Below are 53790 nucleotides of genomic sequence, written 5' to 3' on the forward strand. Positions count from 1 at the left end.
GTCCTACCACCTAGCCAGTTATTCCCCATTTTGTAGTTATGCATTTGATTTCTCCTTCCTAGGTAAAGTACTTTGGATCTGTCTTTATTGAATTTCATCTTGTTGATTTAAGACCATTTTTCTAATTTGTCTAATTTGCATGTGGTAGGCAATGTCTGGCCCGGAGTAAAGCCAATATATAGTGTATCGGGGTATTAGACTCATTCTGCAGATGGGGCAAATTGCATTTTTAATTCAGGGGCATGGGCTGTAGCTAGAAAGCTGTGGCCATGTACACCCCTCCGTCCATGCAGGGTTTTCACTGGGAGCTTTCTGCACAGATCAAGAGAAGAAAACCCTTCTGTAGTCACCAAACTCCTACTTGTTGGCCTAGTTTCCCCGTCATGCAGTGGGGAAAAAGCGCTGTAGGGTGCTATGTTCACAGCGTACACACAGAGAAGTTAGATAAACACATAAATACTCTTGCTGGAAGGTTGCAAAATAACATCTTTATTCCTTACAATTCAGAATGATAACATACAAGAGCCCAAAAACAGAGAGAAAGAAATCCGACTGCTCCCTAAGGCAGCGAGGCACAATTCACTTCACCTTACTATAGGCTGTCTGCCTCCAGATTGACTGCTGCTAGACCCAGATCACATGCTTCCTTACAGAAACCCCTAGCCTGCAAGCAGGACCAGGAAAAATCCATTTAAAGTGACAACCTACAATTTCAATACAGTTTTCAGTATACCACACAGGGGACTTTGAGGATTCCCAAAACCAAGCAGTGTGTGCATTTTGTATGTGCATTGGCCCTACCAAGTTTTTAGAAAATCTAGCCCTTGAAGTGTCATCATTAGACTCTGATCAGTGAGATGAACAGCCTCCCCTCAGTGTATTTTTCAGGCCATATGTGACAGCATTAAGGTCATGTTACACACGATGCAATCTTACTTTACTGATTATTTTTAGAAAATAAAACTTTAATATTGGCAAAAACTCAACGTTATGAGGATGAGATAAATACATCAGTGGAGGGGCCAGGTGTTTGGAACTTCTGCTATATATTCTAGCAGCAATATGTTTTTCATGAGAAAAGGACATTTACCTAGGCCCATATCTGATTCTTGTGTATTTGTCTTCTCACTAACTTGCCTCCCTAAACCAATGCAGAAATGCATAATATAGAAGTGTTTGTTCTGAACAAAGCATGTTGCATTCAACGTCTGTGTACATAAGAGGACTGTAGCAGTCCCATAGATAGCATTTTAAACAATACACTGAGATGTTTAAGTTTTCTTCTCAGCTCTCAGAAAACTCTACCCCTCGTTAGTTTTCTTTCATTGTTAGAGCCAAGGGGTGAAATGCTGGCCGCATTGAAATCAATGGTAAAATTCCCATTGACTTCAAAAGGGCCAGGATCTCACCCCGGTTTTCTGCTAATGGTAATGGTAACAGAATACAGACAGTTTTATAGGTAAACCCTTGTAATTTCTTATGATTAAGAGAAAAGTCACGGACAGGTGGCAGGCAATAAACAAAAATTCACGGACGCCTGTCCGTGACTTTTACTAAAAATAAGGAGGGTGGGGGGGGACCCCGATTGGAGGCTGACTGATGCCTGAGCCCCATGGGGGAGGGAATGACTGAAGCCCAACCCATGCTGTCCAGCACCTGCCGCTGTAGCTGACAGCTCCTGAGCCCCCACTGCAGCTCCGGAGGCTGGGAGCTTCAGGGCACCTGAGGTGGTTAGCAGCTGTGGGGCTCCTGCTGCCCATGGTGGCTGGGAGCTCCAGGGCCAGCAGCTGGATGCTCCGGGGGCCCCCTGCCACCCATGGTGGCTGGGAACTCCAGGGCCCCCACCACCTGTGGTCCCTCAGAGCTCTGTGGCTGGCAGTTTGGAGCTGCAGGGTCCCCATGAGGGCTGGGAACTCCAGCCACACCAACCCAGGGCTGAAGCGGAAAATGTCACAGAGGTCTCTGAAAGTCACAGAATCCAAGACTTTGGGACATAATTTTATCCTTACTTATGGACTGATGAGCTTTTTATTTCATGATGATGACATCCCAAATGCATATTTTAATTCGTATTAATTCTAGGACCTATTTTTCCCACTGGTGAAAATGAAAGATAAGAGATAAATGCTACATAATAAATACTTCAGGTTAGCTCCTCATCTGGAGTAAATCAGCATAGCTCCCTTGATTTCAGTGGAGCAACACTGATTTACAATGACTGAGGATCTCCCCCATATCTTCAAATAGTGGGATTCGTCTTTGCTATTCATTTATCAACATTTGTCATGCATTAGTCTGGAGAGATGCATGTGTGCAAAGCTCAGTGAAACACTACAGAAATCAAAAATGAGTAAACACAATACATTAAAAATGTAAGAGGAAATTCCCATAAAACCATCATTTCCAGAACTTTTAATCCTTCTAGGAATCTTCTAGCAATGCAAATTTTAAAGGAATAAATAATAATCATACCTAGCTCTTTTGGTCTATAGATCTCAAAACACTTTACAGAGGGAGTCAGTATCATTATCCCCATTTTACAGATGGGGAAACTGAGGCACCAAGTGGGGGAAATGACTTGCCCAAGGTCACACCGCAAGTCAGTGGCCGAGCCGGGAACAGAAGCTAGGTTTTCTAAATCCCAGTCCAATGCCCTATTCACTACGCTTCACTACCTGTAACAAATAGCCTCTGCTCTTAAAAATGAAGCTTCAAAGTGGTTTACTTAACACATGCTAGAATTACCCTCAATGCTAGAGGGCGCCATTTCTGTTAACCATTTTCAGAGTAGTCCCCCTCCATAGTTGCTCTCGAGAGTACCATGCTCGGGCGACCGATTCCAACTTGGGTGCCTCTGTGGGATGACAAAGCCAGGTCATATGAACTGACTGAGGAACCGTTTCTCTTTATTCTTTGTTCTTCCTCCTCCTCCTCCTCCTCCATCACCCCAATAGGCATGAGAGTGTGGGGATTGAACTTGCTGCGAAGGGCTCCAATGATGCCAACCCTGTTTCGAAAGGAGTCACGGATGTAACTGAAGCACCAGGGCTAAGGAAAACTGGGGTGCAGGGGTGGAATTTGCAACTTTATATGGAAAATTGCGAAGAACTTTACCTGGGTCAGGCATTACCTTGAGGGAAAAACTTCGCCTCTGTGCACAGGGATCATGCACCAATTAAGTCCCCAAATCCCGCTCTCCCACCATGCAGTGGGACTACATTGGTCCTGCTGGGTCTGGGAAGAAACATGGGTGCAGGGGCCTTCAGTTAAGTACATCAGACACACCACCCCCCTGTTAAGGTGGAAGGGCTCTTTAAGTGTCAACCATCCCTTGCAGAAATATAGCCAACGTTCATGGAAACAGCTCCTTACTTGGGTGTAAGCTCAACAGTTGAGTAGTCCGGCAGGTTCTTGCTGCTGCTGGTTGGAAGGGTTCTGCCCCGATGCAGGTAATGGTTCTGGAAGAGATACTCAGCATTGTCTTTGGGCAGGGGCAGTAGTGTACTGAGCACCGGCGAGCGCTGGCCAACGACACTCTTTATTGCAGGGCGTCTGGCATATATGCTCCTTCAGAAAAAACAAATGAGGCTTTTGTTTGATCTGGGTGGTGCAGTGCAAACTCCCCTATGTGCCAGGATAACAAGCAAGGAGTGGTACCTGTGATAGGGAAAGATAACTTTCCTCTGATCGGCAGAGACATCTGTTTTCTGCAGGTCGGGGCTGTTCTTCTCTCTCAATGCGGGGTTAAATATGTCAGAGCGAAGAAGCCTGCCCACTTCTTCCTGAATCTCTTGGAAGTACTTCCGTCTGAACACCACCCAGGCCACGTATGTACAGAAGTTGTAGAAGCACTAAACAGAAACAGAGACCAATCTTACCGAATATGGCTGTTCTATAGAGAAAGCCACAGCATATAAAGGGGAGGACCAAATTATCTGCTGGCGTAACTCCACTGAAGTCAACAGAGATACATCAGGATAGAATCTGACCCAGTATCACAGCATATTCTTTACAGTAGAGACTTGTGGCACAGTAGAATGTCTCTTAATGTGACACTTCCCATGACTGATGGCTGTTTTTAGAATCAAACACCCTGAGTCCTGTTCGATATGCTTGTGTTTCAGTTGGAAACAGTAGTGTCTCCCCACACTGAGTCACTGCAATGTCATAGGGATTAAGTGGAGAATAGGACATTACGTTTTAAAAATTTACCGAGAAGACTGGAAATGAAATTACTTACTGAATACTACTACGAGAAATGAGATCACCGCATCTCATCCTTGCTTGGCAACTTCAGTATTAAAAGACCAAAGCTCAGATGTTCACCCAGTTAGCACCTGGTTAAATACCAGGGATACTTGGCACAGGTTGAACGTGTCCCCATTACATAGAATTTCTGCTAAGAGCTGGTCTATGCCAGAAACTTACATAGCTATAGCTACATCTCTCAGGTGTAAAAAATCCACCTCTGAGATGTAGCTGTGCCGACCTAACCCCTGGTATAGACAGCACTAGGTCGATGGAAGAATTCTTCAGTTAACATAGGGTATGTCTACACTACCCGCTGAATCGGTGGGCAGTGATCGATCCAACGGGGGTCGATTTAACGCATCTAGTCTAGACACAATAAATTGACCCCTGAGCGCTCTCCTGTCCACTCCTGTACTCCAGCACTGCGAGAGGCTCAGGCAGAGTTGACGGGGGAGTGGCAGCAGTCGACTCACCGCAGTGAAGACACTGCAGTGAGTAGGTCTAAATATGTCGACTTCAGCTATGTTATTCATGTAGCTAAAGTTGCATAACTTAGGTCGATCTCCCCCCCATGCCCCCACCCCGTGTAGACCAGGCCCTAGTAACAGCCTGTCAGTGAGGTGGATTAACTATATTGTCGGGAGAACCCCTCCCGTCGGTGTAGGTAATGTCTACACAGAAGTGCTACGGCTCCGCAGCTGTGCTGCTGTAGCATGTCAGGTGTGGACAAGCCCTAAGTAAGCTCATCACAATCCACAGGAGTCCAAAATATCGTATTGGTTTCAAATGTTTTCTATGAATCTGGTGAAGTATGGTATCTGGAAATTAACTGTCAAAACCTGTTCACAGGGCTATTCCTGCATAGACATCTGGAAACGTTACTAAGAATGATGGGAAACGTTACTGTCATCTTTAAGACGGTTACATTTCTGAATCACACAATGCTAGGCTGTAATTGGATTTAACCCGAATGGAAGTTTCAAACTGAACTCTATTTTCTTGCTGATTTTTTTCCTTTCATCACATGCAAACTGCTTTGTTATTGTAGGGTTGCTCATGAAGACTTTGAGCTGCTTTGTTTTATTTTCTGTAGGGACAATGAGGAACAAAATGGAGGCCTTCAAAATTTGAGTAAAAGAGCACACAAGGTGATGCAAAACACAGGACAAAATTGGTGGCTGACCCATTTTCTCAGTGTATTGTCTCAGCAGGAACAATTCTGAGGACGTGTGTGTTAGTGACAATTTAAACAACTCACTGCTTTCTCCACCACTAGTTATTCTGGCCCAGAGCCTCAGCTGAAGCCATACTGATTTACACCACTGACTTCCACAGAGCTAAGTCAGCTTAGACCAGCTGATGATCTGGCCCAATATCTTAAGCCCAGGGCAGTTACCTTTTGTGATGCTTCCTCGTTTCATCTTATTCTAGGATTAGCGAAAAAGCTCAGTGTCTATCCACGAATGTCTCTTTCTTACCTCAAAGAACTCTCGGTCCTTCTGTGTTGATGATGTTTTTCTCCTAAGACAATCAACAATAGCACAAAGTTAATAGCTGGAGTTATGCTTTCAAGTCTCTGAACAGCATACTGGACACAAATCATATGAAGAAAAGGAGTACTTGTGGCACCTTAGAGACTAACAAATTTATTTGAGCATAAGCTTTTGTGAGCTACAGCTCACTTCATCGGATGCATTCAGTGGACAAGTACTCCTTTTCTTTTTGCGAATACAGACTAACACGGCTGCTACTCTGAAACCTGTCATTATGCAAGGCACTGAATTTAGCCGTATGGAGTGGAAATCTATCAAGGTATTTTTCACTGAATGCATTCGATGAAGTGAGCTGTAGCTCACGAAAGTTTATGCTCAAATAAATTTGTTAGTCTCTAAGGTGCCACAAGTCCTCCTTTTCTTTTTGCAAATACAGACTAACACGGCTGCTACTCTGAAACAAATCATATGGCTATCACACAGCTGACTTTTCAACAGCACAGTAAGGCTGGTTGCTGAGCAACCATCTTTACCAGCAACGCAGAGGACCAGTGTCCAAGAGAAAGGCAGGATTTCTGGACTGACTCAAAAAGAAAAGAAAGAAAATCCACAACACTATGTGGCTTAGCTAATTAAATCGGCCAGAGACCAAATGTCATGGGCCTGACAGTTGGAGGTGCTGAGCACATGAGGTTCCCATTCATTTCACATAGAGTTTTGAGTTCTGTGTCTATTAAAATCGGGCCCTGTTGGTGGGATTTTAAAAAATACTCAGCCTTGGTCTAACTTCGCACCCACTGAAGTCAATGGAAAAACTCTCGTTGACTTCAATGGGGGCATAGCTAGGATGGGAGCAATATCCGCTCAAAGCTGAGAGACAATACATGAGACATGGAAGGGAGAGGATTTCTGGGACTCAGAGAGGAAATGTAAAACTTTGTAGAAGACTGACAAAGCTTTAGGAGAACAGCCTCTGTTAAAGTATCAGTAGCATTCCTCGTGAAAGGCTAGATCTGGAAGTACATTGATCTCATTCACACCTGTGCCAAATGTTTGGGACACCGGGACAGCTAACCCCTGCCATGGACATACCTGTAGATTTGGAAGGCAGAACCTCAACCTACGAGAAGCCATTCAATCATTCTGCAAGGGGGCAGACTTTGCTCCCACGGAATGAGAAGCAATTCCCCCCCAATCCAGGCCCTACAGATTCCCGCAGGATCTGGGTAGATCCTAAGGGATATGCAAGAGGCTCTGTGCCTCCATGCCAGCACTCAGGGCCACTGTAGCTTTCCCTGATTTCTGAACAGTGCAGCGCCAATTGTTCCACATGATCAGGGCTTCCCCAGCTGCCACTGCACCCAGAAACCTCAGTACAGAGGGGACAGCAAAAGTGATATGCTCTAGACTGCATGAATTGTTCACTGGCTTTTTTAGTGGCCAGGGGAAAGATGTGCATCCCTACCAGCCCCACTCAATTCCTCTGCCCTCTTTCCCCAAACCTGACACCTCCCCAGCTGCAGATCCCAAACCCCATGTGCTACGCAGGGTCCAAGGTAAGAGGTGATGATGGCACAGAGGCAACTGACTCCCTTCAACATGGTAAGGGTAGGAGCCCCTGAGCTTAACAGTGGCCAAGCAACGTGGCCCATTGTCACTGTGGAATTCTAAAGTCACTTCAACAAATTTTGTTTCGCATCAATACCTGTAATGTGCTATCAGCCACGAACATTATAATCGTGAAATCTAACAGTGGATTAAGAAAAATGACCCCTTAAGAGCTGATTTCATCTTTTAGCATGATGTAGCTTGTCCAGTTCCTTAATGACAAAATCCTCCAACTGCTTTCTGCATTCTAGCAAACCCAACCACTCTAAATGAAAGATTGACAGAACATAGCCTTTCAACTGGAGCCCAGCAGGGCTGTGGTCTCCATCCCTCTCCCTTCCAAAGCTAACCATGCAGAGGGAGGTTAACCCAAGAAAATGGCCCAAGGTAAAACTTCCTAAAGTTAGTGGGAAACTTTAGTTCCTGTGTTTGGTGCACTCTTACTCATTAGCTAAGAAAATGATGGCGGAGTTAGGAAAATGGTAAACTTCAACAAGCTCAAGAGGGGGCATTGTCAGAAACATGTGAATGGCTAAGTGAGTGAAGTGCATCCCATGCACTAGAAACCCAGTCAGAAGGAGTCTGTAGAACTGCCAGTGAGTGCAGAAATGAATGCTTTGGACATAGCGGAGGAAAGCACAGCCAAACCCAGACGCTACATTAAGCAGAGGCGTGTGTGCTTATGAAAACACAGGTTTCAGAGAAACACAATGTTCTCTAACTTTTATAGGACCCTGCATCCTGCATGTGGATGCAACTGAAAATAAATGCTTCATATGCCATTTTAGCAACTCTCTGATCCACAGCTATGTGTTTTATGGACTAGGGACCACAACAAGGTCCGGGTGAGTCCTGCCTCAGACTTCAAGTGAGGCCCCCCCGGCTTTAGCCCTATTTGTGTCAGTAATGTATGCAGCTCTGGGCACACAACCTACTTTTCCCCAGAAGGAAATTGGCACTATACAAAAATTGCACAATCTGTCCCAGCAGTTTCAGAGAGAAAGCCAGACACACCTATTCCTTCCTCAGGGTTGGAGACATAAAAGAACTAAAGCTCATACACACAAATAGGTTTGCTGGGGAACTCCTCAAAACACAGTCTGCGATAACATCAAAATAGGACTCCTACGCTGCGCTTCACAAACATTTCAATAATTATTACGTTGCACGTGGATGCCATTTGAAGCCTCACGCTACTCTTCCTCCAGCACAGGCTCCTTTCTAAACCCTTGGAGAAACCCTCACAGGAACAATTAACAACTTAACAACTGGGTATGAATAATTAGTGCAGCTGGGTGGGAAATGCTTTTCCCATCCCTGGAAAAATGTTGAGATTTCAAAAAAAAATTCCTCATTCCAAATCGGGACAAAAAGTCAAAATCTCAAAAATTGTCACAAACCAAAAATCTGAGAAACAATCAGGCTTGGGTCTAGGGTGACCAGATGTCCTGATTTTATAGGGACAGTCCTGAGATTTGGGGCTTTTGCTTATATGGGTGCCTATTACCCCCCAAACCCTGTCCTGATTTTTCACACTTGCTATCTGGTCAGCCTATTTGGGTCAGTTGAAACATTTCATTTCAACCTTTTGGAAATGTTTCGTTTTTGACCTTTTTTGCATTTTTAATTTTATACATATATATATATATATATATATATATATATATATATATATATATATATATATATATATATATATAATTAGCTTAGACTTCTAACTGAAAAGTCATATGGAACCAAAGCAACAAATTTTGTCATTTAAAAAATGCTGAAGTGTACTATATTAGCAATTTCAAAACTTTTTTCCCCAGAAGTTTTTCTAGTTGAGAAATTAGTGGAAACTAACCCTGTCCCATGAACAGTTTCAAAGAATCGGTATTTTCCAACAAAAACACTGACTTGAAAAATTCTCAACCAGCTCTAATAATTAATAAATCTTGATCAGTGTGACACAATAGCACTTGTTTTAGGCAGTCTATGGAATTCCCAGTGACCATTCAGCCATTTCAAGCTAATCTAAGTCAATTTGGGAAAGTTTATATATTATGTATGTAATTGCAAAACAAGTTTGTATCTCTCACAGATGGATGGATGTATGGAATTAAATACATTCATGGTGCGTGGGATTTTCAGTTAACTTCAAGGGGAACAGAGGTAGGCCAATGCTGGGTGCTTTTGAAAATGCCACCCTTAGATAGATAGATAGATAGATAGGTAGATAGGTAGTCTTCTTAGGCCATGTCTACACTACAAAATTAGGTCAACCTAATTTACATTGGCATACAACCACCACAATTATTTAATCGCTTGTGAGTGTGCACACTTGGCTCCTTGTGTTGGCAGTGCGCATCCTCACTAGGAGTGCTTGTATCCATTGTATGGTCAGTGTGGGGGATTGTGGGAAGGTCCTGAAAGCCAGTAACAGTCAATGTAAGCAACACAGTGTCTACACTGACACTGCGTCAACTTAATTACATCGTCTGTGACTCTACGCTGCTCAGGAAAGTGATGTTACCAAATCAGTGCGGAGAGGCCTTTATGTTGGCAGGAGCCAAATTTAAGTGAAGTCGCTTGGACAGCTAGGTTGACACAAGGCAGCTTATGGAGACCTAACCATGTAGTGTAAACCAGGCCCTAGACTCTAAGCTCTTTGAGGCAGGGACCACATCTACCCCTATGTTTCTACAGAGCCTGGCACAGTGGGGCCCCAATCCCGTTCAGAGTCTCTGGGCACAATTGTAATGTAAATACTATATAATACTGACAATTCTCATTCACATCTCTTCACTTTTTACCCAGATTGTTGCAGGGTTTTTTTTTTAAATAAACTTCTCTATATATAGCTACAACCCTGCTCCTTTCCCTCTACCAGGAAAGAGAAGGGAGAGAAGTGGCAGCAGACTTAATATGTAGGGCAGAGCTCCTGTTCCATTGATTTCTTGTCCAGGGAGTTTTATCCTAGCAAGGACAGTGAATAGATCAGTTTTTCAGAACCAGTAGCTCTAGCTGGCCCGAGAAGACATTGCACAAATTGGGTCTTGTACCTGCAGCCTTTGAGGCTGTATTACAGTCTGTGCTCCAACCGGAAAAATAAAATGCTGGCATGACTCTCCCTGTCCAATCAGCAAGAAAATGAAAACAACCCCACAGCACCACCCTAAACGGCAATCAGCCCAGAGATCCAGCAGCTGGTCACACAATGCTGTGGCCCCAGGGTGCACAGGGAGTACTGCGCTGTGCTCTTTACTCCTCATGCTTCAGGGCCTCATGAATGTGGGGCACACGCTGGGTGAGAGCACTGTGGGATCTCCCTGGGAAATCAGGAGAGCTCCCCCGGGTCTGCTCACATTGCAGGTTACCCTATCCTCTTCATTAACGGGAGTGGAGGGACAGATGGACGGACAGACAGACACACACACACCCCATTCACCAAGCTAGCACAGAAGAGTGTTTGAGCCAGAGACCCCCACGCCTGCAAGGTGGACAGTAGACTGCCCTCCTCTCAGCTCCGAGGGATAATACAGCATCATGCAGGAGTATGAGCAAATAAGACATGATTTTGTAGCCTCAGCACCATGTGGTCTCTCATTCATTTGATTATGTCCCTCTCATTCTCTCCTTCCATCTTCCAGTTTCACCTTCATCCCTTATTACTACTCTCTCCTCTTCTTCCATGTCCCTCTCCATTTCCTCCTCCATCTTTCCTTCCCCCTTTTCCATGGATCCCTCGTCTCCTCCAACACACCCTTCTCTCCTTCCCCATCTCTCTTGCCCTCTGTACCTTTTTTTCTCCCCTCTCTCCATCCCTCCCAGTCCTTGGTTGGTTCATGCTGACCATGCTTCAGGCTAGCTCCAATGCAGGATCTTCTGGCTGGCCAGCGCTGTACTACTGCAACCCATGAGTCAACAGGCCAGCACAACACAGCTCCATGCTTAGTGTGCAGTGTAGTCATACCCTTAAAGCACCCAATCCCCCTCCTGCTGCTGCTGCCCACGCTCCCAAAGTGCAGCCTCTTCTCTTCATGCTCCAGCCCTCTTCTGCTCCTATGGCCTTTCTGCAACTCCCACGCCCAGCTTTGCTCTTGCACTAGCTCACACCTAGCAAGAGAGGAAGGTATGTTGGGATCTGAAGAAAGGCTTGAGGCAGCCAACAGTTACAGTAGCTGGTTGCATGTTACCCTTCCTCTACAATTCACATTCAAGATCTGGGATGGATGGGCATCAGCAACTCTGCTTTGGAAAGAGTCGTTACTGTGGCAACCTAAATCTGGAGGGACTGGGGAACAGCTTGATCATGGAAGTAGATAGGAAAAGGCTTCAGCAACAGGACAGCAATCATAAAATATCAGGGTTGGAAGGGACCTCAGGAGGTCATCTAGTCCAACCCCCTGCTCAAAGCAGGACCAATCCCCAATTGTTTTTGCCCCAGATCCCTAAACGGCCCCCTCAAGGATTCAGCTCACAACCCCGGGTTTAGCAGGCCAGTGCTCAAACCACTGAGCTGTCCCTCCCCCCGACAGTGTGGATGGGCTGTGCCAGCATAGTACGCTGGTGCCTAGCAGCTCACTGATCACAAGGAGGTATGTGACATAGCACTGGTATCACAAGATGATATATTGCATGGATTAATTAGTTTACCTTTCTCCTTCTAAGAGGTATTAACCTTCCCTCCTCCCTGCTACGTTGCCCTCACAATTTCCCCTGAGGTTTAGGAAATGGCAATTAATGTCAGCACTGTCATTTGCCCAGTTGACTGTGCTGGACCCACTCAATACCACATCGCTCCTATAGCCACCAAGGCTTCTGCACAGCTGGATCTGAGCAGCAAGTCAGGTATCCAAAGCCCTGCTGCAATGTGTTGCAGTCCTGTGGCCTATGTAATGCAGAAGGTCAGACTAGAGGACACAGTGGTCCCATCTGGCCTTGCACTCTCTGAATCACTTGGCAGGCCTCCTATTTATAACAAAAGTCAATATTTTCCGAGCTGCTCACTCAGCCCTGGCCAGTGCTTTCCCTCCTGCCGTGCTCACTCGGACTGGGTTATTGTGGGCTTTTGTCTTTGTCAAAGAAAAGGTCTGGTTAGCCTGCAAGTGGGAGGTGTGACTGCAGCATATCTAGACGTACCTAGGCTAGATCAAAGCCAGCATGAGTAACACTAGCAATGAAATCACAGCACATGGGAGGCTGCACAGGTTAGCCCTGCCTGCCTGGAACACCAGGACACAGCTGCCACCCATACCTCTGTGGCTTCAATGTTATTCTTACTCGAGCTAGCTTTGATCTAGCTAGATCACAGCTGACTTGGGTATGCCTACACCTGCTGCAATCACACCTCCCGAGCATAGGCACCGACTTTCCCTCTTTCCCATGGTGCTCGACCCTGCTCTGCCCCCGGCCCCGCCCCCACTCAACCCCTTCCATGAGGCCCCACCCGTGCCCCGCCCCCATTCCAACTGCTTCCCCAAAGTCCCCACCCCAACTCCACCTGCTCCCTGCCCCTATTCCAACTCCTTCCCCAAATCCCCGCCCTGGCCCCACCTCCTCCCTGCCTCCTCCCCTGAGCACGCCACGTTCCCACTGCTCCCACCCCCGAGCATGCTAACACTGCCAAACAGCTGTTTGGCGGCGGCTGGGCGGGAAACGCTGGGAGGTAGGTGGAGGAGCAGGGACGTGGCGCACTCAGGTGGGAGGAGGAGGTGAGGCGGGGGGTGAGAGGAGCTTGGCTGCCAGTGGTTGCAGAGCACTCACTAATTTTTCCCCATGGATGCTCCCGCCCTGGAGCACCCACGGAGTCAGCACCTATGCTGCTGAGTGCAGTGCAGACATACCCAAAATGAGGGCCCTGGCCCATGCTTGGACTGGCTGGATGTCAGGTGTAATGGCAACAATTGCCTCCACAAGCAGTGTAAAGTCAAAGTAGATGTAGTTAGGTCAACACAGTGTCAGTGTAGACACCATGTTGCTTATGTCGACTGTTACTGGCTTTCGAGAGCCATCCCACAATGCCCCACATTGACTACCATCAATACAAGCACACCTGGTGAGGAGTCATCATAGGGAAAATTATTCAGTGCATTTCCTTACTTTCCACAAGCCATGTGATGCTGCTCAGGCATTCCTAGTCCAAGAATAAGGATGCAGTACACCTTGGCAAGGTGTTTCTTGGTTCCTGCTAGCTTAGCCAATGTCTCCTCCAGTTCTTTTTGGTCTAACACACTGGGGTTTCTGTTTTAAAAGAAGGAAAAATAGTTATTTTAAAGGGTGTTCTGTTTAGGTGAGATATGTCTGAATGTTTATGAAAGGAAAGAATATGTATAAACCATCACACCGCATGAACCAACCCAGAGGACCCGTTTACAGTCAGATTGATTTAGAGCATTTTCAGGGTTGGTGGGGCAACACAGCATGGGACTTGGCCCCATAAGCTCTCTATGACCCTGCAGGGTTGCAAGCTCCACATCCACAGATTGCCAGGGAACTCTCTCTGGTCTTACCAAGCTTGTAAACCCTTCTTGTAGCCTAGACAGGGATCCTTGGGACTTCTTGCAAGTTCAGATATACACCCCGGTACTGCAAACAGATCCGTATATTGGCACACTTCATTGTACGATTGGGGCCACGCTGAGCAAACATCTCCAAAATCCTTCCAAAAAATACTGAAAGGTTCTCATCCTCTTTTAGGACAAATTAATAAAGCAAATGTAGAACTCTCAGACTAAACCATTTCTGAAATATGGGATTCCAGGAACAATAAAAGTAGAAGATTATTTTTAGAAAGTGAAGAAAACACTTGTTTTTATGTTTTCGAGCTCAAACTGCCATCCAGGGGGTGGAGTGACTTTCACTGCTTTTTGGAAGGGTGGCTGGCTGAGTTTGGAGTTCTTTGCTCAGTGTATCTGTAAGAAATCTGCTACGACCCAGGCTGGGACTCATAAAGAGTCAGAAGAGCACCAAGTGAAGATAAAACACAGAGGTTGTCTTTCTTTACCATACCCAGATCTGAAACCAGATTGACAGAGTCTTGGCAAAAGGAATCTAGATGAACCCAGAGAGGCTTTGACATGAATGCCTCAATAACCTTCCAAAGCAAGAATGTTTGAAACGCAGAGGTGAGTTCAGTCAATTTACATACTCTTTAGCAAGAACCTAACTACTCACCGTTAAGTGGACAGCATCTTGCCTTTCCAGATGGAGACACTAGCAATTTCAGGACCTGCAGATCATCTTACTGGTTGCAGCCCACAGCACTACCAGTGAATCCAAGACCACCATATGTGAAATCTCATTTATGATTTATGGATCTCATTTATTTATTTATGACTAAGGCTACGTTTTAGTCACGGGTATTTTTAGTAAAAGTCATGGACAGGTCACGGGCACTACACAAAAATTCACGGCCCGTGACCTGTCCATGACTTGTACTATATACCCCTGACTAAATCTTGGAGGGGAGGCAACTTGGGGATTCCGCAGGTGCTTATGGGGGGCAGCCCGGGAGGCACCGCGGGTGCTCGTGGGGGGGCGGCCCTGGGGGCACCATGGGTGCTCAGGGGGCAACCTGGGGGTGCCGCAGGTGCTTGGGGGGCAGCCCAGAAGTGCTGCAGGTGCTGGGGGGGAGCAGCCCAGGACACCGGCTGGTGCTGGGGGGAACGGGCAGTGGCGTGCAGCCCAGGATACACACTGGTGCTGGGTGGGGGGGTTGGCGGGGCTGGCAGGCTCCCTACCCGGTGCCTCATGGCTCCCCGGAAGTGGTGACATGCTCAGCTCCTAGCTCCACACGCTGTCTCCACCCCAAGTGCCGGCTCCGCAGCTCCCATTGACTGGGAAGTGAGGGAGGGACGTGTCGCCACTTCTGGGGTGCCCACCAAGATAAGCGCCTCCCACAGCCCTCACCTCCTCCCATGCCCCAACCCCCAGCCCTGAGCCCCCTCCCATAGCCAAACTCCTGCTACTGCTGGGGGGAGGTGGTGGCCCGAGACTGCCTCAGCAGCAGCCAGTGCTATGGCAGTGTCTACATTTAAATTGCGCTCCCGCTGACGTAACTGCCCTGCTACGCCAACTTAATAACTCTACCTCCACAAGTGGTGGAGAGTCAAGGTCGATGTAGTTAGGTCGACACAGTGTCAGTGCAGACACTGTGTTACTTCTGTTGCCTGTTACTGGTTTTCGCAATGCCCCACACTGACAGTGGACGTCGTGGTGAGGACGTGCACCGCTGACACAAGGAGCACAGTGTAGACATGCACAAGCGATGTAATTACTGCAGAAGCTGCATGCCAAGGTAAGTTATGTCGACTTAATTTTGTAGTGCAGACATGGCCTTACAGGGTCAGGCAGACACCTCACCTATGGATCTGGAGTTTATCAATCCTACAGACAGGGCTGTCCCTAAAGGGGTGCAGGGCCCGGGGCAGAAGTGACGGATTCGTCTCTTCTGGGACCGATCGCACCAGCCAATCGCCCCAGCCCACAGGGCTCCCCAGAGCGCGGGGCCCGGAGCGATCACCCCAATTCGCCCTACCCAAGGGACGGCTCTGCCTACACAGCCAAAGACAAATCCCTAGCAGTCTGTCCTACAAAAACAAACAAACTTGTCACACTTTATATTAAGGCTCCACTTACAAATGGATTATAAAGGATTGAGTGAGAGAAGCAGGAGAAACACAGAAGGAAACAGAGAAGGCTGTAAGGAATTACCAGGTATAGCCACAGAAGCATTGGTAGCATAACCCTGAGAAAAAGCTGAGAGAGAGAGAGAGAGAGCTTTTAGTAACAGTGCTAGCAGAAAAGAGGGTTGGAACTCTGAGCAAAGACACTGTCTCCTGTTGTTTGATTCCTCCTGTGTTCATCAAAACAGGACTTCGTTCATTCTTTGTAAATAAACTGGAGTACATCCAAGAGATAACTGATTCTGTTATCAAGTTCTCCTCCTAACAAAAGCAACCCACAATACCTTGCATTTTGTCTAACCACTTGGGTCAAAACCAAATAACAGTATATAACCAGCTCACATATACTTCTCATACTGTAACATGCTTATAACATGTAGTCACACTTTATAAACCATTTATAAGTGGAGCCCTAAAACCAAGTGTGGCCCAAAAATCAAATCTTCCTGAGGCACAAGACCACAGATGAAAAATTTCAGGTGGAATCTATTTGTGTAAGGACACTGATGGGGGTTGAAATCAGGCATATGATGGAAAGCTACTTTCAACCTTAGCTACTTTGGAATTTCTATTGTAGCTCCATAATATATGGGCATTAATTTGGCAGGTAGCCTGGACATAACAACCTGCTTAGGGTTGTTATGTCAAAAATCCTGCTGAAAGCTAGGAAAGAGGTTGAAATGTCACAAGCTGCTGATTGACTCAACTTTGTGCAGAGGGATACACACCTTTGCTCATTTATAATAGCTGCTGTAAATTATGTGGGACACTAGTGAACAACTATCTGATTACTTGGGGCCCTATCTTGCAAATGCAAAGGGCTGGGCTTAGTGCTTACTACCATGACTTATCCTAGTGAAGAAAAAGGAAATATAAATTGTAGTTTATTAGCACTGCAGTAGCATCTAGAGGCTCGAGTTGAGATGGTGGCCCCATTTCATTAGGCACAGTGTGTATCGACATAGGAAGAGGCAGTCCAGGCCCCAAAGAGCATATAGTCTAAATAGACAAGACAGACAAAGGAGAACAAACATATTAGGAAGGGAGGAGAGACTATTCTCAGTAGTGAGCAGTATGTCTAGGACTATATGTTTGTAGGATTGGGCCCTCCACCTTTAACCCTGTAAACGGTACCTGTTTGTGTCAGCATCTCAAAACATACCCATAATGCTCCCCTTGTACATAAAAGACCTTTACATTCAAATGTCCCAACAGAGACAGTAATGGGAAATCTAGTCTGTATCTACTATGAGCCCAATCCTGCAGTAATCCTTGCTCATGTGTGGTGTCCCATTGAAGCAACGGTACTATTCACTTGAGTAAGGCCTGCCTGCACAGGGAGGGTCAGGCCCTGTGTCCTTAAATCAGAAAAGCCTCTTACTTACACCATAAAAGATTTGGGTTTCTTTTCCAGGGCCATTTTTTCCAGATAATACGATAAATAGAAAAGCAGAGCCATGAGGAACTCATCCAGCTGCTTACTCCTAAATGGAAGACAGCAAGATTACCTTCATGTATGTAATACTACTGATGTAAGTCTGAATCTAAAAACATGTCCTTGCCCCAAAGCACCTACAGTCTACCAACACTTAGTACTTAGCCTAGAGCTTCCTACCCTAGTAGACCTATTCATAGTAGTAAGCACTACACCCACTAGTAAGGGTTTGTAGGGACATGCCCCTACAGAAATACTAAACAACACAGTCCAAGAAACATGCTGAAGAGTGGATCTGCATGTGGACATTCCAGGAGATGGGCCTTCTGAAGCAGGTGGGTTGTAAAACATATGACTTCTCTGTACAAAATACATCGTTAAGTGTGGAACCCACATTTAAAAATCCAAGCAGAAAAACGCTTCTCTTCTCAAGTGATCATTCCCTTATGGCTAGATTGTGGCTGTAGGCAGGGCCCTGAGCAAAAGGTAGTACGGAAGTGGTACCACCCCATTGTGCCTCAGGGACATATCTCTGAGGTACAATTCCTTCTCCGCTTCCCTCTTGTTCTGGGCAGCAGAGAACTAATTTACTGTTGACAAATACCAGCACCAAATTCTGAAGCCTTCTGCACCAGCTCAGCGGTTCTAGTATTGGCAGTGCAGAACAAAGGCTCCACCTTGTTCTTTCCTCCCTTCTAGGGCCTAGTGCCGGACCCGATGTGTGGGTAAGCCTGCATGGGGATGCAATTAGAATGACTACCCTGAATGAGTGTTTAGCCCCAAATCACAATCTAGCCCTTAGTAAACACAGTGAAAGACCCTTTCATAAGAGTAAGGGAATTAATTTGCTGTACTCTGTTAGGGCTGAAATGCATTTGGTAGCACTTTCCACTGAACTTTATAGATGAGAGATTTTAAATCTCTAATATTTCGCTCTCCACTTTTTACAAGCTCTGAATCGATCACTATCAGTTATTAAAACACACAGCACACACACACACACACAATTCTTAGAACAAATTCCAGACTACATACCTCATAACTGCTGTAAAAGATGGTATATGATATGATTCATCTTCTTGTACCAGAAACAAAGCAGCATCTAAAAATGCACGAAGTGGAAAAAATGGATGTCAAAAATATTTCTGAGGAAAAACTTTTAGAGGAAATACTTTTCTAATCTGTAAGGATAACACTGTGCTGAGACCAAATGACAGTGTTTACTCACATTTAACATCATCTAATGTAACACACTCATTTTGTCCCCGCTTTGACAGCCTAGGGGATTTCTCTTCTTGTATATTCATTCTTTTCTCAGGGAATCTTGCACCAAACAAATCTCGAAACATACTAGGAGTCGATCTACAGGCAGGATTTAAAAAACATTGTTAATTCCACTTATCTGGGTTACAGTCAGATAAAAGCTTGCCGTTAACATCTGGGACGTTCTCTTTTCAGTTGATTCAATTTAAAGATGAAACTGGTAGTTAAAAAATGTTTGATGACTACTCTGAAGTCTTTCTTTCTTTCTTACTTTCTTTCTTTCTTTCACAAGCTATTGCAAGTAGACCACATCCAGCCAACCAAGGTCCTTCAACTCTTCAGAGCACTTCTGAATGTGGTTCTTTCATTTGGTAATATAATAAATTGTGACCATACTACATAGGTCAAAGACATTTTAGGTTATGGGTGGTAAAGAGGAAAGTTAACTGTGCCTTTTACTGTATTCCAATCTAGTCCATGTGTAACATAAATAATAATGGTAACAACAAATGTAATCTTTGAAGTACTTTACAACATGAATTAATTAATCCATCCTCACAAGACCCCTCTCTATAGATAAGTATTATTGTCTCCATTTTAACAGATGTGGAAACAGAGGCAAAGATCTTCAGTGCATTGCCCACAACCAAAAGGAGCTGGAGTCAGAGCTAGGAATAGACATTAGGAGTTCCTGGCTCCCAGTCCTGTGCTCAGACCACTAACCACACAGCCTGAAATGACTGCTGAAGTGACAGATTACTTTCTGCCTTAAATACTTTGTTAAATCAAGATAAAATATAAATTCTTAAAACTATAAGCAAAAGGTCCCACCCAAATAATGCTGCTTTCCTGTTTCAACCAAGTGAGTTTAAACTGGAATACCTGTCTAGTGTTTTACTACCCATTTCCTGAAAATGGATGGTTTTGCCCTTCTTGAGTTTCTCTTTAGCATCTGCGGTGGGGATGGAGCTGTAACACATATAGAGTGAACATTCAGAAAGGTAAAGTGCAATTGGACAGGGAAGTGGTGCAACAAATTCAGTATATACTGCAATTTAACACCCACATGTTTGGGCCTCCCTGTGACACTGAGACAAATCTCTGAACTGTGATTGGGTCAGACATTCCTTTTGCTATCCATCGAGGCAGGTTTAGAAAGGGACAAATATATCTGATGAATTTCATATCCTCCCACTCCTGCATCTGCCACACAGAGCACTGCAAGGTAGGAGAGAGATAGGAAGGGAAAGTTTGTTTCCTGACCTATGGCCTGCTCCTGCTCCCACTGAAATCAATGAGCACAGGACTAGACTCTTATGTCTATGTCTCAGAGAGGATAGGCTTGAAAAGTGAGCCATCTTGTTCCAGAGTTTGGTGTCAGGGTTCCTGTACACTGTGGGACACAAGAAACTGAGGAAACCCAGGTTTCAGAGGAACAGCCGTGTTAGTCTGTATTCGCAAAAAGAAAAGGAGTACTTGTGGCACCTTAGAGACTAACCAATTTATTTGAGCATGAGCCCACTGAGAGTTACCAAAAGCAACTACAGCATTTGCTCAAGAAACTTCCTGAAAAAGCACAAGATCAAATCCGCACAGACACACCCCTGGAACCCCGACCTGGGATATTCTATCTACTACCCAAGATCCATAAACCTGGAAATCCTGGGCGCCCCATCATCTCAGGCATTGGCACCCTGACAGCAGGATTGTCTGGCTATGTAGACTCCCTCCTCAGGCCCTACGCTACCAGCACTCCCAGCTACCTTCGAGACACCACTGACTTCCTGAGGAAACTTCAATCCATCGGTGATCTTCCTGATAACACCATCCTGGCTACTATGGATGTAGAAGCCCTCTACACCAACATTCCACACAAAGATGGACTACAAGCCGTCAAGAACACTATCCCCGATAATGTCACGGCTAACCTGGTGGCTGAACTTTGTGACTTTGTCCTTACCCATAACTATTTCACATTTGGGGACAATGTATACCTTCAGATCAGCGGCACTGCTATGGGTACCCGCATGGCCCCACAGTATGCCAACATTTTTATGGCTGATTTAGAACAACGCTTCCTCAGCTCTCGTCCCCTAAAGCCCCTACTCTACTTGCGCTATATTGATGACATCTTCATCATCTGGACCCATGGAAAAGAAGCCCTTGAGGAATTCCACCATGATTTCAACAATTTCCATCCCACCACCAACCTCAGCCTGGTCCAGTCCACACAAGAGATCCACTTCCTGGACACTACAGTGCTAATAAACAATGGCCACATAAACACCACCCTATACCGGAAACCTACTGACCGCTATTCCTACCTGCATGCCTCCAGCTTTCACCCTGACCACACCACACGATCCATCGTCTACAGCCAAGCTCTGCGATACAACCGCATTTGCTCCAACCCCTCAGACAGAGACAAACACCTACCAGATCTCTGTCAAGCTTTCTTACAACTACAATACCCACCTGCAGAAGTAAAGAAACAGATTGATAGAGCCAGAAGAGTTCCCAGAAGTTACCTACTACAGGACAGGCCTAACAAAGAAAATAACAGAACGCCACTAGCGGTCACCTTCAGCCCCCAACTAAAACCCCTCCAACGCATTATTAAGGATCTACAACCTATCCTAAAGGATGACCCAACACTCTCACAAGTCTTGGGAGACAGGCCAGTCCTTGCCTACAGACAGCCCCGCAACCTGAAGCAAATACTCACCAACAACCACATACCACACAACAGAACCACTAACCCAGGAACTTATCCTTGCAACAAAGCCCGTTGCCAATTGTGCCCACATATCTATTCAGGGGACACCATCACAGGGCCTAATAACATCAGCCACACTATCAGAGGCTCGTTCACCTGCACATCCACCAATGTGATATATGCCATCATGTGCTGAATTGGAATTCATTTGCAAATTGGATACTATTAATTTAGGCTTAAATAGAGACTGGGAGTGGCTAAGTCATTATGCAAGGTAGCCTGTTTCCTCTTGTTTTTTCCTACCCCCCCCCCCCCCCAGATGTTCTGGTTTAACTTGGATTTAAACCTGGAGAGTGGTCAGTTTAGATGAGCTATTACCAGCAGGAGAGTGAGTTTGTGTGTGTATGGGGGTGGGGGGGATGTGAGAAAACCTTGATCTATGCAGGAAATAGCCCGACTTGATTATGTAAAGAGTTGTCACTTTGGATGGGCTAGCACCAGCAGGAGAGTGAATTTGTGTGGGGGGGTGGAGGGTGAGAAAACCTGGATTTGTGCTGGAAATGGCCCACCTGTTGATCACTTTAGATAAGCTATTACCAGCAGGACAGTGGGGTGGGAGGAGGTATTGTTTCATGATTTCTGTGTGTATATAAAGTCTGCTGCAGTTTCCACGGTAAACATCTGATGAAGTGAGCTGTAGCTCACGAAAGCTCATGCTCAAATAAATTGGTTAGTCTCTAAGGTGCCACAAGTACTCCTTTTGTTTTTGAGGAAACCCACTAATCCTTAGAGCCGAGAGGCTGGTAGACTTGCTGGGACCCAGTCTTTAAAGGGGCGTGTGTAATGGGGCAGAGTAGGGAAGAGACAGTACACACAGGAGGAATCCACGCCTGAGAAAGATCTGGAATGCATATGAAAGGGACAGGGAGGCAACAAATGGGAGTCATGTGTGACCGACTCCAAATCATCCGCCCTGCATGGCACATACACTGTCAGCTGTTTCAGGAAAGCACAGGGAGCCTATATTTTTTTCAGTGGCCCAAATTTTTTGTAGATTTCGGCCCATTAAAGTCTTAATCCACAACTGCCACAAAAATGTAAAAAATAATCATGTTTAAGGGCAATATCACCCCTTGAACGGCACAGGTGTATTATGCCTACAGTTCCTGGGTGCTTGAAAGTACTTCAGGATCAAACATAGCAGTGGACACAACTCCATGTCTTTAGTGAAGTTGCACTCAGTGCTTCAGTTCTGAATTTGGCCTTTGACTTTCAGAGCATTGTTTCAGGCATGTGCCTAGCTGATATAACATGCCTTGCTGGAATCCTCTTGTAGTGAATTCTGCTGGAGAGTAGTGCAAGGCAAATGTCACTAACATATTCATTATTTCTATGGCAAATTTCTCTTTCCATTAATCTATGGGGTAAACAACAACCCTAGGAGGTTAGTGTCACTAACATGTTAGTATAATTAACCTTTTACAGGCGCAGAAACTGAGGCACAAGGTCTACAGAGTGAGAGTTAAAAAGCTATTCCCTCCACAGGGAAAACAAATATGTAGGGCCTGGTCCTGCAGCTCATATTTGGGCAAAACCCCATTGGGATCCAATTTTACCTGCATAAGGACTACTGGATCAAGGCCTTAGTTTATACATTTTACAAATTGTAACTTTTACCTTGCAAATTCGAGTGTGTTGGTATCCTCTTTCCAGTACCACACCCCTGGGGCTATTTTTATCATCTACAAAAATTAAAATATAATGTCATGTGTAAACTCTTTAACTTCTTTTTAAAATCTAATCCAGGCATATTCTCAACCCAATTAAACAAAGTATTTATAACACAAACACTATGTAGTTTGACCAGTTTGGTCTGTCTCAATTGTTCATTTCACCCACATGTTGTCAGGCAAGTCCCTGAGAACTGGTTCCTGAACTGGCCAAACAGACAAAATCTTTGGGATCAAAAGCTGACTGGCTAAGGAAGAGAAAAACGGGTTTTTAATTCTTTTTTGCTTATTTCAGATTCTAAAGAAGGCCTGAAAGATTTGCTGGGGGTTTTAACTTTTCTTTTAACATTAGAAATTTAAATCATCCTTACATTGGAAGACTCTGGAAATCCAGTAAATGCAAAGCTATTAAGAACAGAAAGGGGTTTTAGTCAGTCTCTTTAAAACACATTTTTTGTTTGTTTCTGGTAACATCTATTTTACTTCAAGGACTATTTAAGACTTTGGAGAAAGAAAATCTTTGTTAAAGATACAGCAGGTTCCATGCTTATTTAACTTAGGTATGAAGAGTTCGCAAAACATCTTTTAGACCTCCCAGTGGTCATCCAACAAAACCAGAGAAGATAAGATTTTACATTCTTTGTCTTTCCAACTGAAAAATAAGGAGAAAAAAAACTTTGGAAGGAAAAAAAACCCACCAAAAACCTTTCAGTCTTCTTTATACATCATTAAAAAGGAAAGATTGCAAAGGTTTAAAAAACCCTTTGCAAGTCACCTTTAAGATAACATGCATCCAGTTGCTGGGACCCTTTCTCTTCAGCTAAGGATAATTAGTTTAAATTCAGTATTGCATTAATTTTTGTCACTTTTTGCCAGCTGACCAACCAGTTCCACAGAAATCCACACAGACACTGACTCAGTTCTAAAATGTTGTCAGAATACTGGACTTAAGGCTTGTCTACATGGCCCCAGTCACAGTGTGGATGACAGGGGTGTGAATTGCAGTGCCTTGTGTAGATCCTGCTAGCATGAACTAAAAGGACTATGTTTCAAACAGGACTATGCTAATGTAAACTTGGTACCTTTTAGATCATATTAGCAGGGTCCACCTGGGGTAGTGAGAGTGCAACACTTTAAAGTGTACCCCAGTTCACATGCCAGTAGTTCGCATTGCGGGGCCGTGTGGACAAGACCTTAGAATATCAAAATAATTTAATGTCAGCAGAAGGCAACCGGTATAATGGTTAGAGCCCTGAACTGGGAGTCAGGAGATCTGGGTTTTATTCCTGATGCTTACACTAACCTATTGTATGATCTTGGCCTCTGGCCTCATTGGGCCTCAATTTTTCCAACTGTACAATGGAAATAATACCCACCTTTTTTTAAGTGTTTTGCAATCCTCTGATGAAAGGGGTTGCATAAATGCAGTATCTTGAGATTGTAAACATGGGATTATCAATTCAGTTATAGATCAAGTAGAAGAAGGTGGTTAGTGATGCAGAAGATGGATAATCAGATACAAGTGTAAACAATGATAGCAAAACGGAATAAAGAACTTTACTGTGTCTGCAAACTATACTGTGCAGACATAACTCTCTGGCTGCTTGCTTAAATGTGTGGTCATTTATGGTCATTAAAACCAAAATGGCAGGCGGTTTAATTTGTCTTTTGATAGCAAAGAATTATAATTCTCACTGATATACTACAGCACCTTCCACCACTAGAAGATCTCTAAGAAGGCAACTTCCCTAGGAGGTTAGTGTCACTAACATGTTAGTATAATTAACCTTTTACAGGCGCAGAAACTGAGGCACAAAGTCGTTTTCCAGAAGTCCTCAATGGAGCTGGAAAGAAAACCCAGGAGTCCAGACTCCAGTAGAAAAGCTACCACGCCGTTCTCCTCTCCCCTACATTAGGGGGCAAATCCAAAATAAACAGCAGGCAGGAGATCACCGTTGCTCCCTTAAAGGGGATCACTTTGCGGACTGCGCAGACAGCTTGCGCTTGGCCCCTCTGGCTGCTTTCGGGGCTGCGGGCACGCCCGCGAGCTGCTGCCGGGGTTCTCCCGGCTCGGGCTGTTCGCAGGCGGTACCTGCGTGCGGGGCCGCCGCCCGCAAGGCAAGAATGGGACTCGAGAGGCTATTGACCAGCCTCTGCCGCCATCCAACCCTCCACGAGCCAGCGAACCCTTCTCCGTGAGCGCCGCTTCCCGCGGCCAGGGCAGCAGCCGTGGCGGGCAGCCTCACCGCTTGCAGGGTGCCTGGGAGGCCGCCGGCCGCAGAGAGAAGAGGGCGGCGGCTGGAGGCACTGTTTACAGCGGGTATCCCGGTAACAGCCCCTAGAAACCACAAGTTCCAGCGTGCAAGGAGCGCCGCCGTGCTGCTTTGCACGCTGGGACTTGCAGTCGGTTCGCCCTGCCCCGCTCAGGCTGGCTAGCTCCGCTCCCAGGGGGCAGCGCTGAGTCTCTGTCCCCGTGGAGGTGGGCAGGGGTCCTCGGGTGCAATAACAGCATCTCTCTGGCCAGTCCTTAGGGCTTGTGTTGTGACTGGGAGGGGAGACTGGCAGAGGTTTGAGCATTGGCCTGCTAAACCCAGGGTTGTGAGTTCAATGCTTGAGGGGGCCATTTAGGGATCTGGGGCAAAAAGTGGGGATTGGTCCTGCTTTGAGCAGGGGGTTGGACTAGATGACCTCCTGAGGTCCCTTCCAACCCTGATATTCTATGATTCTATGATACAGGGCTGCCTGGGTGTGCCCGGTCACTGACCCGGTCCTCGCAGGAGGTCCTCAGTGAATGTAGCTGCCCGGTGGCACCGCCTCCCTCGGTGTGGCCCTTTCAAGATTTGAATGTGTCCCCAGGGACCAACGGGCTGAGTGCTACCTGCAGCACCATCCAGCTCCCGGGTCAAGATCTGCCCTTTCCTTCTGGAAAGGTTTGAAGTGCACTAAGACAGCTGGCCTAGTGTAGACGCAGTTATACCAGCAGAAATGTGCTATGGCTGGTGCAGCTTATTTCACTCAGGGAACTGGTATGCAGCAAAAGCACTCTTTTTGCTAGTCTAAGCTGCATCTACAGTCGGTGGGTTTAGCCCGTGTAGCTATATCAGCAAAACTTAAAAGTGTAGACTAGGCCTAAGGTGCACTCTGAGGTGGTAAAAGCATCTGACATAAGATTTATAGATAGCTCAGTTGGACGGGGGAGAAGGATTATTACATATGCACCCAGCTCTTATGTATATTGATGTGCCCTATTCATTTCTATAGTGCAGGTTTTGCCTGTGGGAAAGATGTTTTGGAGAGTATTACTGTGGTTTTTATGACTCTCTGTAAGACTATGGAGATTGCAGTAAAGAAGCTACGTGGGAAAAAAACTAGCCTGAAAAAGTTTACTTTCTAAACCTAACTCCCCCCTCCGCCCTTAGAGATGCTGCAGCAGGGCCACCACAGATACAAATCTCTTGCGCTCTTTAGAGTGCCTGCCCAAATGCTGACAGAAAGTCTTGAATCTTTCTGAAAATTCAGTTCTGAGCTTTGCACATTTCTCTCCAGTGACCTTTTTTGACAATTGCATTAAGTATGTTGTGTTTCCAGTTGCTACTACAGGCTGCCAAGTATATTCTGGTGGCTTGGCAGTAGTGCTACATATTTCTCAGGATGAGATAAGCAGATTTGGAACAATCTCAGATCTCTCCATCGCAGGACGGCAGAGGTCAGGAGCACTGTAGAAACAGGATCTTGAACAAGGAAGAATGAGAGAGATGGAAATGATGGTCACTGGCTCATTTGCTGGACAGTTTATAATGTAGCATCGTCATCAGCCTCAGGAGGCTGATTGCCCTTTTGGCCAATTTAAAAGCCACATCAAAGGAGAAGGTCTGTAAAGCATTGCCTAAAATAAAGGGCAAGGAAGGAGGGGATTGCCTGTGGGTCTACCTGTGCCAGATGGGAGAGAGGCAATCATCAAGAGAACCCATTCTTAGATAGTTATAGCTAATATTATCACAATCCCAACAGGAAATCTGCAAACTAATCTAATTAAAATTACTACTTGGATGGTCCTTTCAACTGAGAAGATCAAACAGCTTCAGAAATAATAATGGACTCAAGCCTCATAACACTCCTATGAACTAGGGAAATATTATCACCACCCTTTTACAGATGGGAACACAGATACAAGGAGCTTTAAGGCCTTGCCCAAGGCCACACAGGAAGTCAGTTGCAGAGCTAGGGATACAGCCCTGTTTTCTTAAATTAATTTTGCATAATTATCTTTCTCTTTAAAGCTTTAAGCCAGTGGCTCTCAACCTTTCCAGACTACTGTACCCTTTCAGGAGTCTGATTTGTTTTGTGTACCCCAAGTTTCATCTCAATTAAATACTACTTGCTTACAAAATCAGATATAAAAATATACAAAAGTGTCACAGCACACGATTACTGAAAAATTACTGCTTGCTTTTTCATTTTTATCATATAATTATAAAATAAATCAATTGGAATATAAATATACTTACATTTCAGTGTATAGTATATTGAGCAGTATAAACAAGTCATTGGCTGTATGTGAATGAGCTGATATACCCCCCCGGAAGACCTCTGCATAACCCTAGTTGAGAACCACTGGTTTAAGCCACTCACAAGCATGTGCCCCTCATTTTTCATTTACATTCATTTCAGAAACAGGCAAGAAACCATACCAGGGATGGGCCTTCCCTTCAAATAAAACTACAGCATTCTGGACTCAGATACTATGGTGATGGATATCATAAATCTCTGGCTAGAGGTACAGTAATCACTGCAGTATGACTATTGTAAGTCGGCTTGGCAGAATTCAATTTTTATTTATTTACAATTTAGATGGACACTATCAATATTTATTTTAAAGCTTTTTTCTTATGTTTATCTATTTACATTTTCACTGGTATGATAAGTGATGGGGGGTGTCAAGGAGGGGTCAGAGAATAATTACTTAATGACAGCAGACACTGAGATTCAAAAAATTGAAGCTCTATGATCGTTAAAACACAAATTGTCAATATCACATGTCAAAATATACAGAGCGAATATCCTTAAATCAAATGCTAACAAGTCGTCAAGCAGCATTCTTCCTACTTTGCCTACCTAAATTTTGTTGAGTTGTGTATGATGAAATCCGTTTACTGACACTTCCCAATAAATAGCTCATCCTTCCAAACCTAATTATAAGACTGAGCTTTGGGTTATTGCTACAAAGCATTTTTATGAGTGTATAATTCTGCAAGCCAAGCCTGCTGTAGTCTGCAGAGAAGGCAATGGGCCAACTCTGAGGGGGTGCTAAAGTTTCAAAGTCTTAAAGGTTTCAGAGTAACAGCCGTGTTAGTCTGTATTCGCAAAAAGAAAAGGAGTACTTGTGGCACCTTAGAGACTAACCAATTTATTTGAGCATGAGCTTTCGAAAGCTCATGCTCAAATAAATTGGTTAGTCTCTAAGGTGCCACAAGCACTCCTTTTCTTTTTGCAAAGTCTTAAAGGACATTTTTGAATGGCCAGCTATTCTTATAGCAGTCAGTGCATGGTGAATTTAAAAGAACAACAGAGTCTTACGAGATTTCATGCCCTCTGCTAGGTAAGCAAATGGCTCCTTTTACATTCCAGCCAGTGAGAGATAACACAAGGCCAGAGTGCTTCCTCAGTGGCTCTAGGACTTTGGCACCCCCTTACCGCAGGTGTCCTTGGGATCCTCCTCTCTTAAAGGGGAAATTCTCCTCCATGGAGAGAGGGACCACAGAAATGTAACACAGCTCCCGCACAGACCACCCTCTAACTGAAACTGTGAGACCACTGCCCCACTCCTATCCTCTCCCACCATACAGTTTCCATGGCTCACAGTGATCACAGAAGGACAGCATTGATTGAGCGCAGTTATATGTTTGCTATGTCAAAACTGAGGCTCTTACCCATTTCACCCTGGAAGGTTCAGGTGGGTCTGGAACTGGTGCTCTAGGGGAATTTTTTGCATACTCACCTCCTGCACCCAAGATGGTGAGTGTGTGAGGTGGGGATACCACATTATAGGCCAGCCTGGTAGCATTGCCTAATATGAAGGTTGCCCAACACTTTCTATTATAAGGCCCTGTTTTCAGTTGTTTGTGACTTTCCCAAACGTTAACCATTTAGGCTAAAATTTTCCATATCAAGTGTCTGCCTCAGGCTGAATATTTGTAATAAATTTTATGTAAAATAGTTGTTGTTCCAAGAATGAGGTTAGTGAAAAAATACATTGCTTTGTCCATGTTGCAAATTTCTGGTGACCTTTTCTTTGAGAAGTTCTAATGCCTCACTGGTTTTGATCAGGGACTTGAAATTTGGCAAGGTGAGTGGCCTTTGTGTCAGGAAGGTGCCTTTTGTCATCCCCGTGAAAATCCACCCAAATTTGGCCAAGTCTTAAGCTTTTGGAAAATAGCAGTTTGCACCTGCTCAGTAGAGACTTGCTAGAGTCAGCTAAATTCCCCCCCCTCCCGATATTCCATCCTCACTGAGCATTCTCCAGCCCAGGCAGACTAAGACTTTCCTGGTAACTGAAGCTCTAAACTGCTTCAGACTGTGCCAGGACCCAGGGTCTGGGTTGAGGCACCCGAGCTGAGAGCAAGGAACCTGACTCTCCTAGGCTGACACCAGGCAGTTTGGAAGAAGCAGCTGCCTGTTTCAAATGCAGAGGGGGGCAGGAGCTGGACAAGTGGTGGGGGGAGGGCGGGTTAGACTGGGACAAGGAGCCTGAGGAGTTAAGGGGAGACTGAGACTGGAGGCTGGCACAAGGAACTGTGAATTGGTGGACGAGGGACTCTGGGGCTGCAAATCAGACGGGTGGGAGAAGGAGGAAGGGGAAGGGAAGACTGATCTGATGAGGAGCTGGGATGGGGGGCAGAACTGGGTCTGGCTGGGCAAACAGACTGTGACAAGCCATTGTTAGTGGAGACACTGAGATTGGATGAGGAGCCTGGGAGACTGTCAGGTAGGTGGCATGACCAGTATAGACACATAGGGTGGCAATCTGGAGGACAGAGAGATACACAGATCAGACAAGATGCCAGGAGGGGGAGATTAGGACTGCCTGGGCAAGGAGACTCAGACTGGGAAGAGACTCCTGAGGAGTACAGACTAGGATTGGGTAGATGACAAGAATGAGACTGGGAGGATCCGGGGTAGGGAATAGACAGCTTGGAACAGGAACATGTTAGAGGGGATGGGGCACCAGTGTGTGTGCCCATTAGACCACACTCCCCTCCAGATCCTGGAATGAAACCCGAGGTTCCTGAGTCTCACCATTCCTCCATGTCAACAGATATCTATGAACCCACAGGCAAGGTGTCCCATTCCTCTCGAGTTCTGCTGCACAGAGAGGATGACAATTTACTACGGCTATCGAGTGCAGCTCAAGAGCCAGAGACCCGCGCGCGCTTAAGGTTCCAGTCCTCATGATGACCCTTATGGGTGTCAATATGATGCCACATGATGGAATTTCTGTTTTTTGTTTTTCAGTTTGCTCTTTTAAAAACCTACAAAATTTCTCTCTCTCTCTCTCACACACACATTAGAAGAGCATTATTAAGGTAAAGCACCCAAAAGTCAGTAAACACCAGTACTGAGGTTGCCCATGCAACTTTAATTCAGTTCCCTTGTGCATATGCATTATGATATAGGATAATTACATGATCACATCCTCATTTTTTCCATTCAACCCCTGCTTCATTCAATGCACACACTGAATGGGGCTCACTGAGCAGCTTATTCAATCTGTCCATAACTGGAAAGCAAGTAGTACATGAGTCCTATAACAAAAATATCACTGACTCACCATCCAGTGGTGTCCCTTTTCTGTCTCTCTCTTTGCCCTTTTCCACGTCAGGTGTGCCCTCTGGTCTCCAGACCCCTCATACTACTTTCTTCCTCCCTTCCCTGGGGCTGATTGAATGTCAGCACTGGTTTCCCTGGGACTATTAGTCTCTTATGTGCATTGCTGTTTTGCATTAGAAACAAAGGGTCCAAAAATTAAAGTTCACAGTAGCTAATACTTATTCCCTTGCTATACAGTATACTAGCCAAGTACTCTCTTCTGTTCATTAAAAGCAGGACCATACTGTAGGACAGAATAAAAGAGCATGCTTGGGGGCATATTAAGATTAGTGTGGCTGTGGATTTTCCACTTTTCATTTGTGCAAAATTGAATTTGCTCATTCTTTTTTTTCCAGCATGAAGAGGCTTCAAATTTACGTCTTTTGCCAGTGCTGCTGCTTTTCACTGAATATTTGGAGTATCCCCAAACCAGACAGTAGTTGAATAGCCTTGTTGCTGGCTCCATTAGATAACTTTTGTCCTCCCTATTATCCTGACCCTACTGTAATGCACAAACACCACCACAGTTATGCAGCTTTAGACCCCGACAAAGCTGCCTCTGCCCTGTCCAGTTTATTAATAGAGGCTATGAAAGTGAACTTGCTAACACTGATAGTCAAAAGCAACAGTGGCTTTCGAGTCTTGAATACAAACGTTCTAGGGAAATCAGAATGACTATTGCCAAGTATTACAGAGGAATGAAGTCTGAATTTCGAAAGCTGGAAAAACCAACTGCACATTCTTTCTGACAATCTGATGTGATTCCTCTCTTCTCTGTGGCTTCATCAGATGAATGTTAGTGGTTATCAGATATATTTATCTAGCCAGACATTTGCTTTGTGATTCCAACAAGGAACTTTTGTTTGTATTATGCCACATGTGAAAAAGAAGAAACATTCAAGCACCACATCATGCACATTAATATTACCTCCACATATTTTCACAACTTGGATTTTGATTTAGTACTTGGTGGAAAGCAAAGGTGTCAATCGCATGGAGAAGTCCTACAGAACTTACAGAAAATAACTAGGGCTGTCAAATGATGGTAAAAACTCACAATTGCGAGATTAAAAAAATTAGTCATGATTAATTGTAGTTTTGATCGCACTGTTAAACAATAAGAGAATACCAATTGAAGTTTATTACAAATATTTTTGGATGTTTTTCTACAGTTCAAATATATTGATTTCAGTTACAACACAGAACACAAAGTGTACAGTGCTCACTTTATATTATTTGTGATTACAAATATTTGCACTGCCAAAAAGGCAAACAAAAGAAATAGTATTAAGTTTAAGAATCTGAAGTGCCTTCCAAAATCTGAGAGGGATGAGGTGTGGAACATGCTGTCAGAAGTCTTAAAAGATTCCAGTATGGGAACTACAGAACCTGAACTATCAAAAAAGAAAATCAACCTTCTGTTGGTGGCATCTGACAGATGATGAAAATGAACATGCGTCGGCCCTTCATTTGTATCGTTATCAAGCAGAACCCATCATCAGCATGGAAGCATGTCCTCTGGAATGGTGGTTGAAGCATGAAGGGGCATATGAATGTTTAGCATATCTAGCACGTAAATATCTTGCAACACTGGTGTGACTGGGGTCCCAGAGGAGCTAACTGAGGTCACTCAATTAGCGTGAACTGCAAGGAAAGAGGCAGACAATCCCCAAAGCTGGTGGATATTCCAATACTTAGATTTACCAAGCCAACACAAAACAGTTTCTATAATACCTCACTGGTTACCCAGCAGCCAACAACACAATTCCCTTAACGTAACCCAGCCTCAGGCCTCCACCTAGCTACCCAAGTCAGATATGATGAGGATTAATTCAAATCTTATTCACCATATAAAAGAAAAGGTTCTACCAATCCCAAAGGATCAGACACATTACCTCCCAGGTTAATGAATGTTTCAGATCTTACCCAAATATACGCTTACAGACAATTCTTATTAAACTAAAATTGATTTAAAAAGATAAGAGAGTATAGATTAAAAGGTTAGTATACATACAGACATGAGTCAATCTTAAGATTTAGATTCATAGCAGAGATGGTGAGCTTTGTAGTTGCAAAGAGTTCTTTTAGAATTTAGTCCATAGGTTATAGTCCAATGTTTGTCTTCAGGACAGTCGAGTCGGAACTGGGATCTCAGTCCTGATGGCTTAGGCTTCCCCTGTATGGAACCTAAAGCAGATCTGAGATGACAGAATCAGGACCCAAGGATCTTTTATACAATTTCAAGCCTTCTTTGATAAGCTGGAGTCCCTTGGCTTACAACAGGTTTCAGAGTGGTAGCCATGTTAGTCTGTATCAGCAAAAACAATGAGGAGTCCATGTGGCACCTTAGAGACTAACAAACGTATTTGGGCATAACTGGGAGTGGATGGGTCACTACAAAAACTAATTTCCCACTGCTGATACTCACACCTTCTTGTCAACTGTTTGAAATGGGCCACCTTGTTTATATTGGCCTCATTAGCACTACAAAAGTGATTTCCACCGCTTCTTGTCAACTGTTGAGAATAGCCCACTTCCACCGTAATTGAATTGGCTCGTTAGCACTGACCCCCCACTTGGTAAGGCAACTCCCATCTTTTCATATGCTGTGTATTTATACCTCCCTACTGTATGTTCCACTCCATGCATCTGATGAAGTGGGTTTTAGCCCACAAAAGCTTATGCCCAATACATTTGTTAGTCTTTAAGGTGCCACAAGGACTCCTTGTTTTGGCTCACACCACAATAGGTAATCAGAGCGACTTTGAAGTAGGTCCATCATCAGTACTTAGCTACACGAATTAATATGACAGGTTTCAGAGTAACAGCCATGTTAGTCTGTCTTTGCAAAAAGAAAAGGAGTACTTGTGGCACCTTAGAGACTAACCAATTTATTTGAGCATGAGCTTTCGTGAGCTACAGCTCACTTCATCGGATGCGTACCGTGGAAACTGCAGTAGACATTATATACACACACAGACCATGAAACAATACCCCCTCCCACCCCACTGTCCTGCTGGTAATAGCTTATCTAAATTGATCATCAAGTTGGGCCATTTCCAGCACAAATCGGGTTTTCTCACCCTCCGCCCCCCCCCCCACACACACACACAAACTCACTCTCCTGCTGGTAATAGCCCATCCAAAGTGACCACTCTCTTCACAATGTGTATGATAATCAAGGTGGGCCATTTCCAGCACAAATCCAGGTTTTCTCACCCCCCCACCCCCATACACACACAAACTCACTCTCCTGCTGGTAATAGCTTATCTAAAGTGATCTTTAAGTTGGGCCATTTCCAGCACAAATCCAGGTTTTCTCACCCTCCGCCCCCCCCCTCCCCCCACAAACTCACTCTCCTGCTGGTAATAGCCCATCCAAAGTGACCACTCTCTTCACAATGTGTATGATAATCAAGGTGGGCCATTTCCTGCACAAATCCAGGTTCTCTCACCCCCTCACCCCCCTCCAAAAACCCCACACACAAACTCAATCTCCTGCTGGTAATAGCTTATCCAACGTGACCACTCTCCCTACAATGTGCATGATAATCAAGCTGGAAATGGCCCACCTTGATTATCATGCACATTGTAGGGAGAGTGGTCACTTTGGATAAGCTATTACCAGCAGGAGATTGAGTTTGTGTGTGGGGTTTTTGGAGGGGGGTGAGGGGGTGAGAGAACCTGGATTTGTGCTGGAAATGACCCACCTTGATTATCATACATATTGTGGAGAGTGGTCACTTTGGATGGGCTATTACCAGCAGGAGAGTGAGTTTGTGGGGGGGGGAGCGGAGGGTGAGAAAACCTGGATTTGTGCTGGAAATGGCCCAACTTGATGATCACTTTAGATAAGCTATTACCATCAGGACAGTGGGGTGGGAGGGGGTATTGTTTCATGGTCTGTGTGTGTATATAATGTCTACTGCAGTTTCCACGGTACGCATCCGATGAAGTGAGCTGTAGCTCACGAAAGCTCATGCTCAAATAAATTGGTTAGTCTCTAAGGTGCCACAAGTACTCCTTTTCTTTTTACGAATTAATATAAGGCAATTGCCTGTTTTTCACCATTCGCAGATGATCAGCTATACATTTCAAAGATAGATGAATACGATATCCCGTGTTTACAGTCATTTAAATGCTAGGATGTTCTTTTGATCTCTGAATGAACAGAATACATCATAGACGGGGACTGTTGATTACATTGTTGACTACTACCAATATATATGCAAATACACAAAAATTATCTCCCTATATGTCTTTAAGGGTTGAATTTGAGTCATTTATCCTACATCCGATGAGGTGAGCTGTAGCTCACGAAAGCTTATGCTCAAATAAATTGGTTAGTTTCTAAGGTGCCACAAGTACTCCTTTTCTTTTTGCGAATACAGACTAACATGGCTGTTACTCTGAAACTTATCCTACAGGATGCTTAAGCCTTTCTGGTCATGTGTCAAAACAAGACTGGCTTCAACAGTGCCATGCTAACACCTGTTCTAACTTTCAGGTGACATTGTAGATAAGAAGCAGGCAGCATTATCTCCCATAAATATGAACATATTTGTTTGTCTTAGCAATTGGCTAAACAACAAGTACGAGGACTGAGTGGATTTGTAGACTAACGTTTGACATTGTTTTGGTTTTAGTGCAGTTATGTAAAAAAAAATCTACATTTGTAAATTGCACTTTCACGATAAAGAGATTGCACTACAGTACTTGTATGAGGTGAACTGAAAAATACTATTTCTTTTATCTTGTTTACAGTGCAAATATTTGTAATAGAAAATAATATAAAGTGAGCACTGTACACTTTGTATTCTGTTTATAACTGAAATCAATATATTGGAAATGTAGAAAAAATCCAAAAATATTTATACAAAATTAAAATGGGTATCTATTATTAACAGTGCAATTAAAACGGTGATTGATCACAACTATTTTTAAAATCTAGTTAATTTGTTTTGCATTAATTGCAATTGTGTTAATTGCAATTTACAGCCCTAAAAATAACCTGGTTTCTAACCATCCTATAGAATTTAACAATTATATTCCTGGTATAGAATTATAAAGGATGATTTAAAAATATAGACAAGATCTCCTCTATTCAATTCTGTATGTTTTGAAAATAATTTCTACATACTCTTGTTAGTTTCCTCCTTATTAATTTTTACAGGACTTTTCCATAAGTCCTGGCCATCAGAACTCTTTCTTTATAGTGGAAACACGTTTTTCCCCTACATGACACAATTTTACTATAACAAAACCTAATAGGCAAAATATCCCTTCTTCTGTGCCCTGGGAGTGATAGACATGGCCAAGGCTTTACCACCATTCAAAGACGTGGTTAAAACATGAGTAGTCTACACCAAGTGTTGGGGATTAACTTTGTTGTTACTTATCAGGGTTAGCCGTGTTAGTCTGTATCCACAAAAACAACAAGGCCCTGTTTGAAATGGCACTTTAAAGACTAACAGATTTATTTGAGCATAAGCTTTCGTGGGTAAAAACCCCACTGCCACCGGACTCTTTGTTGTTTGTTGTTACTCTATCCCTTTCCAAGGGATTTATACAGTGGAAAGGGGAACTATGATTGCTAGCATGAGTTAGCACATTTCCATGTGGACAGGGCCCGTGGGAAAATAATTAATTTGCTAAATGAAAAATAAAATGCCCTTGAAAAATATTTTAAAGTTTCTAGACACATCCTAAAAACCAGAAAATTTGGTCAAGATTTTCAACAGTGACTAGTGATTTTAGGTTCCTCGTTTCTGGGGTACCCAACTGGAGACACTTTGAAGTGGATTGATACTGCGCACCAGCACATCCTGAACTATGTGAGAGAGAGTAGGGTAAGGAGAGGGACACTAAGAGGTCTATACTTAGGGCCCTAACAAAATCAAATGAAAAATGTGTCACAGACCATGAAATCTGGGCTTGTGTGTGCTTTTACCCTATATTATACAGATTTCAAGAGGGAGACCAGTGTTTCTCAAATTCAGAGTCCTGACCCAAAAGAAAGTTGCAGGTGGGTTGCAAGGTTATTTTAGGGGGGTCACGGTATTGCCACCCTCACTTCTGCGCTGCCTTCAGAGCTGGGCGACCAGAGAGCGGCGGCTGTTGGCCAGGCACCAGCTCTGAAGGCAGCGCCCCGCCAGCAGCAGCACAGAAGTCAGGGTGGCCATACCACACCAGGCCATCCTTACTTCTGCGCTGCTGCTGGCAGCGGCTCTGCCTTCAGAGCTGGGATCCCGGCCAGCAGCCACCGCTTTGCAGCTGCCCACCACAGAAGGGTAGCAGTACTGCAAACCCGCCCCCTCCCCCCCAATAACCTTCTGACACCCCCACCCCCAACTTATTTTTGGATCAGGATCCCTACCTACAATTACAACACCATGACATTTCAGCTTTAAATAGCTGAAATCATGAAATTTACTACTTTTAAAATCCTACCACCATGAAATTGATCAAAACGGACTGTGAATTTGGTAGGGCCCTATCTATACCACAAACTTTTGTCAGCATAGCTCTGTCCGTCAAGGGTGCGAAAAACCCACACTCCCAGCCGCTAGTCATGGCAAACTCTCCAATGTAAAGACAGCTCTGCCAACAGAAGAGTGCTACAGTCAGCAGAGCTAATTAGAGGGACACGGTGGGCAAGGTAATATTTATTGGGCCAGCTTGTGGTGGTGAGAGGCACAAGCTTTCGAGCTTACACCACACTCTTGAGCTCAAAACCTTGTCTCTCTCACCACCAGAAACCAGTTCAATAAAAGATACTATCTCACCCACCTGCTCTAATATCATGGGACCGACACAGCTATAACAACGCTGCATACAGCACAGCTTATGTTGTTTGGGATAGTGTTGTTACACCAACAGAAAAACTTAGTCTGTCTTGGGGGTTCTGTTGGAATAACTGTACCCAGTAAGGCATTCACAGTGCAGACAAGGCCTAAGCCAAAAATACATGAGATATTAGAAATCCATCTGTACAGAGATCATAGAATCATAGAATATCAGGGTTGGAAGGGACCACAGGAGGTCATCTAGTCCAACCCCTGGCTCTAAGCAGGACCAATCCCCAATTTTTGCCCCAGATCCCTAAATGGCCCCCTCAAGGATTGAACTCACAACCCTGGGTTTAGCAGGCTAATGCTCAAACCCCCTGAGCTATCCCTCCCCCCGCCTGTTCCTGTTGTAATTTCCAGAAATGTGGAAAAACCCTTCAGTGATTTTGAACTTTGCTTCATAGCCAACATTGGCTATCACCCACCCCACTCCCACCAATGTGTTCAATTGGGATAAGCGGGAAGATCTTTTCATGGATTGAGAACTGGTTAAAAGACAGGGAACAAAGGGCAGGAATAAATGGTAAATTTTCAGAATGGAGAGAGGTAACTAGTGGTGTTCCCCAAGGGTCAGTCCTAGGACCAATCCTATTCAACTTATTCATAAATGATCTGGAGAAAGGGGTGAACAGTGAGGTGGCAAAGTTTTCAGATGATCCTAAACTGCTCAAGATAGTTAAGACCAAAGCAGATTGTGAAGAACTTCAAAAAGATCTCACAAAACTAAGTGATTGGGGAACAAAATGGCAAATGAAATGTAATGTGGATAAATGTAAAATAATGCACTCTGGAAAAATAACCCCAACTATACATACAATATGATGAGGGCTAATTCAGCTACAACTAACCAGGAGAAAGAGCTTGGAGTCATTGTGGATAGTTCTCTGAAGACGTCCATGCAGTGTGCAGCGACAGTCAAAAAAGCAAACAGGATGTTAGGAATCATTAAAAATGGGATAGAAAATAAGACGGAGAATATCTTATTGCCCCTATATAAATCCATGGTACGCCCACATCTTGAATACTGCGTACAGATGTGGTCCCCTCATCTCAAAAAAGATATACTGGCATTAGAAAAGGTTCAGAAAAGGTCAACTAAAATGATTAGGGGTTTGGAACGGGTCCCATATGAGGCGAGATTGAAGGGGCTAGGACTTTTCAGCTTGGAAAAGAGGATACTAAGGGAGGATATGATAGAGGTCTATAAAATCATGAGTGGTGTGGAGAAAGTGAATAAGGAAAAGTTATTTACTTGTTCCCATAATATAAGAACTAAGGGCCACCAAATGAAATTAATGGGTAGCAGGTTTAAAACAAATAAAAGGAAGTTCTTCTTCACTCAGCGCACAGTCAACCTGTGGAACTCCTTGCCTGAGGAGGTTGTGAAGGCTAGGACTATAACAGGGTTTAAAAGAGAACTGGATAAATTCATGGCGGTTAAGTCCATTAACGGCTATTAGCCAGGATGGGTGAGGAATGGTGTCCCTAGCCTCTGTTTGTAGAGGGTGCAGATGAATGGCAGGAGAGAGAGATCACTTATGTTCTTAGGTTGAATGAAATTGAAACTAACACAACCACAGTTCAATATATTTGCTTATTCATCTGTCACCGTCTTAGTTGCACAAAGACTTGGGATGGACTCAAAGACCAGAACCAACGGATGCATTTAGGACACAGTCACTTTTCTCTAGTCTCCCTTCATGAAAAGTGAAAAAAAACTTTGTTTTTATTAGCAAGAAAAGTCATCCGCTTAATAGTGAGGCAGGTAAACAAAATTGGTTTTACCATTTATTGTGTCCCCCTCTAAGTAAACACACACAGTCAGTTTTCTTAAGCAGAACATTTCAGAAGTGTCTGTTACTTTAAAAAAAAAATTCTTTGCTTTCTTCCCTTTGCTTAAGGACCTCAATACCTTGAGGGCAGCTGAACAGCAATGGCAGATGAAGAGTTCTCCCTCCCCAGAACACGTGGGACAACGTCAATATTTCAAACTAAAAAAACCCAACAAATTAAAAGAGGTTGAGGCTGCCTTCAGCCATCGAAAGGGGGAGAAAATGGAGCTCCTATCATTGCCTGCCACTATCCAAACCCCTTTGTGGTGCGTGCACACGCTCTCTCTCACACCAAGAGGAGGAAAAAGTCTACAGATTTCCCCACTCCACTGCTGCAGTAGAGGGTAAAGGAGAGCAGCACAATATAGACAAAGGAAAGACTTGGGCCATGTAAGGGAGAAGATCTTGTGGGTTTTGAATGCTGTTTTATATGTAGAAATTAAACATGTTTTTACATCTGCAAATATGTCTGCACAACTGTATCCTCACATTGGTGTTGAAAGAATAGTCTAGTTTAAGCCACCACTTTACAGCTACTTTCTGATGGAGTCAGTTGAGCAAAATCAATCCCAGCATTGGAGTTACGTTAAGAAGGGATATTTAACCACCAAGGCACTTGGTTTTTTTTAGACTCAACCAGAAAATTATTAATTTAAAAAGTTAGCTTACTGCTATGTACATGCCAAGTCTGAAGAAAGGAGCTTTGAAATAAGTCTGCTTTAAAAAGGTGTGCATGCACTTCTTTAATTTGGTGCCTTCTACATAATGTTATGTGTAGTATCTACATGGAAAAAGCAAATTCTCTGAGTGCTTTTCCTTGTGTGTGTGTGTATGTATGTATGTGTCGGGGAGAGACAGCAGCAGAGAATGGGAAGGACACAAACCAGAATCAGTAAATTGCACATTTCTTTCAAAGGTTTCTGCTCTCAGGTTTTATCAGACAATGCACTGAACTTTTTAGACACAATATTTATATAAATGACAGGAGGATCCCAGCAAGAACCTGCTGTGCCCTTTCCAAGGTCTGCTGACAAGAAAACGGAGACTGTTAGAATACAGCCACTTCTGCTTTTTGAGCTATTAGAAGGGACTGGGAGTCAGCACAGCTGCAGCCCTGCATATTAAGTCTAAAACAGACCCTGGAGGTTGTAATGCGTTCTGGAGCATGCAGTTTGCAGGGAGCTCTTTCCACTCCTGGCTTGGGAGCAAGTAACCAGCCAGTCCACTCCTCAGCTTTCTCAGACCTCTCTCTAACCTAGTTGATCCTGGAGACACCCCTCTCATGCTACTGCACACTCCATTATGAAGCAGGTCACCAGCTCCCCTGCCTTATTTTTCAAAGTCATTTTATGTCCTTGTCCACTCTTCCCTCCATTTATAAACAAAAACGAACATCAGCAATCAGAGCATTCAGAAGCTATGGGGCACCCCAACACTGCAGGTACAGGCAATAGCATCTCTTTACTTCTCTATGCAATGCAACCAGTTAGGCTTATTAACCTCTAGCACTAGGGGTTTTTTCTGTCCACAGTACTGTAACAGTTTTTCAAATTTGAACAAATATCAAGAACAGCTACACCCTAAACTGTAATTAAGCACTTCTATTTGTGGCCATGACTTTGATCAGGCATGTTTTGCAAAGCCTGGTTGAAGCAGAAATAAAATTTGGGAGTGAAATGCTTTTGACAAAGTGAGGTAACACCACTAAGAATGAGAGAGGCTGACTATGGGATAGTTAATCTGCCAGATTTTAGACCAAATAATTTTTAAAATGTGAAGCCCTTCTCTATTCCTTAAACTTAGGCATACTCCTTCAGCTCTCCCTAATTACAAAGGATGACCACTTTTTCTGGATATTTACCCATTTCCTGGAGGAATCCTGTGTGAAATCTCACCCTATTGCATTTCACCAGGGGAGTGGGAGTTCTGCAATTGACAATAGTGAGGCCAGGATTTCACTACTAAGGTTTTAGTTTAATTGTAATATTAACAGCATAGGAAATGTCATATTTGACTTTGTCAGTCTGTTTTATCCAAGTGAGAAAAAAATCTAAAGCACTGAATTCTGTGAGCTTCATTGGGCATTTCCCCCCTCTTGTTTGTGTCACATTTGAAAGGCTAAAATGTGTCTTGAGACTTAAAACATTTTCCCAACCTTAAAAGTATATAGTAGCCACTATGCACTTATAGCTCTCATACAATTTGGGTGTGTCTACACTAGACAACTTGGTAACCTTATTCTAGGTTCAATACAGCTGTCCAGCGCTATGTATAGTCCCTGAAGTGGGGTGTTTTAACTACCATGTTTGGCAATCTGACAAACCCCTCACCCCTACCCCTTTCAGGACTAGTCTTCACAGTATTCCTGGAGTACTAGTTTTTCTAGTGTAAACAAAGTAGATTGGGCTGGCAGGGGGGAACCCACACAGGGAGAGGAGGGTCATAATGGCTATTGCAGGCATTCATTCAGCAAAATGTGCTTCTTACTGCACTTAAATAAGCATGGAAAAATAAAATAAAGGCTATCTTCTCTGCCCCACCCGTGCTGATCACTTGCCAGAAAAAATCCGGTTATTGATTCACCTAAAGGGAGAGACCATATCTTTCATTAAATAGATGTTAACTCAGGAGGTTTATTCAGCCCTTGATTTTAATGTTAGAAGGAAAAGAGAAGATGTGTCCTTGCAACTATTAGCTTTGATAGCATCTTTCACAGATCTAATGTTTCAGGTGCTCTTTCTACTTGGAGAAAAGGGGATGGGAGCATTTCAGCAAAACAAAAAGTGCTGGGGGGGGGGGGTGAAGGGGAGAAAAGGAAAGACATACTACATGGAAGAGTAGTTATTCTTTAACTATCAACTAGCATTTGTTACACTTAAAAGCCTTAGGAATAAATGTGAAACTTGTCAAAGTAAATTTGGCCAACCTCCAGATAAACAGTTCAAGTATATATCTTGAATTATTATTGGGTCCCTCATTTTTGGCAAGCTTATCTACTGAGACTCCATAGACTAGGGTTCAACTTAGGTCATTGTGACCAGTCTGAAATACATTTAGTATTGAGCTGTCATTTGATTAATAAGTAGGTAAAACAAGTCTAGGTCTTTAACGGACCCCTTAGTTCTTAAATCATACAGCATATATAGTTGAGCTGACACAAAAGTTGCTATCACTCAAGGGTAGCTCAAATACAAACTTTGCCTCACTTTTGTTAATCTGACCAGTCTTTAGGGTGTGGAAAAAGAGCTTCACTGCATTAAATCTTGCTTACTACTACAGGGTGGGGGGGGGGGGGGAGAATCTAGTTTTGATCTATACTTTGAAACTGTAGGGTTATGAACTTTCACATTTTGTTTCCAAACACGAGGTTGATCTGATTGACAATTTGCAATCTAGAGTTAAGTTGCAGTTTAAGCCAGTGCTCCCAAGTGGCTATGCACTTTCCTACCAACCAGGAAATACCATCCAGACAGTTTTCTGCTATAATATTGCTGTAGGAGTTTGTGGGGTTGGTTTTTTGTTTGTTTTTTCTAAAGTAGTGCCCTGCATTCGAGTTCAACTCAAAGCTGGGGTTGGTAATTCAGTTAGTTCTTAGTAGGCTAGATGTTTACTAAACAGGAATGGCAAGACAGTTTAAACACTGAAGTGCACTTTAAACCCTTTCCATGATTAGTTTCTCTTGCAGTTGTGGGCTCTGGGAAGTCAGCCAGTTTAAATCCCTGCTCTCGCTGGACAGCCTGCAAGCTGATTCTGCGAGTTAGTTACAACCCACCACACCGTTCCTCCGCCCCCGGAGAGGTTAACTACCATACTGAAGTATCAGCGGGCTGGTTTTAGAGTGCATTTACACTGCAGCTCACGCGTTTATTGCTTTTTAGACGCGGAATCTAGCTTTATGTAGCGGGTAAGGCAGCCAAGGTTTCTCTAATCCTCTTACCCAAGCTAGTTGGCCGCCCCTGGGCTGGCCAGAGTCCCGAAGCTAAACGAGTTTGGTAAGCCCTTTACACCCATCATCAAGTGTTATAACACACCCACCATTTTCACCAGCCCAGCTGCGAGTTGAACAGCTACAGTTAATTAGGACAGTAAGACAAAGTTTAGTTTTTGCAGCATACGCTGCTCTCCAATCCCCTCTTGGGAGAGGTTTATGAGAAGCTGGGAAAGCTGACAGCCTCCGAGTGATTAACAGACTTGCTGCCCTAGGACAGCCACCCACCCACATGCGCTTTACATTTAGGACGTTGCCTGTAATGTCAGCAACCTATGCACTACTACTAATAAGTGGTTTCTATGACAAACCCATAGTAAATTAATTTTTCTTTAAGTCTCAACACCTTCTTACCACCCTCTTATGAGAAGCACGAGCCTTTAACATTTTAATCGTAACTGCCAAAATAAAATACAAAAAAAAGGAGAAAAATGTATGCTTTAAATATTTATTTTATTACCAAAATTTCCAGATGCCGGACCGGCAAGTATTTTTAAAGCGTTTGGTAAACATTCTCCATGCATAACTTGAAATGTTTGTCAACAATAACGATCAAGTGGGCACTTCAGAGAAGACACTGAACATATAAAGACAACACCCTGAAGAATACTAGCATTTGTATCTGAGTTAACAAAAACTTATCTGCTACTAACCTTATCAAGCTGGACTGCCTTCTCTTTGTAAGCACATAGAAGCAGATCTGTCTCAGCTTCCTATGCACATCCAAACAGAATAAACTGTCATTGACACTGACTTTTTAAGGTTAGGAACGAAAGTAAAACGGAAAAATGGGAAAAAAATAACTGTCCCTGAACAGTGTAGCGTTCAGTCCAGTCTAGTCCACTTCTTCAATGGTGGGTCCCCCGGCGCCACCGGGTGGGGCGGCTCCTCCCTGGTACAGTTTGGTGACGATGGGGTTGCAGAGCTTCTCCAGCTCCTTCTGTTTGTGCTCGTACTCTTCTCTCTCGGCCATCTGGTTGCGGTCAAGCCAGGTGACCACCTCCTGGCATTTGTCGAGCACCTTCTGCTTGTCTTGGTCGCCGATCTTTCCCTTCAGCTTCTCGTCCTCCACGGTCTGCTTCATGTTGTAGGTGTAGGACTCGAGGGAGTTCTTGGCGGCCACCCTGTCGCGATTAGCTTCGTCCTCCGCCTTGTACTTCTCTGCGTCCTGCACCATTCGGTCAATGTCATCCTTGCTGAGGCGGCCCTTGTCGTTGGTGATGGTGATTTTATTCTCTTTACCCGTGCTCTTGTCGGAGGCAGTGACATTCAGGATACCGTTGGCGTCTATATCGAAGGTGACCTCGATCTGGGGGACGCCGCGGGGAGCTGGGGGGATGCCGGTCAAGTCGAACTTGCCCAGCAGATTGTTGTCCTTCGTCATGGCCCTCTCGCCCTCGTACACCTGCACCAGGACGCTGTTCTGGTTGTCGGAGTAGGTGGTGAAGATCTGGGTCTGCTTGGTGGGGATGGTGGTGTTGCGCTTGATGAGGGCAGTCATCACCCCGCCGGCTGTCTCGATGCCCAAGGACAGAGGCGTGACATCGAGCAGCAGCAAGTCCTGCACGTTCTCAGACTTGTCCCCCATGAGGATGGCAGCCTGCACTGCGGCGCCATAAGCTACAGCCTCGTCGGGGTTGATGCTCTTGTTGAGCTCCTTGCCGTTGAAAAAGTCCTGCAGGAGCTTTTGGATCTTGGGGATGCGGGTGGAGCCGCCCACCAGCACGATCTCCTGGATCTGGCCCTTGTCTAGCTTGGCATCGCGCAGGGCCTTCTCCACGGGCTCCAAAGTGCCGCGGAAGAGGTCGGCGTTGAGCTCCTCGAAGCGGGCGCGGGTGATGGAAGTGTAGAAGTCGATGCCCTCGAACAGCGAGTCGATCTCGATGCTAGCCTGGGTGGAGGAGCTCAGCGTGCGCTTGGCCCGCTCGCAGGCAGTGCGCAGCCGCCGCACAGCCCGCTTGTTGCTGCCGATGTCCCGCTTGTGCTTGCGCTTGAACTCCTCCACGAAGTGGTTCACCATGCGGTTGTCAAAGTCCTCGCCGCCGAGGTGGGTGTCCCCGGCCGTGGACTTCACCTCGAAGATGCCGTCCTCGATGGTGAGGATGGAGACATCGAAGGTGCCGCCGCCCAAGTCGAAGATAAGCACGTTCTTCTCGCCGGCCCCAGTGCCTTTCTTGTCCAGCCCATAGGCTATGGCGGCCGCCGTGGGCTCGTTGATGATACGCAGCACGTTGAGGCCGGTGATGGTGCCAGCGTCTTTGGTGGCCTGGCGCTGGGAGTCGTTGAAGTAGGCGGGCACGGTGATGACGGCGTTCTGCACCTTGCGGCCCAGGTAGGCCTCCGCGATCTCCTTCATCTTGGTGAGCACCATGGAGCTGATCTCCTCGGGGAAGAAGGTCTTGTTCTCGCCCTTGTACTCCACCTGCACCTTGGGCTTGCCGCCCTCGCTCACCACGCGGAAAGGCCAGTGTTTCATGTCGGACTGCACCGTGGTGTCTTCGTACTTTCGGCCGATGAGGCGCTTGGCGTCGAAGATGGTGTTGGTGGGGTTCATGGCAACCTGGTTCTTGGCGGCATCCCCGATGAGGCGCTCGGTGTCGGTGAAGGCCACGTAGCTAGGCGTGGTGCGGTTGCCCTGGTCGTTGGCAATGATCTCTACCTTGCCGTGTTGAAAGACACCCACGCAGGAGTACGTGGTGCCCAGATCGATGCCAATGGCAGGCACTTTACCAGACATGGTGGTGGCTCGCTCGGCTGCCGCTCCAAAGTGCGCTCTTCTCAGTAACTACAGCGCGATCTGCCGTTACTCGCTAGTTCACCGTTTTTTATAGTGGCCGCTCGTCTTCTTCTGGAACCTGCCAGAACCCCACCTCCCAATCAGCTTGCTCGCCACCGATCCTTGACCAATCACCACTGTGAAACCCGGCAGAAGATCCGCCCGGCACCTGCTGACCAATCATCACCGTGTTGCCGTTCTGACCAATCCCTTCGCAGAGTCTTATTCTCTAGACCAATAGTTTTACTGTGCCTCTTCCTTGTCTTTTTCGTCCAATACATATTTGTAGCATGCACGCTGGCTTGGCCAATCACTTCGCTTGGTTCCCCTTTGCCCCCGCCCCGCTCCCTGACTCTACCAGAAACTTCTAGCGGACGCTTGTCTGGAGGTTGGGGATTGATGTCACCGTTACCCAATAGGATTCGAGCAATGCGTTGGACGATGGAACCAGTAGCCGCTCGAGAGACTTTCTGGGTGGTGGTTACGCAAGTCACTGTGTTTCCCTAACCGCCTCCCCGGCTTGATCTCTGAATGTCAAAGAGCTGCGGGCGCGAGCCGTCCCCACCCCCCGCACGTAGGTGGCGAGCTGGGCCCCGCCGGCGCAGGCCGGCTCCGCAGGGTCGGCGGGCTGAGCGGGCTGAGGGCCCAGTGGGCAGAGTGACGCAGTGCAGGAGAAGGGGCGCGGGAGCAAGGCGGGGTCCCAGTCGGCCCAGCGGGGAACGGAGATAAGGCCGCGGGGTGTGAGGCAGAGCCTAAAGGAAGGGGGGAGAGGGAACAGGCTGGGGTGGCGGGGACCGGCGCAGCGGGACGGGGAGAGCGGACAGCGGAGAGGAGCCGGAGGAGCGGGGGCTTGGACGCGGGCGGAGGGATGGTGGGAGCAGGGAAGCAGGCGGGGACTGGGGGAGCAGCCAGAGGAGTGGGGGGCATGCGGGGGTTGGTGGAGGGATGGTGGGGGTGGGAAAGCAGGTGGGGAGGGGAGATTGGGGGAGCAGCCAGAGGAGTGGGGGGCATGCGGGGACTGGAGGACTGGGTGGAGGGATGGCGGGGGTGGGAAAGCAGGTGGGGTGGGGAGACTGGGGGAGCAGCCAGAGGAGTGGGGGGCTGGGGGAGTTGGTGGAGGGATGGTGGGGGTGGGAAAGCAGGTGGGGAGGGGAGATTGGGGGAGCAGCCAGAGGAGTGGGGGGCATGCGGGGGTTGGAGGACTGGGTGGAGGGATGGTGGGGGTGGGAAAGCAGGTGGGGTGGGGAGACTGGGGGAGCAGCCAGAGGAGTGGGGGGCTGGGGGAGTTGGTGGAGGGATGGCGGGGGTGGGAAAGCAGGTGGGGAGGGGAGATTGGGGGAGCAGCCAGAGGAGTGGGGGGCATGCGGGGACTGGAGGACTGGGTGGAGGGATGGCGGGGGTGGGAAACCAGGTGGGGTGGGGAGACTGGGGGAGCAGCCAGAGGAGTGGGGGGCTGGGGGAGTTGGTGGAGGGATGGTGGGGGTGGGAAAGCAGGTGGGGAGGGGAGATTGGGGGAGCAGCCAGAGGAGTGGGGGGCTGGGGGAGTTGGTGGAGGGATGGCGGGGGTGGGAAAGCAGGTGGGGAGGGGAGATTGGGAGAGCAGCCAGAGGAGTGGGGGGCATGCGGGGGTTGGAGGACTGGGTGGAGGGATGGTGGGGGTGGGAAAGCAGGTGGGGTGGGGAGACTGGGGGAGCAGCCAGAGGAATGGGGGGCTGGGGGAGTTGGTGGAGGGATGGCGGGGGTGGGAAAGCAGGTGGGGAGGGGAGATTGGGAGAGCAGCCAGAGGAGTGGGGGGCATGCGGGGACTGGAGGACTGGGTGGAGGGATGGCGGGGGTGGGAAACCAGGTGGGGTGGGGAGACTGGGGGAGCAGCCAGAGGAGTGGGGGGCTGGGGGAGTTGGTGGAGGGATGGTGGGGGTGGGAAAGCAGGTGGGGAGGGGAGATTGGGGGAGCAGCCAGAGGAGTGGGGGGCATGCGGGGGTTGGAGGACTGGGTGGAGGGATGGTGGGGGTGGGAAAGCAGGTGGGGTGGGGAGACTGGGGGAGCAGCCAGAGGAGTGGGGGGCTGGGGGAGTTGGTGGAGGGATGGCGGGGGTGGGAAAGCAGGTGGGGAGGGGAGATTGGGGGAGCAGCCAGAGGAGTGGGGGGCATGCGGGGGTTGGAGGACTGGTGGAGGGATGGCAGGGGTGGGAAAGCAGGTGGGGTGGGGAGACTGGGGGAGCAGCCAGAGGAGTGGGGGGCTGGGGGAGTTGGTGGAGGGATGGTGGGGGTGGGAAAGCAGGTGGGGAGGGGAGATTGGGAGAGCAGCCAGAGGAATGGGGGGCATGTGGGGGCTGGGGGAGTTGGTGGAGGGATGGTGGGGTGGGTGAATTGGGGGAAGCAGCCAGAGGAGTGGGGGGTGGGAAACAGGCGGGGGTACTGTGGGAGCAGGCAGAGTGGGGCAGTAGGAAGCAAGTGGTCAGGAAACTGACACATTGGGCAAGGGGGGTGGGGACTGCCGGGGGTAGGAGGGAAGAGGGAAAACAGCCAGGAGGAGAGAGCAGGGTGTGTAGGATTTGCAGCTTGCGTTCCAGTGTTTGTAATTCCTGAAAGTTCAGTTAGATGCCAGATGTCATCTTCCGACAATCCAAGAGCTGGTGGGGAATTTACCCTTATTTGGTTGCAATGTAGAAATCCCTTATAGTGAGAAACTGCAAAGGAAAGGTGCCTAGGTTGGTGTCTGCTTCACTCAGGGGCTGTCTCCAGTTTGCTGCGATTATGTGAGGAAAAGTTTAAATGTCTCTCACAGACTTGCACATATTCTTCATTCCTAGAGTGTGAGTGACTTTACATATTTAGTGAGACCTGGAACAGGTCTTAGCCTTGTTTCTGCTTAAATTTGCAGGCTGACAGCACTCACATGTATCCTCTTTCACTCACACAGCTGCCTCATGAATACAGTTGCCTCACACACCCTTGTATACAGTTTTCTCTCACACAACACCCACAAACATTTCCTTCACTTGTTCATTCCATACGGCTTTCTGAAACCACGGAAGTGTATTTTCACGAGTGTTATAGCTGTGAAAATGGTAGCCCAGACTGGCATGTTTTATGGGAAAGAAGGATGTGGCATTTAGCTCTCCCCTTGTAGAGAAGTAGTATGGATTTTAGGACTCCAGTTGCTGTGTATTTTTGCATGATGACTATTCTTAAAACCTCTCCAAATTTTTGTCTGTTGTGCTACCATAAATGCTGTCACACCTACATTTAGTTGAAGCATAAGCTGTGAAACTATTAACTCAGAGCTAGATAACAGTTTTGTTGAAAATCTACTCTTGTTCCCCCATGTTACTCTTCCTATCTCTTGACAATTACCAAAATCTTCAGTATATTCAAAATATAGTAGTAAAGGCAAATTGTTGATTGTCTAATTTCTAGGATAATACTTTGCATTGATGTTTTTCTCATATTAATGACTGCTCGTTTTTAAATATTCATTTTAATGATGTATCTTGGCATATAATTCTGCTGTTTGTAGACTTTATTGACGTGTGAAGGAGATGTCAGATACATACTAGTCACTATTTAATTTGGCCCACTGTGTTTAACTTTCGCTTGCAAAACTGTCATTGAAATTTATCAGCCCAGCCACAATATATAGACATCAGCCTTTACCAAGATAATTTATGAGAATGAAAATATTCATAATTTTTACTTACCTTTCAAAAGTATTCACCCAGTAAGAGTAATTCATTTCTTCAAGGTTTTGTTACCTGACAGGATGATTCCACTTCCATTCCAAATACTGAGAGATTTGAATACCTGTTCCATCTATGTCCTATTTTCTACCTCATAGAAGGGCTTAGGTTTATCACAGTAAATAGAAACACCTTTTTTCTCAAAGGATTCTAAAGCCCTTTGATATAGAGGGTCCCACTGATTTCAGTTGAATTTCTGCAGGCTCAGCACCTCTGAAAATTGGACCTAGCCATGTCACTGCATATATTGCTCAAGTGCAGCCATCTTTGGGATGGAATAGAGTAGCTCTTAAACAATACACAACCATAGCGCACAACAGTTTATAACAGAAAAATGTTATTAGGGGAAAGTCCTGAAGATGTCATAGTAATGATACCACAAACAATGGAAATCATGACAAAATTATGAAAAGTCATCAGTGTTTTTTGTAGAACATGAAATTGCCATAATGGCTCAGACTGGTGATCTACCTAGTTTAGTATCCTGTCTCACAGGGACCAGCACCAGCTGCTTCAGAGGAAAGTGCAAGAAATCCTGCAATATGCTGTTGTGGGATAACTTGCTTAAGGGAAAGGTTCCTCCTAACCTCCAATACTCAGAGGTTGTCTTAAATTGTGAAGCAGGTGGATGTATATATAAATATTTAATCCTTTTTTGAATCTTGCTATATTCTTGGCCACAATGATACTTCATGGCAATGAATTCCATACGCTAATTGTACATTCTAAATAGCCTAGTGTTTTTCTTTATTCTGTTAGCACCTCCCTCAATACTGCGTGATCCATTTGCTGTTCCCCATGTTCAGTTGCCTTTTCTCCTACATGAGCCTTAATCTCTCTCTCCCTTCTTCTTCCTGGACCATGGCACCCCATCACAGCCTCCATTTTGTTTTCTCTCCCCCAGAGAGCTTTTACAATTTCCCCCAAACACATTTTATTATGATGGGAAGTGTGTCCTTTTCCTCTTGTAGACAGACCAACTAACTAATTTGTCACTGTGATATCTCATGTTGCCACTGCACACAGCTACAGCATTTAGTGTTTATTGTATCACATGGAGAGGAAAGACGCCGGCAGGGAGCAATGCAATGAGAGTTCAGCAGCAGCAAAAGAGTGAATACTTAGTTTGGAGACTTTTAAACAGGACACTTTTTAAACCTGGTGTTAAGTTGATAGCAAAATGAGGTGCTTCTGTTGTCTACCAAAGTTATAGGACCCCTATGTCAGCTTGGAATGGTTTCATTCCGCAATGGTTAATGTGGCCCTAGTGTAGTTGTGTGAATACAAGGAACATGCTGACACAGGTGGTTCTGAGATATTTGCAGGGGTTGGAATCCTTGCACTGGAGGTTTATCACGGAAAATTTTGGGAAAACATCATGAAGGGTTATATGGTCAGAGTATAACCTTAATAATGTTACAAGTCTTGGAATAAGGGTAAAAATAGTCTGGTAAATCATGGACATATTTTCCAGAAACCAAACTATATGTAGACCCAGGCTACTAAATATTTAATTTTTATGTTATAGAGATACCTCTTACCACTTGAGCACACAACTACTGTCTCCCTCTTACCTAGCGCTCTTGTAGGCCCAGATTGGTTTTTATTTTATTTATATTTTATTTTTTTTATAAACATCTTAGTTTTATGAGGCACCTTACCACCACCATCACCACATGTGTTTTACCTGGCTGTCTTTATAGTAGTCTAGCTATAGCATGTTGGAGGAGAGAGTCACTATGAGTTGTAATCCTTTGTCCCAGCAGAGTAGTCACAGGATTGCTCCATACTAACTTCCTGTCAGCTGTTCTCTTAAGACTTTCATTGCAGTTTGTGCCAAATCAGCAGGTGGGCATCTCTTAGAAGCCTGCAGTCCCACTTCTGGTTGCTTTTACTGCAGTTGAGATCAATAATGACCCCATCTCCTCTATGGCAGCATGAAGTACTATCCATCAGATCTTTCTTTCTTCACTGCACCATGCAGCCAGATGGGTTGAAGATAATGCTTACATTTCTTCAGTAAGGCAAGAGCTAAATATGTGGTGTAGAACTAGAAATTGAACCCATATCTTTAGCTTGATAGAGTAAGGAGGATTTTTCCACAGAACTTATACAATAGAGTAATTTAAAAGTAGGAACTGAATATAAATTATGCCTGAGTCAAACACAAGTTACTGAGCTTAATACAAGGGTAACTGAGTAAAATATAACGGCCTGTGATATACAAGAGGTCAGACTAGGTGATCCAGTGGTTCATTCTGAGCTTAAATGCTATGAGCTATAAATTATTTTTCTGGCAAAAATATACAAAAAAATGGTATAAAGCAGTTTACAGATGGGGCAGTGACATTATATTGCTGTACTTTATGTTAATATAGCACAGTGCTGGGATGCCAAAACAATAGGGTAAATAAAAGGAAATAACACACTTTTTGAATACCCATTTATCACTAGAATTTTATGACTGAATTTGTAAATATGTATATGATTCTTCCTTTTCTAAAGGAAATTACCAGTGTTGGAAATGTCAGATGATTCCTCTGACGTCTTGCTGTTGTGTTGAAAATAACGTGTTGCTTGATTGTTAATATAGTTTTTTTTGTAAGTACCATTCATCTTTATGCATGCCCATTTTTTTACCTACCAACATCATTCTGCATGTGGAAAGGCATGCAAAATGCATGTTCCTATCTAAAAGAGAGTATACTCACTATGTGAAGAAAAAAACCAAACAAATAAAATAAAAACCCTATAGTTCAGTCAGTATAACACACCTCCTGCAAACTATACATAGGAGTGACAGGCAACATGCAACTACACAGAACAGCAAAATACAGCTCATCTGATTAGTATTGCCAGCTCAAAATTGTCATGAATCAGGCCCTGCAAAATTATGAGACTAGTTTAAAAATCATGAGATTTGTTTAAAATAATACATACTGGGTTTGTATTATTTGCCTTCATGCTTTTTGAAGCATTAGGACACATTTGGGTTGCATTTTAAGATGTTCTCTGGAACCATGAGGACTAGAAACTTTTTTTTGTTTTTTAATGAAAGCCGAGATTCTCATATAAGTCTGCAAGCTGCTGCTTTAAGAAAAACATCAAATTCATGGGACTTGAAATAAAATCACAAGAGTTGGCAAAACAGGCTAAATGAATTATTGTATGCAGTCTTGTAGCTGTGTCAGTTGCAGAATATTCGAGACACAATATCTTTTCGTGGATCAACTTCTGTTAGTGAGGGAGACAAGCTTTCAAACTTACACAGAGCTCTTCTTCAGGTCACTCTTGTGATTTCAGGGAATGACAGTTTCATATTTAGGATATTAAATATTGCACTTACTTGCATGTATTTCCCATAATCTACTAAGGCATAGATAAGAGCTCAGGTTAAGATTACTGGTTGTATTAATTACATATACTTGTGTGCTGTGTACTTGGGCTTTCCATCCTTGACTACATTAGACTTGTCTTTAAATTTCCCATTGTTCCCACCAGTGCACATTCCACTGACAGTAGCAAAGGTGGGAGCTTTAGTGTAGATAGGATGCTAGTAATCATGCTGGGGGGAGA

At 45.2% G+C, this 53790-nt stretch overlaps 2 protein-coding genes and 1 long non-coding RNA gene across 12 annotated transcripts; 1 reads left to right on the top strand and 2 right to left on the bottom strand.

The window, feature by feature from the left end:
* Positions 1 to 468: 468 nt before the first annotated feature.
* On the bottom strand, positions 469 to 25489 carry PPP1R36 (protein phosphatase 1 regulatory subunit 36). 10 transcript variants are annotated; one of them, XM_048853616.2, is made up of 11 exons: positions 25412 to 25489; positions 23113 to 23177; positions 19602 to 19688; positions 18685 to 18818; positions 18492 to 18558; positions 17407 to 17505; positions 13437 to 13577; positions 5730 to 5772; positions 3658 to 3851; positions 3373 to 3567; positions 469 to 3007 (listed from the first exon to the last, which is right to left on the bottom strand). In XM_048853616.2, exons 2-11 carry the CDS (start codon positions 23175 to 23177, stop codon positions 2773 to 2775), a joined length of 1260 nt encoding a protein of 419 aa, XP_048709573.2. In that variant the 5' UTR covers positions 25412 to 25489; the 3' UTR covers positions 469 to 2772. The 10 variants fall into 10 exon arrangements, with proteins under 10 accessions (XP_048709573.2, XP_074986031.1, XP_074986030.1 ...); XM_075129930.1 differs by having other exon boundaries at positions 25258 to 25432; XM_075129929.1 differs by having other exon boundaries at positions 24953 to 25432.
* LOC142072595 (uncharacterized) lies at positions 25426 to 32151 on the top strand. The gene is made up of 3 exons (XR_012669090.1): positions 25426 to 25493; positions 27837 to 27942; positions 31388 to 32151. It is a non-coding gene; the product is annotated as an uncharacterized LOC142072595 (long non-coding RNA).
* An 11982-nt stretch (positions 32152 to 44133) lies between these two features.
* On the bottom strand, positions 44134 to 46530 carry HSPA2 (heat shock protein family A (Hsp70) member 2). Its single transcript, XM_048853606.2, has one exon. The coding sequence runs from the start codon at positions 46434 to 46436 to the stop codon at positions 44535 to 44537; it is 1902 nt and encodes a 633-aa protein (XP_048709563.1). The 5' UTR covers positions 46437 to 46530; the 3' UTR covers positions 44134 to 44534.
* Positions 46531 to 53790: the final 7260 nt, after the last annotated feature.

This window comes from Caretta caretta, chromosome 6 (assembly GCF_965140235.1).
Source record: "Caretta caretta isolate rCarCar2 chromosome 6, rCarCar1.hap1, whole genome shotgun sequence".
Classification (NCBI taxonomy): domain Eukaryota; kingdom Metazoa; phylum Chordata; order Testudines; family Cheloniidae; genus Caretta; species Caretta caretta.

What these genes read in the sequence shown, in the direction of transcription:
- PPP1R36 (XM_048853616.2), bottom strand. Translation starts at nt 23,177, where the DNA reads ATGATAAAAATAGCCCCAGGGGTGTGGTACTGGAAAGAGGATACCAAC. An exon ending in GGTAGTAAAACACTAGACAG is followed by an intron (nt 18,819 to 19,601) that starts GTATTCCAGTTT and finishes TCCTGCCTGTAG; the next exon opens with ATCGACTCCTAGTATGTTTC. An exon ending in CATCACATGGCTTGTGGAAA is followed by an intron (nt 5,773 to 13,436) that starts GTAAGGAAATGC and finishes TGATTGTCTTAG; the next exon opens with GAGAAAAACATCATCAACAC.
- HSPA2 (XM_048853606.2), bottom strand. Translation starts at nt 46,436, where the DNA reads ATGTCTGGTAAAGTGCCTGCCATTGGCATCGATCTGGGCACCACGTAC.